The following is a 60948-nucleotide window of genomic DNA, read 5'->3' on the forward strand; positions in this document are numbered from 1 at the left end:
ATACTCAAATGAGCTTAACCAAAGAAAACTCAAGATAATCTCTATGGTGGGGAGGATGAAGGTCCAAATGCTTTTCCAGGGTCACAGGGAGAAATGATGTCAGTGCTGTCGATGCAAATGCAATGAAAATGATACTCCTAGCAATTTGTTGAGCATGCTCAGGCTATGTGCCTGGCAGTTTGGAAACCTCTGCATTCATTATCTCATTTAACTCTCATCATAATTCATGTGGAAATATTATTATCATCCTCATTTTATAGATGGGAAAACAGAGGCTCAGATAAATGAACTGTCTTGCCTATGAATTTAGGCAATTTAGGCAATATGAATTTAGATCAGTCATTTCCAAATGGTTGAGAAAAATGATTCTATGTGACTTATTTTTTAAAAAATTATTATTGTCTGTTTTGGTTTTTATGTGGCACTTGTACCCTCAATGCAAGAAAAAACGACAAGAATGCAAGTTGGTGCCACTGTCACCAACAGGCTGTCAGGGCCAAGAAGGGCCTGCCCTGGCTTCCAAGTCCATTCTGGTCCCCAGGCTCAATCCTTGCCTTTTTCAGGGACGGGTGCTGACAAGCAGCCTTCAAGAAACCATGCTAGATCGCTTCTCGGCCTTTTGGCTAAGATCATGTGTAGTATTTGTTCTTATCAGTTTAATATCTGATACGTCCTCTATCCGAGGACAATATATTAAATGGATTTTTGGAATTAGGAGTTGGAATAGGAGCTTGCTCCGTCCACTCCACGCATCGACCTGGTGTTGCAGTACTTCCAGGAACGGTGCACCTCCCTTTGGGGGGAATAAAAAAAAAAAAAAAAGAAACCATGCTAGAAAAGCCTGGGGGTAACTCTCCGTGCTGGGCTGCTGTTCCAGAGGGCAGGAAACACACCATGTGCTCAGGCTAGGGGCCTCCACTGGCTCTGGCCCAAATTCTTTGGGGTTTTGGATAAACAAAGACTGCCCCATTTCACCTCTGTGTGACCTTTCTACGTGTGTAGCTCTGGGTCTCAAGACCCAGGTCCCAGGAATAGCCCCTTCCTACCTAGCATATGAGAAGCCCTGAGTGTCTGTGCCGGGTCCAGGCCAGGGGCAGGAGGATGCCCGAGGCATTTCCTCCCTGGAGCTTTGTGAATCGCTAAGAAGCAGCTTGCAGAAAGTGAGGTCTGATAGTCTGAGCTCAATCCCAGCTCTCCTGCCTTTTGGCTGGGTGACTCTGAGTAAATCACTTTACTTTTGTAAGCCTCAGTTTCTTCATCTGTGTGTTGTTTGTTGCTGTCATATCTGGCTTTTTGCGACCCCAAGAACTGTAGTCCACCAGGCTCCTCTGTCCATGGGATTCTCCAGGCAGAAATACTGGAGTTGGTTGCCATTCGCTTTTCCAGGGGATCTTCCCCATCCAGGAAAGAACCCACATCTCCTGCATTGCAGGCAGATTCCTTACTCTCTGAGCCACTAGAGCAAGTCACTTTACTTTTCTAAGCCTCAGTTTCTTCATCTGGAAAATGGGGTAATAACTCAGAAGATGATTAAATAACTGTTATAAGCCCACCATGTAAGATTGTTGAGAAAATTAATTGAGGTGATGCATGAAAAGTGGAGGCCTGACTCAACAACATTAACCATTAATACTTATGGGGGCCATAGACCCAGAATCAGAAAGTCCAAAGGCTGACTCCCTGAGGTGGCACGCGTACATGTATACCTGCATGCACGCACACCTTTGTTTCCCCATATGTTCACCGGCTGTGTACAATACATGTGATCTAACACTCAAGTTTTCACATTTGTGCTCACACATAAACACACAAGCACATGTGATGCATGTGTGTGCACAGACTTTGTCTGTGGGCAAACAGATAAAGTCTGTCTGAGGGCAGACCCTGGCAAATACATCTACACCCATGAATAGATGCCCACTCACCTCCTGTCATGCATGTGAACACATGTGCCTGAATTTCATTCACACATGCACGTTCACATCCACGAACTTGCTATTCTCAGTGCCACCAACTCTGCACCGGTCACAGACCAGTGAGGGAGGACCTCACTGGGTCCCCCAGTGGGCTTGGCAAGTCTCCTCCTCTGTATTCTCTCTGCCTGCTTATCCTTCTGTCTGACTATGCCTTCCTGCCCTTCAAGGTGCAGCTCAAAACAGGCTCCTGCAGGAAACCTTCCCTTATGCCTCGGCATAGATTAGTGGCACTGGCATAGACACTGAGTTGAAATGAAGCAGGCTGATGAGCAGACATTGCGATTTATTCTCTTATCTCTGCACAAATCAAAGCCCACAGGAGCCAACAAAGCCAGGACCCTGTGGCTGCTCACCCCCAGGCCCTGGGCAGGCCCGGGGACCCAGGGGGTGCACTGTGCACCCTTCCTGGTACAAATCTTTCCCAAGTGGGGACGTCCCCAGTGGTCCAGTTGTTAGGACTCCATGCTGCCAATGTGGGGGGTGCAGGTTCGATCCCCAGTCAGGGAAACAAAAAGACCTCGTGGACATGCAATGTGGTCAAAATATTTAAAAATTTAAATAAGTAAGTAAAAGGTGAAAAAATATCTCCCCAAGGCCCTCACACAGGCACTACCTCCAGTCCCTGCTGCCTTGACCCCCGAACTGCACCCCAATCCTGACAGCAAGACTCCTTGTGGGCTGGACGGGCCTGGGAGCAGATCTCAGGACTCAATTTGCTTGCTTTCAGCAGACAGAATTTTCCAGCCCACCAAAGGAGGTAGATTTTCCCAAGGTGCCTGGAGATCTGCCCTCAGGCTGTGCTTCCCAGAGCTTGGTCCACTGTATCAGAACCACCTAGGTTAATGCATATTCCTAGGCCCACCCTAGTCTTTTTGACTCAGAACTGCTGAAGTGAAGCCCCAAAACTCAGCACTACAATAAACACTCTGGTTCAGTCCTGGTTAAGGGTCTGAGAGTTACACAGCCCAGTGCAAATTCTGGCGCCGCCATTTACTAGCCCTTAGGCAGGTCCTTTACCCTACTGAGCCTCAGTCTCCTGGTCTGTAAAATGGGGATAATAGCAGTGTGTACCTTGTGGGGCTGCTGTGGGAGTAAAATGAGCTCATGAAAGAGAAATGTGCAGCACAATACCTACCTGGGCTCAGCAAACATGGATTATTAGTAACACAGCTGAATCCTCACGCCCAGGGACTTCTGAGTGAGGGACTGATTCTTGAGTTTCTCTTGCAGGGAGGGCCCTGGTGGAGGTCCTCTGGGCAGCAGGAAGCCTTGGCAGGGCAGGGCTAGTGGCTGGTATATGGGACCATGCCCTGCTGTCCTGCCTACACCCAGCTGAGGTCCAGGGCTCCACTTGCTGTATCTTCTGTCCTGCTTCCCCACCCAGCAGCCACCTCCCTCTCTGTTCCGATGCCCCAGGAGTCTAACTGGCTTGGCGACAGCCCTGGCACTCCCTCTAGCTTTGTAATAAAATAGCCAGCTCAGGTCAACTTTCCCTGGCAGGGAGGCTACCTGGCACGAAGAGCAAAAAGGAGGGGGGAACCCTGGGGAAAGCTCCTTCAATGACAACTAATTACAGCCTAGTGTTCTGCCAGGGGTCACTTGTCCCCCAAACCAAAGGACCCCCAGGAAAGGACTCTTATCATCATTATCATTAATCATTTTGGACCTTGCCATGAGCTAATTAAAAAATTATTTTATGTATGCATTCATTCAGTCAGTATTGAAATGTCCACTGCATGTTGGGCACCAGAGCTCAATGTTGATCACCAAGAGTGGCAAACATTTTCTTTAAAAGGCCATATAGTAAATATTTTCAGTTTGTCAGGCCAAACTACTCTGCTACTGTAGTAGGACAGTACCTATAGACAACAAGTAAACAAATGGGTGGATGTGGTTATGTTTCTATAAAACTTTATTTGTGGGGAGGGCCAAGATAGGGGTGGAGATTAAGAGGTACAAACTACTATGTATAAAATAAATGAGCTAGGACTTCACCGGTGATCCAGTGGGTAAGACTCTGCCTTGTAATGTAGGGGACATGAGTTTGATCCCTTGTTGGGGAACTGAGGTCCCACATCCCTTGGAACAACAAAGCCTATAGGCTCTGGAGCCCATGTGCCACAACTAGAGACTCCATGGGCCACATGATGCAATGAAGGCCCTTCATGCTGCACCAAGACCTGAAACAGCCAAATAAATAAATAAATATTATAAAAATTAATGAGTTATAAGGATATATGAGAAAACAGGGAATACAGACAACATTTTATAATAATTATAAGTGAAATATAACCTTTAAAAATGTGAATCACTATGTTGTTCACCTGAAACTTATATAATATTGTACATCAACTATACCTCAATTAAAAAAATAATAATTTGAAAGCAACATTGGAAATATACAACATGATACCAATTTTCTAATTAAAAAAGAACCTTTATATGTGGAGCTGAAATCTGAATTTCATGAAATTTTCATGTGTCATGAAATAGTCTTCTTTTGATTTTTCCTAACCATTTACAACTCTAAAAATTATTCTTAGCTTGCAGGTGGTATAAAATAGGCAATAGCCAACAGGTCTTAGCTCACCAGCCCTGAGCTTAGCCCTCTGCATAAGAACTATGGAGTGTGCCAGGCCCCGTTGGTGCCAATACCTTTAACAGAGGGGAGGCCTTTGGAGCAGCTCAGTGCTGAGGCCGGGGACAACTTCAAGCTCACTGCATCTCAATCTCTGCAGTTCTCCCAGAGTCCTGATCTATAACAACTACCTCACGAGCTGTTGAGAGAATGAAGGGGTTAGTACATGCATGTACAGTGCTCCCATGAGCACCTGACATGGAGTTAGTGCTCAGCGCTCACTGACTCTCATCACAGTTCTTTCTCTCCCACACACTCTTGTACCACACATGACTCTGTGCACAAAGCATCTGCTCAGTGTCTCCTTGCTAAATCCTACCCTCTGGAATGACAGAAAAGGGCCTTTGACTCCCTGCCCAGAAGTCCCTTGGAGTCTGTTCCTTGGACTCCTGGGAGACTTTGCACTTTGGACTTACCTTGGAGAATTTCCTCCTTGGCTTCTTTGCCCCCAGTGAAATGATTCCCTAGTCATTCAGCCCACCCAGATGACTAGGGTTAGAGTGTGTTGACATGAAGAGCTCTTGGCTGGTTGTGCTCCGAGGAGGAGCTGTGGAGGAAGCAGCTGCTTCGCTGGGGATAAAGGGAGCCAGGGCCTACCTCACCTGCCAGCCTAAGGTCTGAGGGGGTGGGCAGGCAGCCTAGGTCAAGGCCTTGGACATCTCAGCCCACAGGCCAGATAGCTCAACCCTTCAGCATTTTGCTCTCCTCTCTAAGTGGATGTTTAATTTGCTCTGCCTTCCAGAACAGCACTCTTCCCTTCCCTTCTAAGAGCCTCTATAACCTTATTTCATTTTTTCATAGCATTATCACTTTGTGAAATTGTATTATTCGTTTACAAGTGTTTTTTTCCCCCAGTCTTCCTTCCACTAGAATTTAAGCTGCTGAAGGGCCAGACTTTTGACTACTTTAATCCTTACAATTGCCATCACAAGACAGATAATATCCCCTATTTAATAGCTGAGCATATTGAGGTTACCTGGTTCATGAGTGGTAGAATGAGGATTCAGGGCCAGCTCTAATAGTCAAAAGCTTACATTCTGAGTCTCTGCCATAAGACGGAGCTTGATTAACCTGGCAAGATGGGAGTGAGGAGAGTGCATAGGTCTTGAGCTCCATAGTCTGTTTCCAGCAGCAGTAATAGGTCAGGAAGCATTCATGGGTGTACTAGGGACTTTCCCTGCCGCTGCTTCAGGAGGCAAAGTCAAATGCTCTTCATTCCTGCCTTCTCAGAGCCTATGGGATGTCTAGACATAGTTTAGTCTCTTCACTGCAAAGCAGACTGCGCTAAGCTGCTAAGGCAGCTGCTTCGCTGGAGATAAAGGGAGCCAGGGCCTACCTCACCTGCCAGCCTAAGGTCTGAGGGGGTGGGCAGGCAGCCTAGGTCAAGGCCTAGGTTACAAAGTGCTTTACAGGTGCTATCTTAATCTGCTTAGGCTGCTGTAATAGAAAAACATAGACTGGGTGGTTTAAACAATAGGAATTTATTTTTTGCAGTTCTGAGGGCTGGGAAGTCTAAGATACAGTGCTGGCTGGTTCAGTTCTTGGTGAGAGCCCTCTTCCTGGGTTGCAGCCAGCCACCTTCTTGCTGTATCCTCACAGGGCAGGGAGAGAGTTCCTCTCTCTTCTCTTCTTGGAAGGTCACTAACCCCATGCATGAGGACTCCACTCTCATGACCTAATTGCCTGCCAAAGGCCACACCTCCAATTACAACCACATTGGAAATTAGGGCTTCAACACATGAATTTGGGGATGACACATTCAATCCACAGGAGGTGCTGTTGTACTCACAAACACTGGAGTCTGGGAGGGTAGGTGGTGCAAGGAGGGCATTTTGGGCAGAGGTAGCAGCAGAGCAAAGGCCAATTAGGGCCTGTAAGGGATCTGAAAGGATAGAGTCTAGAAAGTTTCAGGGAAAGGGCAGTGATAGTGTGAAAGGTGGTTGAAAGGTAAGTTGGGGTCAAATCATCTAGGGCCTAAAAGAGATAAATAGGACTTTCTATGGCCTGCATAGCAGATGATAGCATGGACAGAACAACTGATGACTGTGTTGGGCACTTTACATTTTCTGAAGCACTTCTCTGTTCTCACAGCTGGTAGTATGTAGATAAGAGAGGCAAGTTTAGGATCAGGAGTCTGGGGTCTGCTCTACACTGGTAGAAATTGTGTATACATGAACAAGTCACTTCACATCTCCAGGTCTCACCTTATTCCTCTCTGACAACAGGGTCCAATTTTTCAGCACTTGAGAAAGCATTACACAAAATCACACATGTGAAGATGTTGTATTTAACTTCTAGTCCTCAGTGTTTTCGCTGTAAAACTGGGACAGTCTTGTCCAGTCTGATTCAGGGGACCATGGCCGTGATGTTGTAAGCGAAGGCCAAATTATCAAGACTCTTTTTACGCAGGTCCTTGAATAGCTTGTTCCTTTTGGCACATGAAGCCAGGGAAGGTAGGGTTTCTTGGTTGATGGCTGGGAGCTTTAGAGAAGGGGCTTTGGCTACTTTAACAGCGTCTCTTAGTATGGTCACAATATTTAATTTATTTCGGACGCGTAGGGATAGATACACAAACCACCAATTACCACAAAACTGAGCGGCGAGGCGGCGCAACTACACTGACGCAGCCGTACTCCCGTCCCCTTAAAGGGCCAGATCTTCCAGTGCCCCGCCTCCGCCGTACGAAAACTGCCAATCAGCGAGCGAGTCCCTCGGTGACGCCATCTTCTCGCGACGAAGTCGGGTATCGGAGGCGTTTCATGATGACAGAGCCCGTGCGCCGAAGCTATGGGCAGCCGGGAGGTGCTGGGCCAGGCGGCCCGGTTGGCCTCCTCAGGTCTGCTCCTTCAGGTACTCTGGGGGGCCGGCCCCAGCCCGTCTTGCAGCGGGATTCACGGGGAGACCCTCAGGCCCTTGAGAACCCATTCCGGCGTGGACACAGCTAATACGGAGGGGTTTGGCGAGAGGCGGTGGCGCCTGAGAGGGGACACCTGGGCACAGAGCTGAGAGATTGCAGACAAATCACTTTCCTTTTGAGCATTCTGTTTCCCATATGGCAGTAAGGGAGGGATGCCTTGGGTGCTCTCGAATTTGTTTTTTTTAAGCCAGGGCTTTTTGTTTATTTGTTAATTTTTTATCCATGTCCCACTCCTTACCTCAAACTTTTTTTCAAACTTTGACTCCCACTGAGTTCAGAGAGACAGTATGGCATAGCTAAGAACAGGGACCTGGGTTGAGACAGGCCTGATTTGGAATCTTGGTTCTATCATGTGCTTGCTGCATGACCCAAGACTCCTCCTCATAAAATGGGAGTAATAACAGTACCTAGGTCATAAGGTTGCTGTGAGGCTGGGTTGGGCTTATCTGTATAATTGTTACTTAACACAGTAGTACATTGACTACATCTTCCTTCTGGCAGCGTGACCATGGACAAATCACTTACTCCTCTTGGCACTAATTTTTATCATCTGTCAGATGTGGTACATGCCAGTTGATCCAAATGTCATCATTAAGATTCTTTTAACCCTAGAGCCAGGTCATTCTAAGTCATTTAGCCATGAAGCCAGGTGTTTCATGTTTTCTCTGTCTTGCTCCTGAGCCTTTCAACCCTTACTCACAAAAGCCCTGAATCTACTCTCCGCCTTATTTTAGAGAGGCAGCTTTTCACATGGAAGTTGAGAGAAAGAATCAGGCAGACCAGGGCTCACGTTAGGGCTTTGTCACTTGCTAAGTGCCTGCCTTTGGTGAAAATCTCTTGACTTCTACAGTCATCAGTCTGTCCTCTTAAATGAGAATGATAGTGCAACCTCACAATGTCATTAGGCATATTGTAAATACTTACTAAATGTTAGCTGTTTTTATTATGGTAATATGAACTTTTTAAATGATCATTGTAGGAATGAAATGAGATGAGCTACGTAAGGCACGTAGAAGAATTCCTTGCACAAATATACACTTAGTTAGCTGTTCATGTAACCCTTAATTAGGTGAATCCCGAGTTACTTAGTTGTATTTCTTTTCTATTTCACCACATTGATAGCTATTTGAATTCAGTGTTTTATCCACAGTGTTGATTGTTCAACGTCTGACGATATCTTAGTACTGAGATTGGCTTCATAAAAAGAAAACAAGTCATAACAGAAAACCCACTAGTCTAGGAGTCTGATGGACTTAGCCATAAGGTCAAGCTGGGTCATTTGCTTTTCATGTGGCAAATCCCTTTGCTCTGAGACTTACTTGCTTCCTGTGCATTTACCTGGTTGCTTTTAGGGATCAGCTATTTAAAAGATGTGAAAGGGCTTTTTAGAAAAAACTATCAAGTCCTTTACAAAGTTAAATGAAGACTATGTTGCTAATAAGGCCCACAATATGGAGCAAATATGGGGAATGTGAACAACTTCATAGCTTCATTAGCTCAAACCTTAACTTAAGCCAATTAGGTGTGGATATGGCCTGAGACATTAAGTTTATTAGCAACAATAACTTTGAAGTTAACATAAATGTGTTTATGTGTTTGTTTATTTTTTTGGTTATAGCATGTGGGATCTTAGTTCTCCAACCAAGGATGGAATCCATATCCCTTGCACTGGTAGTGTTGAGTCTTAACCACTGGACCACCAGGGAAGTCTGTGTGTATGTGTGTGTGTGTTTGTAATAGCCATAATGTTTAGGTTTCTTGGAGTGTTTTAATTCAGTCTTCTGTGCTTTCTCAAATTACAATGCGGGCACTTGAGGTACAGTAGTTTTGCAATTACACTCTGTTCTGCAGGAATTTGGGAGTTTATTGCCTGTCTTCACTCTGAGCCAGCTATAGTGAAATTATTAATTCCTTTTATTTGGATGCATTTTTCAAAAATGCTTTCATTTTTTTGGTGTTGTTTGGTCCTTGTTATCAACTCTGTGAGACAGGTAGCCTCATTTGACATGAATGAAAATTGAGGCTTACAAAAATTCGAAGACAAGTTTAGCTAAATGGTGAGTTGAAATGCTGAGCTGAGAAAATTTTTTCTGTTAAGAGCTGCGTGAATTCGTTTCAAATCTCTAAAATTGAATACAGAATTTGGTGTCTTATGTATGTACCTGCATGTTTCTCAGGAGAGGCTACCAAGCTTTCCTGAGATTTTCAAAAGGTCATCTTGGACTCCATAAAGATTAACATGGTGATGTCTTGGCTTTGGAGACCTTGCTGCTTTGTGACACTTTGGGGACCATGTTAGACTGTAGTCTCTCTTTTGGTCATACCTTTTCCCAGAGATATACTGTGGGAAATGTCACTGTGGTCCATTGGCATACTTCGGTTGAATATTCCAGATAGTAACTGTTCACGTGTAACTCAGAGTGCTTGACACAGAAGTGATCTGTCATTTGCATCATTTGCTCCGGAGTGCCTTTGAGTTGCCCTTGTGGGGCTGCCAGGTTGCAGAGGTGGGTGGCACTTAGTGAGGCTTGCACCCCAGCCATTATCCTCATTTGGCAACCTTATTTAATCGCGACCTGTTTTTCTCTGTCTCATGGGAAGAATTCTTAGCTCAGGTGGTTTTTTTGAATTGACAGGCCTAAGAATCTTGGGGCATTTCCTTTTCCAATGGCATTAGCTAGACTGTTTTCCTTTTTCCTCTGTTTTATATTATCTTATTGCAGTTGTTTAAAAGATATTTCATCTCCTCTCTGGAAAGTGGCAAATATTCAGTAAATATATATAGCCTTTTCTGCTTCCCAATTGACAAAACTAAAGTTCAAAGAGATTCAACATCAGTATCAGGTGCTTAGGTATTACTAGGCAGAAAAGAAGGAGAAATTAGACTCCATAATTCCTGGTAAGTCTGCTTTATCATGCAGGCTTTCACTTGCTAAGTGCATGCTCTTTCTAAATAGGTTAGAAAGGGAACGCCATTGTGAAGCACTAGCTAGAATTCCCTTTTTGCCCACTGGAGTGCCTGACTTTGAACCTGAAGAAATTCAATGAATCTGTCACGGCTTCCCTCTTCTTGTCAGTAAACTAGGGAAACTTACAAGCACCTTGAGTTCTTTGACCATTGCACACGAGTGCCAAGAGACCCCAAGGAATGAGATTTCACAAGCAGTACAGACAGCTTGAACATTTCAGAAAGAATCTCTCTGACAAAGCTTCTGTATGTCATTACATTAAGAAGAGCAGCCATCTTGTGTTCATTTCAGCAAAGTAAACCTTCCCAATATAGTTTATTCTTATGTATTTGTCTTCTTTTTTTGGCAGGTGTTGTTTCGATTGATCACCTTTGTCTTGAATGCATTTATTCTTCGCTTCCTATCGAAGGAAATCGTTGGCATAGTGAATGTCAGGTAAGAAGGAGTATACCCTGGCATTGTCCACAGCTTATATCCCTAGTTGGGTTTTCTTCAAACTCTGTACCTGTGTGTCACCCTCAAATTCTAGGAGCCTGGACCTTTACCGGAAGCAGAGTGTTTCAGCAGTGGGCAGAAGAGGAGCGTGCTGGGTTTGGGGGATGAGCAGGCGATGTTGCTTTTAATGGACCCGTGGTGTGTTTTCCATTAGCTGCCTCCAAATGCACATTTCTCTGCCAGCTCTTCTGCTGTGCCTGCTCTTAGAACTCAGCAGAGGAGTGGGAGTAATTCACTGCTAACTCTAACTCAGGTATAATCCTGTGTTCTTGTCCTGCTGACAGCAAAGGAAGCAGGAGTTCTGCAGATCATGAAGATGTGCTTTGTAATTGCAGGGCCAGAGCAGCCACCTTCCCTCCCTCCTTAGTGAATTTTATAATTGGAAAGTGGCAGTGGGATGAGAACTGAGTCCTTGTCATTAGTTCCTCGGAGGCTCTTAGAAAGCCAGCTTGCTTTGTCTTTTAGACTGTTTCTTCTACTCTCCTCCTGTCTGTTCATGGACACCCACACATATTCTGTCTTCACAAATGACACAAAAGTATAGGAAGCGATGTGCGTGCTCAGTATAGCTCAGGTTCTTAGGTGTGTCTTCACATTCTGGTAAACAAGACAGTATGTTCCAGACAGCATTTTACATCTATAATAATACTTACTGAACATATGCTCTTGGTGCTGTTCTTGGAGCTTTAATGAAGGCTCTCAAACTTTGGTGGGCAAAAGAATCATCTGGTGAGCTTTGCACTAGATGGGACTGAGGAGGTGCCTGGGAACTGCATTTTGACAGTTTTTTCAGGTGATTTTGAAGTAGGGGCCATACTTTGAGACATGCTGTTATAAAAACAGGAAGGAAGAGGGCCAAGGTCTCAGGTACTCAGACTTTAAAGCAGTTGGGGCCTCTGTCCAGCTGGCCTTCCCCAGATTGCCAGATCCCTGCTCTGACAGCCCTTATCTGGCCTGCCCAGCTGCTTAAGGTATGGTTCGCTCTCATTTGGGCGGATGCACTGCGTTCCAGGATGGTCCTTGGGCAACCTCAGGTACCGTTGCCCTGGGCTGTCCCCACTGTGGCTTCATCCAGGTCACTGCCTGCCGAGGAAGGGGAACCATCGTTACTCTCTGCTGAGGTGCAGGAGGGTCCACCTAGGTGCTGCCCTCCAGGAGGGATGCAGACAGGCCTTGCTCATCTGGGTTACAGCAGCCCCAGTCATGGCTGCCAGCCTCGTTGCTTGCATTGAGATTCTCCACCGAGGAGAGCCTCGCTTCTTTCACAGGGGCCATTAGGTCACCAGTGTCAGGGTAGCCAAGAGGCCCTCTGGCTACCATTAGGGGTCATATTTTGTCCTTTTTTCCTCCTTATGGTCAGAGCCACACCTCTGCATAGACACAAAGATTGTAGCCTTTGGGGGCCACTGTGGCAGTTTCTCTCCTAGGCATAACTCTCCGTGGGCACACACTCATATGGCCCTTGTTGAGTTCCTAACTCGGTTACTGTGTGGGTCCGATTAGTTGGGGAAGGGGCTTCTGTAAGAAACCGTTGCCCCTCCATATCACCACCAAGATAACTGAGACTTTTCCTCCTCCCGGTTGCTGGAAAATCCCTGAAGTTGTCTCTATGAAAAAACTGCACATCATATTATTCTCTGCTTTTCCTTTATAGGCTAACACTGCTTTACTCGACCACCCTCTTCCTGGCCAGAGAGGCCTTCCGTCGAGCATGTCTGAGTGGGGCAGCCAAGAGAGACTGGAGTCAGACTCTCAGCCTCCTGTGGCTCACGTGAGTTGTTCTTTGGCCGCAGACAGTTTCCTGGAGGCAAGTGTAGTAAGTGAGAAGTTAAACAGCATTTCTTGCCTAAGGCTGAATAGTCTCCAGCTTGGGTTTTGCAATGGGCTTCTGGGCCATTGGCATGGGGCAGGAAGGGGAGGACGTCTGTGTGAAGGAGCTTCCCTGGCTGTTTTCTCTCAGGACAGCCAGGAGCCAGGAGGAGGCTTTGGGTGGGGGTTTCTGTGCCACGTTTCTAGCCCCATTTCTACCCCCTTCAGCCTCTGTAGGCCATTTCTGCTGTTTTGATTCCCACTGAGCCTGTGCCATCCTTTTTATTCCTAACCATTTCTTTTTACAGCGTTTTCTGATCTTTTAACAGCCACTTATTATTTTTTGAAAGCCTTTTGAAGTGTTTCTTTGTATCTTTCCTCATTTTGTCATGTTGATTTCACTTCTGAGCCTTTTAAAATATTCTTGAGGGCCAAGTAAAAAAATAAAATAAAAAATAAAATATTCTTGAGGGTCAAGTATATCAGCTAAAAATTGTAATGACTTTTCTGCAGTTCAGTTCCTGCCGGGAGGGCTGATGGTTCAAATGGTTTTGCAGTCCTTCCCTTGCATAACTCTTTATTACCTCATGGAGATGACTGTTGTAAGGGCTGGGACGTGTTTATTTTATTAGAGGAATGACTGTTAGCCACCCAGTCATGCTGAAGAGCCTTCTGGTCACACCTGAAGGGATACTGTGCACTGGACTTCCAGTTATTTGAAGTATAAGACCAGCTCTATACCATCCTTTAGTCGTTCTAAGTGCAAACAGCAGGCACTTCTGGCAGTTTTACTTGTAAGTCAGTGTAAAACAGTGGATAGGAGCAGGCTTTGGAGTTAGATCAGGATTGAGTCCTGCTTCTGCCCTTGACTAGCTGTTTAAGACCTTGGCCAAATATCCCCTATGCCTGTCAGCCTTAGTTTCTTCATCTTGTAAGTGGGGGTGATGACAGAGTATTATGGTGAGGACTCAGTGAGATAAACGGGGTGAATCATAGTGCCTGGCATGTAGTAAGTGCCTGAATAAGTGGTAGCTGTTTTTATCATGACCATATTTCTTTTCTGTTCAGTGTTACTATTTTAACATATATTTATTTTTATTGTTATATTTAGCATATTAAAAGACATTTTTTTCCCTTTTCTAGAGTTCCTTTGGGTGTGTTTTGGTCCTTATTCCTGGGCTGGGTCTGGCTACAGTTGCTCGAAGTGCCTGATCCTCACGTTGTCCCCCACTATGGAACTGGAGTGGTGGTTTTTGGCTTCTCAGCAGTGGTGGAACTTCTGGGAGAGCCCTTCTGGGTCTTGGCACAAGCACATATGTTTGTCAGGCTCAAGGTCGGTGTCCCTTCTGCTGTGAATGAGAAATGAGAAGAATAAATGAAAGAGTGGTTTTTTAAAAATGCTTTTATAAAAGAGAATGCTCTTCAAATTTGCATGTAAAATGTATTTGAAAAAAGGTAACATGATCAGTTCAGTTCATTCACTTGAGATTTGTCAGATGGGCTTGGTTGAAATTTACCTCTCCTGCACTATTAATGAAGAACAGCTTTGCTAATAGGGAAGTTACTAGTTTAAATAAGACTTTAAGAGGACCATAGAGGTTTTTTGGGTTTTCCTAGTGATTCTATTTAGTTGTATAATAATATTAACTTTTTCATCTTTTAAAGTGTATTACTTGATACATACAAAACAATTTAGTATATAATATATAAATCTTAAAGATCCATGAACCTACTACCCAACCCAAGAAATAGAGCAGTATTTTTCTTTTTAATTAGAAAATTTTTTAATGTGGACCATTTTTAGTTTTGGGTAGCCATTCCCTTCTACAGGGTGTCTTCCCAAGCCAGTGATTGAACCCAGGTCTCCTGCACTACAGGCAGATTCTTTACTGTCTGAACCACCACCAAGGAAGCGATACATATGAAACAATATAGTATATAGCATATATATAAATCTTAAAGATCCATGAACCTACTACCCAACCCAAGAAATAGAGCAGTATTTTTCTTTTTAATTAGAAAATTTTTTAATGTGGACCATTTTTAGTTTTGGGTAGCCATTCCCTTCTACAGGGTGTCTTCCCAAGCCAGTGATTGAACCCAGGTCTCCTGCACTACAGGCAGATTCTTTACTGTCTGAACCACCACCAAGGAAGCGATACATATGAAACAATATAGTATATAGCATATATATAAATCTTAAAGATCCATGAACCTACTACCCAACCCAAGAAATAGAGCAGTATTTTTCTTTTTAATTAGAAAATTTTTTAATGTGGACCATTTTTAGTTTTGGGTAGCCATTCCCTTCTACAGGGTGTCTTCCCAAGCCAGTGATTGAACCCAGGTCTCCTGCACTGCAGGCAGATTCTTTACTGTCTGAACCACCACCAAGGAAGCGATACATACGAAACAATATAGTATGTAGCATATATATAAATCTTAAAGATCCATGAACCTACTACCCAACCCAAGAAATAGAGCAGTATTTTTTTTTATTACAAAAATTTTTAATGTGGACCATTTTTAAAGTCTTTATTGAATTTGTTAAAGTTTTGCTTCTCTTTTATGTTTGGTTTTTTGGCCAAAAGGCATGTGGGATCTTAGCTCCCCTACTAGGGATCAAACCTGCTGCACTGGAAGGTGAAGTCTTAATCATTGAACTGCCAGGGAAGTCCCAAAGTAGAACATTATAAATACTGTGTCCAACCATATTACTCACCCACCCCTACCACCAGGGTAACCATTATCCCAGATTGTCTGGGGTTCCTTTGCCTCTTTAGTTTTAATAATGTCTCTAAAGTATACCCTTTACTATGGGTTTGCAGGTGATTGCTGAGAGCCTGTCAGTAATCCTCAAGAGCATCCTGACAGCCCTTCTTGTGCTGTGGTTGCCTCACTGGGGGCTGTACATTTTCTCTTTGGCTCAGGTAAGAGTTACGACTTTTAACTTTGGTATAATCTCTGTTTCTCCATCTGTGTTTTACTTCTTGTTCCTGCTACTGCGTGGTTTGCATTTGCAGTATTCATGCATGTGGAGAAGGCTATAAGTTCTAGAAAGATGGTCTTGGCACTGCTTCTCCTCTGGCTGCCATGCCTGTCCAAGGCCGGATGTGGCCCTCACCAGGTCCCCACTGTGAGGGGGACATGAAAGTTTGTTCTCATACATGAAAGCTTCTTTAGATGTTCTGTGGGCAAGCCTATATCAAACTGATCTTTGATTGTCTGGTAGTCTTCTGGAGGAGAAAAAAAAGCAGCAAGGGGGTGGGGTGGGAATCAAATTGCCTGTTATTTTCCCTGAATTTCAATCAATTGTTTTCAGAATAGCAGGAATCTCTGCCAAGCCTCTTTTAAACTTAGATTGAAATCTCTCCTAATTCAGAGGGCGTGAATCGAGTCATAGGAGGTATATTTTCAGTTTTAGCAGTTTTGGCTTCAGTTCTATCCCATTCTCTAGTTCTAATTCATCTTTCTAGTTCTATTAAAAATATAACTTATTTTTGTTGTTGTTGTTTTTGTTGTTGAGTTGTTTTTGTTGTTCAGTCACTAAGTCATGTCCCTGACTCTTTGTGACCCTATGGACTGTAGCCTGCCAGGCTCCTCTGTCCATGGAATTTTCGAGGCAAGAATACTGAAGTGGGTTGCCATTTGCTTCTCCAGGGGATCTTCAGGATCCAGAGATCAAACCCATATCTCCTGCTTGGCAGGTGGATTCTTTACCACTGAGACACCTGGGAAGCCCCCCATAGCTAGACTGTAAGTGCTAATTTACAAAATGAAACTAAGATCAAATAGTTATCAGACCATCTCATAGTTGAAACTAATTTGTAATTTTTCTTAATATATTGGAAAGCAAGTTAAAGTTCTTAGTAGTGATTTATGTGAAAATGTTTTCCTGTGTCCTAGGCAAAAACTGCAGATATTTCTGTGAAACATAGAAAAGCTAGATTTAAAATTGTAGATTAAGAATGAGAATTGCTTCCTAAAAGCAGCTTGCAACAATTGCATGTTTTAGAAATGTTACTTCTGATTATTTTTGCCACCGTTTATTAAGTCTAGAACTGCCATTCTCAGTGTTCATCATTGTTTGCGATGTACTCTCCCTAATAGGGTAGGAGGGTCATAGAGATGCCCAGTTACTGGTTGACTCTTCTTGGGAAAGTTACTTGCATTATGATTTTCTGATTATTGTAGCTCCCACCCAGGATACATCATAGATCATAGGTCAGCTAGGCCAGTTCTGAGTTTGAAGTTTTATTGGCATCCTTATCATAAGACTTGTGAAAGTTCTTCTCTGGGACATTGTCTGTCAGTCTCTGTGGGAAAGGTTAAAGAGCTAACAGCATCTCATATCACCAGGGGAGCCCCACCTATGGTGCTGGGATTCCCCTTTCTCCAGCTTGCCTCTTGAAACAGGTCCCTCAACTCTTGACATCATGACTCAAATAAAAAGAGTCAGTCTAGAATAATAAAGAACTCTCACAATTCAATAACAAAAGACAAACCACCCCAGAAGTGGGTCAGGGACTTGAATAGATATTTCTCCAAAGAAGATATATAAATAAGCACACAAAAAGATGCTCAGCATCATTAGTCATTCAGTTCAGTTCAGCTCAGTCGTGTCCGACTCTCTGTGACCCCATGAATCGCGGCACGCCAGGCCTCCCTGTCCATCACCAACTCCCAGAGTTTACTCAAACTCATGTCCATCGAGTCACTGATGCCATCCAGCCATCTCCTCCTCTGTTTTCCCCTTCTCCTCCTGCCCCCAATCCTTCCCAGCATCAGGGTCTTTTCCAATGAGTCAGCTCTTCGCATCAGGTGGCCAAAATATTGGAGTTTCAGCTTCAGCATCAGTCCTTCCATTGAACACCCAGGACTGATCTCATTAGGCAGATGTAAATCAAAACCACGATGAGATACTGTTTTGTACCCACTAGGATGGCAGTTATCAAAAAGATAGTAAATAGCAAGTGTTGTTGAAGATATAGAGAAATTGGAACACTCATACATTGCTGGTAGAAATGTAAGATGGTGCAGCAGCTTTAGAAAACAATTTAGCAGTTCCCCTAAATGTTAAATATAGAACTGCCACATAATCCGGCAATTCTACTCCTAGATATACACCCAAAAGCATTGAAGACAAGTGATCAAACAAAAATTTGTATACAGGTGTTTGTAATAATACTATTCACAATAGTCAAAAGGTAGAAGCAACCCAAATGTTCATCAGTTGATGAATGGATAAACAAAATATGGTATATCTATATAATAGAGTATTATTCAGCTATAAAAATGAAATACTGATATGTGCTATGATGTAAATGAACCTTGAAAACATTATACTAAGTGAAAGAAACCAGGAAGTAAAGGCCACCCATTATATGATTCCATTAATATATAATGTCCAGAGTAAGTGAGTCCATAGAGATGGAAAGCAGATTAGTGGTTATCAGGGGATGGAGGAATGGAGAGTGACTGCTTAATGGGCCAAGAGTTTCCTTTTAGAGTGATGAAAAATGTTCTGGAGTTAGATAGTGGTGGTGGTTACACAACATTGTGAATGTACTAAAAACCACTGCATTATATGCTGTAAAGTGATTAAAATGGTCAACATTATGTGAAAAAGAGGAGCAGGGACCCTGTAGTTAGGATACTCTGTGAAGAGACTGTTGCTCCTCCCCAGACTCTGGTCAGCGGGAAGGTGACAGAGGCAGGAAAAGGGGCTGGAGAAGGTGCTTGTTACAGAGGACATTGGCACTAGATGGTATGGCTCCCACAGCACTGCTTGTGTCTTAAAGGGTTTGAGGCAAGAAAGGAGGAGGGTGGGTGGCAGGTCTGTCCTCACGCGTGGATGGGTTTGGAAAGCAGAGGGCCTACACCTGCTAAATCCAGACTCCTCTTAGTCCTTGATGTGTGCCTTTTTTACATGATAAGCCTTGGTGTTTCCAGATTGAAAGTGGTACCTGGAGATCCCAGTCCTCCTTGAGCTACTGCGCAATGCTGTTCTCAGGCTGAGAGAGGAGAAGGGAACTTGTAAAAAGGGGATCTTGGGATAGTCCTCCCCAACCTGCAGACAAAACTCCAGACTGTTGCTCCTCACCAGAAGCCATCTTTCTGTCTCAGATGGGAAGAGGGAGGGGTTGTGGGGCCTTTTATCACCTCTTCCCTCCCAGTCCTGTGGTAGCTCTTGCCCTGCCCATGTGCTGGGCAGAGAGGAGAGACAACAGCTCAGTTTTGCTTTTTAATCATAACGTCACAGGTTTCCAGGGTTCGTGGGAAATCCCCAGCCCTGGATGATGGCACATCCCTGGATATTAGCACAGCCAGGACATGTGGGTCCTCATGGTGTGCTGTCTAGGTGGGAAAGCCGTCCCTTTGGCCAGATACAAATCTTCTGGGAACGTATCTGACATTGCTGTGTGGTTGCCCTAGTGGATGTCTGTCATGGAGGTTATGTTCTGCCTGCCTGGAAGAACTATTCTCCCAGTCAGGTGGAGTGTTGTGATGCCTTCCCCAGCGATGCTGCAGTGGACCTGAGTGTTAGTGACTAGTACTGTTTTCCAGAAGGTGAGTCATTGCTCAATAGAAAGTACAGTTAATTAAGACAGTTCTATTTCTTGACTGGCCTTTATGGTCGTATCTATAGGCACATCTTAGTTATGGTGATAGTGGTGGGTGGTTTAGTTGCTAAGTTTGTAGCCCGCCAGATTCCTTTGCCCATGGGATTTCCCAGGCAAGAATCCTGGAGTAGGTTGCCATTTCCTTCTCCAGGAGATTTTCAGGACCCAGGGATTGAACCCTCATCTTTCTGCATTGGCAGGTGGATTCTTTACCAGTGAGTCACTGGGAAAACCCCTTCTTAATTATGCTTACATTAAAACAGTGCAATTAAAACCCACTATTTTCTTTTTTTCAGCTTTCCTATACTACAGTTCTGGTGCTCTGCTATGTTATTTACTTTGCAAAGGTATTGGGCTCCCCAGAATCAGCCAAGCAACAAGCTCTTCCTGTCTCCAGCATGACAGATCTGTTACCCAGTATGACAAGAAGTAGAGTAAGTAATGTATTTTGTCTCTTATCATTTTAATCACAGATGCTGGTTATCCTCGAGGGAAAGAAATGACAATTTATTGTTTATAGTTATAATAACAAAGATAATTTGATAACTCACATTTATGAAGTGCCTGTTATGTGCTCAGCCACGGTTTCTAAATCTTGGCACTAATGACGATTTGTGTTGCATGATTTTTTTTTTTTAATTAAAAAAAAACTTGTGTTGAAATGTAGATAATTTATAATGTTGTGTTAGTTTCAGGTGTACGGTGCAGTGATTCAGTTATAGATACATATGTATATATGCACATATATATATATATATATGTTGTTTAGTTGCTAAGTCGTGTCTGACTCTTTGTGGCCCCATGGACTGTAGCCCACCAGGCCCCTCTGTCCCTGGGATTTGGAGTGAGTTGCCATTTCATTCTCCAGGGTGGGTCACATTTGTTGGGGAGAAGGGGGGCTGTCCTTTGCATTGTAGGATGTATAGCGGCGTTCTTGATCTTTACCCACTAGATACCAGTAACTACCACCCCTCAGTTGTAACAACCAAAAATATCTCCAGATGCTCCCCTGGGGGGCAAAATTGCCCCCAGTTGAGAAACTCTCTGCCACTCCCTGTGCCAGATGATTTACATACCGTATTTAATGGTTACAGCAACTCTTTGGAGCTGACATTATTATCTCTCTTTTAGGGTGGAGAAGCTGAAGCTTAGCAACTAAATACCTGCGTGGGGTGGGGGTCAGAGTGAGGACAGGAGCCGGGTAGGCATGACTCCCAGCAGAGTGCAGGCTCTCACCCCATGCTCACTGTCTCTGTTCTGCTGCTGTGTCTTGGTTTTTCCTGACCTCCAGCACAGACAGTCTGGAGGTGCTGACATAGCCGAAGGCCCCTGCAGGGTTCCTTTGTCTAGTGTCAGGCCACTCTCTCAGGTGATCCGCTTCCCCAGGTAGACAGTTGAGGCTTCCAGAGGCTGATGGGTGGGAGTGAGGCATACTCTCTTTCTACTCAACACTTCAACTCTCGGTCCGTTTAACTTTTATCTCCTGACTCTTGTGGGGTCAGAGCTAGAGTCTCCAGCCCAGGAGTCACGCCCGTGGTGTTTTACCACACTGCATCTGTGCGGTGGCTCTGTGACCTGCTCCATCTGGGCTGATCCACTTTCTCTTTTTCTTGTACTTGCTTGTTTGCTGGAGGTGGTTCACTGAGTGGAGGTAAGGCTTCAGCTCTGCTTCTTCTTAAAGCTCTTCCCTGATTATTTGAAAAATGTAACAAAGTATTTGGAATTCAAGTCTCAGAACGTTAGGAATCTTGTTGTACAACTTTTCAAGAAAAACCAGATACGATGTAACAAAGCCATGTATGTTCTTTTTAGAAGAGAGCTCTCCATTCTGATCAACTGGATCTTACCTTCCACCTCAATTAGCATCACAGTCTTTGGATGCCAGGGTGCCTTATCTGCAGGCTTAGTGGATCAGGACTCCAGATCACTTCTCTTACCTGGAGCTCCTTGCCCACAGAGCGCATCTGAGAGTACAGAAAAGTTCCTCTCCTCGAGTATTCCCCAGGGCCCACCTGTACCAAGCCTGGCCAGCTTGTCGTATTGGGCCAGTGCCTGCGCCCAGCAGTATTTTCAAGTGCAGCTTTTGGACTGTTAATACAGGCAGAGAGAAAAGAGGAAGAGTCGGACAAGTGTGTACTTAACCCTGTAATGAGCTCAGAACTCTGACCTTCAGTTTCCTTATCTATCAAATGGGTGTAATAAGAGTTGTTCAGTCACTAAGGTGTGTCCACCTCTGAGACCGCATGGACTGCAGCACACCAGGCTCCCCTGTCCTTCACTAAGTAAGAGTGCCTCCCTCCTAAGAGGTTGTGAGAGCCAGGTGAGATGGGGCACGTAAGGTGCTTTACGCTGTGGCCTGGCATGAGCGCCCATCCATAAATGACAGCCCGCGCCGTCACCAGCACCTCACTGCTGCGCTCAGAGCCGAGGTAGCTCCTCTGCAGCATCCCAGGCAGGCAGGCCCTGATGGCTGCTGAGAGTTCAGCGGCTTCATCCGTCCACCTGTCACGGAAGTACCCGTGCTCATACTGTTGCGGGCCTGAGCATGAGAAGGTTGCGTGCACCTTCAGTCTGTGGCAGCGCTCCTCCTGACAGAGCCCGGCCCCTGCTCTGGGTGGGTGCTCTCTGGGTACAGACACGTAGGAAGATGACTGCTTAGCCTTAGGGAGCTTCCTGTGCATTTGGGAGGCAGCAGGTACACATCTGAAGCCTGCAGGACTCTATCCAGATCTCCGAGTTCTCACTTCTTTTAAAAAAAAATTATTTATTTGACTGTGTCAGGTCTTAGTTACAGCATGCAAATTAGTTCCCTGACCGGAGACGGAACCCGGGCCCCCTGCTTTGGGAGCATGATGTCTTAGCCACTGGACCACCAGGAGAGTCCCAAGGGTCCTCACTTTTAGGTGAGATTATTGGTCTACATGACCCCTGACGCCCCTGTTAAAGACTTACAGAGTTCTGTGGAAGTATTTGAACTTTGACAAAGAACTGTTTGTAATAACTGCCATTGACTGCATACTTACTCTGTGCCTGGCCCTAGGCTAAGCACTTGGACTTCTGTCCTTAAACCTTACAGTAACCCTATGAGGTAAATACTATTGTCTCCCATTTCACAGATGAGAAAACTGAGGTTCAGAGGAGTTAGGTGATTCACCCTAAATCACACAGCTGGCTTTGGGCCCACTTCTTTCTAACTTCTGTCTGTGAAAAAACCTTAGTCTGTGTGTTTAATCTCTATGCTCTGAATTCGTCCAAAAGGAATTAGTTTATTGCCCAAAGTAATTATTTGTTTTACTTGAAGATTGGGAGGCTCCAGGTAGAGCAATTCATTATTTTTGTTTTGTTTTTTTTTTTAAAGAAAAGAAGTGAGCTGAATCTGAATGCAGTGGGTGCCTACACGAGCCTAACTTGACTCTCTGGAGCAGCTTTCTGTCCTTACAAAACTGGTCAAACAAATTACATTTACTGTCAACTTGACCAAATTAGGAGATTTCTTTCCTCTTCTTATAGAATTCCATCTTCTTTAAAGATACTTATTTAGCCTTAAAATAATAACACCTCAAATAATGGCTGACATTTACATCTTTTGTACTCTTTGACACTTCTGAGTGATTTAATATACAAGATCAGCTAGTATTCAGGTAAAGCTGAGAAATTTAACATAGTTACCACTTACTGAGCAGTATCTGTGTTAAGCACTGTACAAGGTGCCCTGGGTAGGGTAGTGCACTCAGAATTTGCACTGAAGTCCTGAGATAGGACTTCCTATCCCATTTTGTAGGTGAGAAAACTGAGGCTTAGCGAAGTTAAATATCTTGCCCATGGCCTTCATACTCCGTAAATCAGGAGCTGTAGGGAATTCCCTGGCAGTCTGGTAGGTAGGACTCAGCTTCCACTGTAGGGGGCATGGGATCGATCCCTGGTTGGGGAACTAAGGTCCTGCAAGCCACTTGGTGAAGTAAAAAAAAAGTGTCAGGAGCTGTAATTTGAGTTCTAGTCTCTGAGCTCAGCTCCAAAACCTGAACCCTGCCACAAGGAGAGAAAAGGTTTAAGATCAGGAGAAGGCAGTGGCAATCATCTGTCATTTTTCAAGTGATGAGGACAGTGGAGGGTGGGTGGAAATGGGAGTGTGGACAAAGCCAGGGCAGTCAGCAGGCCTGCAGCAAGAGGGAGAGAGAGGAGTGCCGTGTGGGGTGTGGAAGTGATGGAGTGCAGGGGACAGGACCATGGCCCCAGTGATTCTTGATAGTGTGGTAAAGATGCAGCTGGTTGGACCATTGTAAGTCAAGGGGTTTGGGAAGTGGAAGAGTAACTTAGGGTAAAATACAGTGAGCCCCAGAGTTGTGATTCCAGACCTTCTCCAGAGGTACTGCCCATCACCTTTCACCATCCGTACCTCAGTTTCTCCATCAGTACAGGGAGGCAGTGGAATTGCTTGTTGGTCAGGGAATTCTAGAGAAATTCACAACCGGATAGACCAGCTCAGCTAGCTTTTGTGGAAGGGGCCTCTTTGACCTTTCAAAGTGACAAATCCATTCAGAACAGTAAAATCCCAAAGAATGCACTTCTTTTTCTACCACTTAGCAGATGCCCCTGAGTAGAAACCTAATCTCTGCTCAAACTTTCTGCCTCTCTATCATTAATGAGCATTTTTCAGTTAGTAAGCAGTGTGGCTATTCCTTCTAAACCATGGGTCCATTTAAACTGAAGGCATTAGGAGGAAGGAATGTTCAAGTATGAGCTTGCAGATCAGATACACTGTCATGATAGCACTCTCCTAAAGAACTTTTTTTTTTTTACTTCAGCTTCCAAGGAACTTTTTTTTTAAGGGCTTAGCCACCCTCCCAAACCAAATCACAACCTGACCAGGAAGTTGACTTCACAGAAGCCTTGTGGACGCACTGTAACTGTTCATTTCCTTTGAAAAGAGCACAGTTACTACTTTGTAGACCACACACCTTACCCCTCCAGAGGGCCATCTGGCATAGAGAGGGCGGAGTGTGAGAGAGAGAAGGTGCTATGTCCTGGCTCCTGTGAAGCCAAGGATGGGCAGGATCAGTGTTCGTCATCAGAGGATGATGTGGTCCACAGTGTCCCCTAGTGGTCTAGGGAGGTGTGGCGCTCTGTTCTGGGAAAAGTAAAGGTTCAATTTCCTTCTCAGTTCAGTTCAGTCACTCAGTCGTGTCCACCTCTTTGCAGCCCCATGGACTGCAGCACGCCAGGTTTCCCTGTCCATCACCAGCTCTTGGAGCTTGCTCAAACTCAGGCCCATTGAGTCGGTGATGCCGTCCAATCATCTCATCCTCTGTCATCCCCTTCTCCTCTTGCCTTTAATCTTTCCCAGCATCAGGGTCTTTTCCAGTGAGTCAGTTCTTTGCATCAGGTGGCCAAAGTATTGGAGTTTCAGCTTCAGCATCAGTCCTTCCAATGAATATTCAGGACTGATTTCCTTCTCATGAGGAATATTTACCCCTGGACTATAGCTGCCATGGCATTGGCTCCCGGTCCAGTGATGCACTGAAGTCAGTGTGGTTTGGAAGGATTCAAAACTACCTTCCAAATAGGAAAGAAAGGTTCTGAAACTAAGGGATGAGAAGATTTGAGGACTGGAAATGACCCTTGCTTTCTAAGAAGCATTTTCATTAACTTAAACTGATGACTTTCCAAAGGTAGGATTTCAGGGGGCTCTTTAGGAGGAAAAGGGTGATTCATAAGGGCAAGCCCACCGCATCGCTCCAAAATGTCGACTTTAGCTATGGAAGCTGGCCCAAAGGCAGGCCTGGAACCTGTCCCAGTCACCTTTGTCTTCACATTTAGAAATATAAATTCTTTGTCAGTATTTGTTGGATGTTTCTGTGTGCTTAGCAGTAAATGAAAAATTAGTGGGGACTATCCAAGTTGGGATTTAGAGACCAAACTGAGTTTGCCTCCCGTGTAACATTTATTGTATTCTTAGACTTGCAATACCTAGAGGTTTTTGTTTTGTTTTTTTTCTAGGCTTTTGTAAATTGGGAAGAGGCTAAATTGACTTGGAGTTTTTTCAAACAGTCTTTCCTGAAACAGATTTTGACAGAAGGTAAGTAAAAGGTTGCTCTGAGCAGTCAGGAAACTGAAGTATCAGTGACGGGGAGCTTCCTGGCTGTCCAGTGGTTAAGACTTCAAGCTTCCATGCAGGGAGCACATGTTTAATCCCTGGTCAGGAAACGAAGATCCCACATGCCACGTGGCATGGCCAAAAAACAAAAACACACAAAACCAAAACCAAAAACACACAAAGTATCAGCAAGGGGATTCTATAGAACTGCTGGTTGCCTAAATGCAGACCACCTGCTTCCTAGAGCCCCCGGGTCAGACGACCCTCAGAACTGGGAGGGTTTTAAATAAGGAGAGGAAAACTAGCATTTATTAAGTGTGATGCTTCAGTTGTCTAATTTAAATCTCCCCACAGCCTTGTAAGAAAGATATTGTTCTTTTTATTATGGATGAGGAAACTGAGGGTCAGTGAAGTTACATTACTTCTGCAGGGTCCTACAAGAATTAGGAGCAACTTACTTTGAATCTGAGTCTCATTCCCGAATCCCACTTAATAATAATGTAATATTATTACATATATTATTATATATTACATATATATATAATATATATATTATTAATATATTACATATATTATTATATTTCTATAATACATTATTATTACATATAATACATTTAATATATATAATACATATAATATATGTAATAATAAATGTATTATAGAAATATGCTATCAATTACAGAAAGTTTAGAAAATACAGAAAGCTATCTATAATCTCTCTTGCCTAGAAAATTCCATGGATGGAGGAGCCTGGTGGGCTACAGTCCATGGGGTCCCAAAGAGTCAGACATGGCTGAGCGACTTCACTTCTATCTATAATCTTATTTTCCAAACATTTTATGCACTTTTTCTGAGCTTTTTTTAAAAAATAGCTTTTTAAAATTTATTTACTTTTGGCCATGCTGGGTCTTCGCTGCTGCTCAGACTTTTCTCTAGTTGCAGTGCACGGACTTCTCCTTGTGGTGGCTTCTCTTGTTGCGGAGCACAGGCCCTAGAGCACAGGCTCGGTAGTTCTGGCACACGGACTTAGTTGCCCCACAGCATGTGGGATCTTCCCAGATCAGGGATCGAACCCATGTCTCTCGCATTGGCAGAGATTCTTTACCACTGAGCCACCAGGAAAGCCCCTTCTAACCTTTTTAAGAACCCAGTTTTTCTCATTTGGAATTGAGATGAGCTGTAAGTGCACTCAATACTTATTGGGTTTCAAAGAATTAGTATTAAAAAATAACATGAAATGCTTCTAGTATTTCTTTTCATGTTGCCATGATAATATTTGGGGTTAAATCAAATATATTTTCTTTAACAGTAAGATTCACCAGTGGGGTAATTTGGTCAACCTTCCAACTTCTCAGAACTTCCCAGTTTAACAGTGACAGAGCTCTAATGCAGAGGACAAGCCAGGAGCTGAAAGTACATCTTATTTTATATATATGTGTATTTATACCCAGCTTAATTTCAAAGAATGAGATTGGAGGCAGCTATAAGCTACTGAAGGTAGTAGTTTCTCTCTATAAATTTCATGTGTCTGTGCATTTATGTATTTATTACTGAACATGTTTTTAAATGTCTTCAAAAACTATCTTTTAGTTATAAAAATAATATAATCCCATTACAAGAATTTTGGAAAATAGGAAAAAGTTTTCTAAAACTCTAGCATTCTAATACAAACATCACTGTTACTGTCTTGTTTTTCTTTGTCCATCTTCTTTACTTTTCTTCATTATACTTACAAAGGGAAGCCCTAAGCCTCACGTCCCTCATTTGTGAGTTAAAAGATAGAATCAGGAGGTGCCTGAGGGCTCCCGGAGCTTTGAGAACACCTGTTTCTAGCCTGAGGCTGTAACATTTCCATCACAAAAGTGAAACCGTTCACAGGACTTCTGGAGGAAGTAAAGGTCAGAAACCTTCAGAGAGTTGAGTGAAGGTGCCTTAACTCTTGGGAGCAATGGAACATGCAGTTCACCACTGTCTCCCTGACACCCTGCTAGGCCTGGAACATTGATAGGTATTCAGCAAGGTTTGGGTTTTTATAAATATTTATTTGGCTGCACGGGGTCTTAGCTGTGGCTTTTAGGATCTAGTTCCCCGACCAAGGATCAAACCCAGACTCCCTGCCTTGGGAAGACAGAGCCTTAGCCACTGGACCACCAGGGAAGTCATCAGCAATTATTTTTTGGTGAAGAAAGGTAACCATAGTGAAATTGTATATTGTGATAGTTCACATTATTGTTAGAATAGGCAATACAATGGAGGGAGTTTGAGGAAGGGTAGTTACTTAAATACACTTTTTTTTTTCTTTCAAAAGTTTAAAGGGCAGTTTGAATGAGTTTAGGAGTGGCCCTGACTGGGTTGTCTGGACTGCTGTGACTAGTCCTGTGTGCAGGGGCAGGTTGTCAGCCACATGTTCGAGCGTCCTGAGGGGGGCCTGCTTCATGTTCAGTCCATCCTGGCCTGGCTGGCAAAGGGCCCCTAGGAACTTCCTACGGCCTCCCTCTCCATGGCTGTGAAATCAGGAAGGGGCCTGACAAGGACACCTAGATTCTTTTTCTCTGAAAGCTACAGCTCTAAAAAATTTAAAATCATTTATTGTTATAGCAAAAGTGTGTGTGTGTGTATACACATGTATATGTACACACTCACACACATATATGTGCTGTTACCTTCAACCCCCACATTTCCTGAGCACTGTGTGTCGTGTGCTGGGAATACACATGACTGAGGAACAGGACGTGACTTCAAGGAGCTCATTCCCTCCGCAGAGACTAAAGCATTTGTGTGGTTAACTCTGATACGGGGTGTACTTGGAAATGTCAGCTCATTCTCCAGGCATCTCTTGAGTGCTCTCATTTCCAGGAGCTCTGCTAGGCAGCCAGGGGCATGGAGATGGCCGAGACATGGTTCCTCAGGGAGCTGTCAGAATGTGGGAGGGAGAGGCCTTTTGTGCCAGAAGCCAGGGAGGTCCCTGCAGAAAAGCCATTGCAGGTGGTGAGGATACCAACAGCTGAGCCTGGGAGCACCAGCCCAGCCTGACTCAGAGGAGTTGGAGGGGTGAAAACCTCCATGTAGGGTGTAGCAGAGGATGATAGAGTGATGGTGGGAGGTGGGGGTGAGGCTGGTGAAGCGAGGCTGAAAAGATAGCTTTAGTCAGTCAGTCAGTTCAGTGGCTCAGTTGTGTCCGACTCTTTGGGACCCCGTGAATCGTAGTACACCAGGCCTCCTTGTCCATCACCAACTCCCGGAGTCTATTCAGACTCATGTCCATCGAGTCAGTGATGCCATCCAGCCATCTCATCCTCAGTCGTCCCCTTCTCCTCCTGCCCCCAATCCCTCCCAGCATCAGGGTCTTTTCCAACGAGTCAGCTCTTCGCATGAGATGGCCAAAGTATTGGAGTTTCAGCTTCAGCATCAGTCCTTCCAGTAAACACCCAGGACTGATCTCCCCCAGGATGGACTGGTTGGATCTCCCTGCAGTCCAAGGGACTCTCAAGAGTCTTCTCCAACACCACAGTTCAAAAGCATCAATTTTTCGGCGCTCAGCTTTCTTCACAGTCCAACTCTCACATCCATACATGACCACTGGAAAAACCATAGCCTTGACTAGACAGACCTTTGTTGGCAAAGTAATGTCTCTGCTTTTTAATATGCTATCTAGGTTGGTCATAACTTTCCTTCCAGGCAGTAAGCGTCTTTTAATTTCATGGCTGCAATCACCATCTGCAGTGATTTTGGAGCCCCCAAAAATAAAGTCTGATACTGCTTCCACTGTTTCCCCATCTATTTCCCATTAATTGATGGGACCAGATGCCATGATCTTAGTTTTCTGAATGTTGAGCTTTAAGCCAACTTTTTCACTCTCCTCTTTCACTTTCATCAAGAGGCTTTTTAGTTCCTCTTCACTTTCTGCCATAAGGGTGATGTCATCTGCATATCTGAGGTTATTGATATTTCTCCCAGCAATCTTAATTCCAGCTTGTGCTTCTTCCAGCCCAGCATTTCTCATGATGTACTCTGCATAGAAGTTAAATAAGCAGGGTGACAGTATACAGCCTTGACGTACTCCTTTTCCTGTTTGGAACCAGTCTGTTGTTCCATGTCCAGTTCTGACTGTTGCTTCCTGACCTGCATATAGGTTTCTCAAGAGGTGGGTCAGGTGGTCTGGTATTCCCATCTCTTTCAAAATTTTCCAGTTTATTGTGATCCACACAGTCAAAGGCTTTGGCATAGTCATTAAAGCACAAATAGATGTTTTTCTGGAACTCTCTTGCTTTTTCGATGATCCAGCGGATGTTGGCAATTTGATCTCTGGTTACTCTGCCTTTTCTAAAACCAGCTTGAACTTCTGGAAGTTCTCGGTTCACGTATTGCTGAAGCCTGGCTTGGAGAATTTTGAGGATTACTTTACTAGCATGTGAGATGAGTGCAGTTGTGTAGTAGTTTGAGCATTCTTTGGGATTGGAATGAAAACTGACCTTTTCCAGTCCTGTGGCCACTGCTGAGTTTTCCAAATTTGCTGGCGTATTGAGTGCAGCACTTTCACAGCATCATCGTTTAGAATTTGAAATAGCTCAACTGGAATTCCATCACCTCCACTAGCTTTGTTCGTAGTGATGCTTGCTAAGGCCCACTTGACTTCACACTCCAGGATGTCTGGCTCTGGGTGAGTGATCACACCATCGTGATTATCTGGGTCGAAAAGATAGGGTCAGCCTATAAAAGGTCCCAAATGCAAAACCAAGGCACTTGGACTTTTTTGCAAACACAATAGGGCCATTTAAAGGAGTGAAAGAAGAGATGACTTAAGATCTGTATTTGCAAAAGCTGGAACTGTTAGCAATGAGGATGGATTAGAGAAGAGCAGAGATACTGATGGGAGTCCGTGTAACCCCTGGGGGGCCCATGCCTGGAAGGACCTGCAGAGGTCCCTGCCACAAATGGGACATTGTAGGGAGGAAAGGATCGCGAGAGGGACTTGAGAGAATATCACATTCTCGTCTCTTACTGCTGCTTTCTTCTTTGAGCAAGTGTCTAGGAGGTGAGAGTTGGCCCTTCAGGGCTGTGGCCTCCTCAGTGCTCCGCCTCCATAGCGGTCATTGTTTCCCATTCAGGGATAATAAGAATATTCATGGAAGTGGGGAATAGGGCTCAGGGCTAATGTCTTCACCTTGAGTGTTAGACTGACAGATTTGAACCATGAACTAGGACTGCTGAGAATTGCTGGCCTCCGCAGAGTTTTCTCCACTCAGAGAGGAAACTTCTGATGAGTCTGTATGGTTTATCATGGACCTTTCATTTCACAGAATTTACACTCAGATTATTTGACCTCCCTGAAAACTTGAGATTATCTTCTATTATTAACATTTCTCTAACTCTTCACACTTTTAAGAAAACTTATCAGGCTGGTTTGATTGATTTTTGTTGTTTTTAATTGAATTGGTTTGTAACTTTGCTATCAATAAAGCCACCAGCACTTTCCAAATTGTTATTATTTTGAGATTATTTTAAATCAACATTAGGACAAGGACCATGTCATTAGCCAAGTATCTAACTTTTCTGCTTTGACAGCATTTACCAACTGGAAGAGACAATAGACAACAAGAGAAAAGGAAGCAATAAAATACTGTGTATTTGAAATGCTAATTGTTTTGCTTTTCCATTTATAGGCGAGCGATATGTGATGACATTTTTGAACGTGTTAAATTTTGCGGATCAGGGTAAGATGAAATTCTGCAGTGTTTTAATTAAAGATGAGCTATCTTCACGATACTTTCTAATATTTGCCTTTGTAGTTTGATTCTTTTTAAAATATCTATTTATTGATTGATTTTTGGCTGCACTGGATCTGTTGCTGCATGCAGGGGGCTATTCCTGGTTGTGGTGTGTGGGCTTCTGAGATAAGTGGCTTCTCTTGTCGTGGAACGCAGGCCCTTGCATTACAAGGCAGATTCCTAACCACTGGACCACCAGGGAAACCCCTGTAATTTGATACATTTAATGAAAAAACAAATCTGAAGGTTATAAAAAATGAATCCTGAAGATTGAAAATTGTAGGTCTTTATAAATGTGTATCTGACTATTCCCTCCTGTGTGTCTTGGGTGGCAGGTTCTCTGTTGGGATTCCCTGCCCTTACCCAGTTTTCTGCAGAGCTCTGGGGCTCATTTTGGAGGTCAGGGGTGCCAGGGTAACAGGGAGGTCATCACAGTCATGAAGATTTGGCCCATGTGTGTGGCTAAATAGGTCTTAATATTTTTTCACATTTATTTTTGAATACTGTCCCTAAGTAGTGAAAATAAAAATAGAAAAAAATCAACTTGGCATTAATGACTTTTATAAAAAAGTACTAGTGATGCAAATGTTCTGTATCCTGACTGAATTTATGTCAGTTGTGATCTTATGCTGTAGTTTTTCAAGAATTTACTGTTTGGGGGTAAATGGGTAAAGGGTACATGGTTTTCCCTTTTATTTCTTACAACTCCATGTGGATCTATAATTATCTCAAAAAGTTTAATTTAAAAAATTATATTAGAAAAAATGTTAATAGTGCTATAAAAATTCAAGTAGAAAAACCAATAAGACTGTTATTTCTTTTTTTTTTTTTGTAGGTGTGTATGATATAGTGAATAATCTTGGCTCCCTTGTGGCCAGATTAATTTTCCAGCCAATAGAGGAGAGTTTTTATATATTCTTTGCTAAGGTGCTAGAGAGAGAAAAGGACGCCACACTTCAGAAGCAGGTAGTCTTGGTTTTCATGTCCCCATCTTCCAAGTGAAGTAATTGTCTCTCTGTGTACAGGACCAACAAGACAGAAATGTGGAGCTGTCTGTTTCCCTGTGTTTGATCTGAAATTTTCTTCTAGCTTTCATTCTCCTTTCACATTCTGAGTGATGGCAAGATCCTGAGCTCACTTCTTCTTTCCAGCTTCTCCTTTTCCTCCTGACCAGCCCTTTCTTTTCACCCTTTGTCCTTCTCTGTGACCTTTTCTTTGTCCCAGCCCTCTCAGAACTCTTCAGCTGTCCCCATTGCAGCACAGACCCCCGCCCCCCGCCCCCAAGGTCTAAGGTTTAAGAATGAGACTGCCTTCCCCCTCCTCGGATTCTCAACCAAAGATGAGCCGAAGGTTGCAGAGACTGGGGCAAGGCTAATTGAGGGCATGGAGAGGAAAACACGGGGCATCTGGTCTCTCTCGTCACACCAGTTGTTCAGCTTCTTAAGGATTGTGATGTGCCCAGAGCTCCATTCTGACCCTGAGAATCTACATTGTCTGGCCAGTAAAAACAGAAGAGATTTTAATCCAGGGGCATTTGCATGTAGAAACTTCCCTTTTCCTAGAATCATTGAAAATGTCTGACTTAGAATTAAAAGCAAACTAGTTGGCCTCTTTTGTGTCTTAGAATACATTTTGCAGACGACAGTTCACGCATAATATCTTTTCAAAATGAACCAATCTGGCTCTTAGTCTGATTTAGGAATGTTTTCTCAGTGTTAATTACAGAAACATCAGAATTTGGGTTTGTCAGGAGAAGCACACTGACAAAGCTAGGTGGTGTAAAAACTTGTCCATTTAAGAATAAATGTCAGAGGGGAAAGTGAGTGTTTCCTAGGCAACATTTGAGACAATTTATCCTAAAGGAGTTAAAAACTAACCCTCCCCTGCTTTCTTCTTTTTTTTTTTTTTTTGTATCCCCTGCTTTCTTAAGGAGGCACACTTTGTCTTTTTCCCTCCATTTGTTAATTGAATAGAAACAAACTCAGGCTATAGGAAAGCAGCAATGGTCCTCAGCAGTTGAAAGAGTGATCCATGAAACAGCAAAGGGAGAAAGCCAGACGGGAGGTTTCTCTCCAGCTCATGATTCATCCCACTTCCTTCCTTCTCCCCCGGCCCCAGGAGGATGTTGCTGTGGCCGCCGCGGTTTTGGAGTCCCTGCTAAAGCTGGCCCTGCTGACCGGCCTGACCATCACCGTTTTCGGCTTTGCCTATTCTCAGCTGGTTTTGGACATCTATGGAGGGGCCATGCTTAGCTCAGGATCAGGTATGCACAAGAGTTTTTTTCCAGATCTGTTCTAATTTCCCAGCCGAAGGAGAGGAGTCATGAAATTCAGATACGGTTGACGTATGCGTCTGTGTAGGGAAGATTACCAGTGGCTGGGGCACCTGAGGTCACACCAGCTCAGGGTGCATTTGGGGCTCTGGCACCAGGTTGATCAGTCCCCACAACCTCACTTGGAGAAGTTGTTAGGAATCCCTGGCTTTGCTTTCAGGCCTCAAATGTGTTTTGCCAAGTGCTTCCCTGTGTTCCCTGTAGGGTAAGTGAAGAAGGCAGAGAGCAGGCTCTAATGAGTCTCCGCTTGGTACTAAACACATCTGAAGACAGTAAGTGCCACATAAATCTCACGGCCTGATGCATAAAAGCCTCTGAAGGATAACCCAGAGCCATTTGCCGAGAATGAAATTGATCTCAGCAAATAAAATGGTATATTTAATCCAGTGACTCTTGGGTTTTGAAAGAGAAAAGTATCGAGTGTGTCTAACTTGGAAACACCTGGTGCCCAGGCCACTGAGTGTCTCACAGCATCGCTAGGCCCTGGGGACTTTACCAGTTTCAAGATGCACTGGGTCACGGACTAGCAATCCACTTACAGTGTTTCCTCTTGGGTTGTGCAAAGATGTTTTTAATTCCTCACATTACTAGACAAGATCCTTGAAGACTTTTTTCTGCTGCCCTGTCTCAAATGTAAAGGGCCCTTTCAGATGCCATTCTGCAAGATCACTGGCATGTTTTTGTCTCCACTATAATGGGCCCAAACATTTAGTATTAGGAAAAGAAGGGCCGAGTTTCTACACAAGAACAAAGGTCATTAGGTTTGGACAAACAGCTGCTGTGAAACCAATGATGTGGTTTGTAGCACCCTGGGTCAGGCAACTGTAGGAAGCCATCAGCAAGTCATTGCACAGAGAGCAAGACAAGCTATTTCACAGCAGCTCTGCCCGTATAGAAAGGTAATCACCAAGGAGCAGCCTTTGTAATGCGGCCACAGGCCAGTGCCACAAGGAAAGGGCTGTCCCATCAACGTAGTCTTCACTTGCCTGAGTCATTAATCATTGAAGATACATCAACAAACCATTGTCATTGTGTGACCGTTTTACTCAAGTGAGATGCTGGTTCCAGTCTTGAGCACTGATGATAGATTTGTCAGCTAAAGGGGTCAGTGTTAGTTGATAAAAGAAGGTAATGAATTCTGTCTCTGATGTTTTATGTCAAAGTCATTGATCATTTTAGACTCAATAAGATATTCTCTTGGTCTCATCTTCAGAGAGAGAAGAATCTTGAGAGTGGTCTGGTTCCTCAGTCTCTGAAAAGGATGTATGGTTTGCTGTAGTCACTGCAGCATCTTTAGGACCCTTGTCGTCTCTTGCCTGGCCCAGGCCTCCATCAGCATCCCTGCCCCAGCGAGGTCTTCCAGCATCTGTCTCCTCATCACCGCTCCCTCTCATTTTGACCACATTTCCAGCTGTGTGTGCCTTCTGGGAGGGTGAGTGTGTCTCCCCAGGGTGCCTGCTGGCTTTCCTTCCCTGTCTCCACACCACCCCTCTTCTCCTTGCCCTCTTCCCAACTCTCCGGACTAGTGCTGCAAATCCAAATGCCTTTCCAGTGCCAAAGATATTAACACTGCTGCTCTCTACCCCAATACGCCTCGCCACAGTCTTTTTTTTGTTCCCTTAAATACTCACAAAACATTGACTTTCTCCAGAAAGTCTTACTGAATCAGAAAAGAATGAGGAACTTTCCATGGCTCAGCCCAACCACTTAGTTTTGAAAGTGGAACTTGCAACACTGCTGTCCTCAGTTGCCCCAGTTGCATGTTGGTCTTTGTCCTCACCCATGAAGAGGACTCACCTGTGACCAGACCTGCAGTGGCCCCTTTAGAGACCTCTGTGCTGCTTTCCTAACGTGGGACTTGGCCGCAGCAGACTTTCGTGGAGCACTGAGGGTTTGCTTTGTAGTGCTTGGGCTCAGCCCTGTGTGTAATTAGGGGCTGTGGAAGTGGTCTGAGACTTTGATCAGACATTTTCCTCATATCTAGCTTTTCCATCCTAAAGGAACATACAGACATTCAATGAACTTACCTGAGACTTCTCACATTCATCTCTTAGGTGCTTCTCTCTTGCCCTTTCTTTTACTTTTTTTTTTTTTTCTGGAGAAGGAAGAGCTTATTATTTGCAGCCAGTAAGGAGAACACTTGCTTTCCCAAAGCAGTGTCTCCTCTTTCACTTTTTAAAAATTTTTTTTCTTCTCAGGCCCCTAATATTAGTTTCTTACGGCTGGGATCATAGTGTGTCAGGAACTAAGTGGCTTGTAAGAACAGAAATTGATTGTCTCACAGTTCTGCAGAAGTCTGAAATCCAGGAGCCAGCAGAGCTCTGCTCTCTGTGGCAGCTCTAGGGGAGGCATCCTTCCTCGCCTCTCCCAGCTTCTGGCGTTGGCTGGCAGTCTTTGGCTGGAAATGCATTACTCCCATCACACAGCTGTCTTCTCCCTATGTGTCTTCACATCATCTTCCCTCTGTGACTATCTCTGTGCCCAAAATTCTGCTTCTCATAAGGACACCAGTCATAATGGATTAGGGCCCACTCTGATGACCTCATTTTAACTTATTACAAAGATGCTATTTCCAAATAGACCATACGCTTAAGTTACTGGTGATTAGGTCTTTACATTACTTTTGTAAAAGTGTTAGTCACTCAGTCACGTCTGACTCTTTGCGACTCCATGGACTGTAGGCCACTAGGCCCCTCTGTCCATGGGGATTTTCCAGGCAAGAATGCTGAAGTGGGTTGCCATGCCTTTCTCCGGGGGAAATCTTCCCAACCCAAGGATCGAACCCAGGTCTCCCACATTGCAGGCAGATTCTTTCCCATCACATTACTTTTGGGGGCGATATAATTCAACTCATACTACCACTCAGCTCAACCCAGAATTTAAGGTTCCACCTGCAAGTTCCCCAATTCCAACCTCTTTCCCTAAAGTTGACTCAAAGCCCTTCTACTCGAATCACCATTTCATGCTGGTGTCTGTGTTCTCCACATTGCAAAGCAGCGCGCTGTCTATGTGCCGTCAGCTTTCAGTTACCAAGTGAGAGGTGCAGGCTGTGAGAGGAGCCCCGCTCCTCCCTGCTAGAGAGGGGAGGACGGAGAGCAGCAGGAAGCACATTGAGCACAACCTCGAGCCCCCACTGGGCAGACCCTGGTCGCTGCCTCCTCTGCTGGAGTCGTCCCACAGCTGTGGTCGGGCCAAGCCACTTCTGCAGCAGTCTGGGGGAATGGGATGCAACCTGACATGAGGAGAATGTGGAACCCAAGAGAGGGCCATCAGCGCTACTCTTAGTACTCCTTTTGTCTTTGTCTTGTTTTTTGGTTGTTTTACCCACAATATCTCTGAGGTATGCTGGTTCCCAACTCCAGTCTAATCTAGCCATCCTGACCTGAATGGGGAGAAAAAAACTCAGAAGTACTTGGGAAGTTCACAGTCCAGAGGCGTGCTCGCTAAAGATTGAGACCTAATCATAGGACCATAGAATGCTTCTCCTCACCCATAGCTCACTATCCCTTTCCTAGGCCTATTTAAAACAGTTCTTCTTCTTCTTCTTTTTTTTTTTTTTTTTAACATTTTACCTTTTTCACACAATAGTAGGATGCAAATTTTATTCAAGTTCCCATAGACTATAAACTGGGAGACCCTGAAACATCCAGGGACAAAACAAAGTGCAAAAATTTCGGAGTATAAAGGTATTGAAATCATACAAGAGTCTATTCTCTTATTACTATAGCAGTTCTTTTTATCCAAACCAAATCAAATCAAATGAATCCAATCAGTCCCGTGAAATCAACTCCATTAGACCACCAACATCAGGCAAGCCCCTCCACCAGTAAGATTATAGCTTGCTGAAGGCTCAGATAATGGGTAGCTTTTTTTAGCAATATATTATTTTAAATTAAGGTAACTACATTTGTTTTTTTAATACCACATAGTGCTATTGTACAGCTAATACAATACAGTATGTTGTCATAACTTTTATATGCACTGAGAAGCCAAAAAAATCCATGTGACCTTTTTTATTAAAATACTCACTCTATTGCAGTGGTCTGGAACCAAGCACGCAGTGTCTGTAAGGTGTGCTGATTCCCAACTCCAGTCAAGTCTAGCAATCCTATCTCATCTGAGGGGGGAGGAAAAAATACTCGGAAATACTTGTGAAGTTCACAGTCCAGAGGCAAAAGCTCACTGAAGACTGAGACCTAATCTTAGGACCACAGCTATGGTCAACACCAACAGCTCACCACCATATCACTTCTTTTTGTTATTTTTGATGGCCATAAAACTATTTAGTGTCCCTGTGGCACGGGGACCTTTCATATTAAGCTGCTTTCATAACCATGAATAAGTTTCAGATTCTGAAACTCTGGAACTCCCCCTGTCCTGCCCTTTTCTTTTAGTGGTTTCTTTTTTTCTTTATTGAGGTCTAATTTACATAAAGTAAAATACTGTACTCTTAAGAGTTTCAACAAATGTCTACACCTTGTAACCAATATCCAGATTAAGATACAGAACATTTCCGTTACCCCAGAAAGTTCTCATAGGGCCCTTTCCACCCAGCTGCCCCACTGTACCTCAGAGGCAAGAACTGCTCTGATTTCTTATCACCGTAGGTTAGTATTACTTTTAAAAAGAATTTCATGTAAGTGAAATTACACAGTGTGAGCATTTTCATGTTTGGCTTCTTTCCCACAGTATGAAGTTTTTGAGATTCATGCATGTTTTCACATGGATCAATAGTTTTTTTTTTCTCCTTGATTGCTGAGAAGTATTTCTTTGTATGGATGGCCCACATGTTGTTTATCCTTTCTCCTGTCAATGATCATTTTGGGCTATTAGGAATAAAACTGCTACAGATATTTTTGTACACGTGTTTTTGTGAACATGTACATTTATTTCTGCTGGTTGTATACCCAGGAGTAGAATTTTTGGATAGTAGGTTGCGTACATGTTTATTTTATTAGAAACTGCTTGACTGCCTCTCGGTAATGGCCCTCTTAAAAGAGGAACTCAGGGAATCCCCGTCCTGTAGGTTAGCGACTCTACACTTTCACTGCTGACAGCCTGAGTTCAATCCCTGGTCAGGGAACTAAGATCCCACAAGCCACACAGCATGGCAAAAAAAAAAAAAAGAGGGGATCAATTCCATTTTAAGGCTCCTGATCTTCTGTTAGCAAATTTTCCCAAAGCTTGTTAGTTAGCTATAGAACTTAATCACTTTGTTTTAGAAGAAAATAACCTTACGAACCCTGATTCTCCCTGCAGAGTTGTGGGTGTTCTATCTCCATAGTTTGCTGCTCCTGAGTCCTGGGCTTCTTCAGGGCCTCTTCAGCTGAGTTTGTCTTCACCTGCAGGGCCACTGGTGTCCCTGAGTTCTCAGACAACAGGCTGCTTCTTGCTGATTCAAAAAGTGAAGTTTGTTTGCTGGCCAGATAACCAGCAAACAAGTTGCTAAGCAAGAAATCTGTGTTTAGTTGCTAAGCAAGAAATCTGTGTATCTATTCCTAACTGTCCATTTGTTTTTAGCTGTTTATTTTGGTCAGTGCCCTGGAATGCTCAGAGTCCTTCCAGATAGTTAAGACCACACATCTGCCCAGTGACCACACCAGCAGGGCTCATGACCCACTCTGGTGTTCTCTGGCCTCTCAGCTGATGTGAGGATGCACGGGGGCCTCCCACTTGGGCTCTGGAATCTCATCAGGTTGTTTCCTTACAGGTCCTGTCCTACTGCGAGCCTACTGTCTTTACGTCCTCCTACTTGCCATCAATGGAGTGACTGAGTGTTTCACATTTGCCGCTATGAGCAAAGAGGAGGTAGACAGGTAGGTAACCTTCAAGACACACCTATAATCATGGCCTTCCACCAAAATGAAGTAGCTTCTTTCTTTTCATTCTGAACGTGTGTTTATAGAAGACTCTTTTAGAGCCTGGAGTGTGGTGCTTTTTTCAGGCACCATTCAGTGAGTCTTCTCCACACTAGGGCTGGGGAGCAGCCACTGTACCTCGCCTCCCTTTGTCAAGGGAAAAATCTAGGCCCTGAAGGGCTGTGTTAGTCCTGCTTGGCAGAGGCAGGCACCAGACAAGACCCCCTCCTCCACCACCTCCTTGCCCAGTGCTCCAGAGGGTTACTCAGGAGCTTCCTCAAGAGGCAGGTCTACAGGTACTTCCGTGATGGTCCAGTGGTTAAGAATCCACCTGCCAGTGCAGGGGGCATGGGTCTGATCCCTGGTCTTGGAAGATTCCCCATGCCTTGGAGTAACTAAGCCCATGAGCCACAAGCACTGAGCCTGTGCCTCCTAGAGCCCATACTCCACAGCAAGACAAGCCACCGCAATGAGAAGCTTTAGCAGTGCAACCATAGAGTAGGACATGCACAGCAACAAAGACCCAACCAGCAAACAATAAAGAAATAATTTTTTTTTTTTTAAAGCAGACTTATGGACAGTCTCAGGGCTCTGTGACACTCAAGTGCGCATAAAAGTTTTGACACATTTTTTCCCGTCCATTGACCCTGAGGTTGGGACCTCTGCCCTGGACTTCAAGCAGTAGTTCTTAATACTGGTTATGAGTCAGAATGCCCGATGGAGCTGGTTAGAAATGAAGATTCCTGTCTACTGTACTCCCACCACTCTCTCTCCTACCGTACCTACAGTACCAGCAGCCCCTGAGCATGTAAATGTTTTCTTTAAAGCTCCTCAGTGATTCTGATGTCAACTTCTGGTATGAGCCTCTGATCCACACCCAGGATCATTGATCTCTTGTGTCCCAAATTCCAAAAGTAGAAAGGTAATATCTGAAGACATCTCTGTAGGATGTAGTTGAGAAGAAGGATAGCACTGATAGCGGCAAAGGAGAAAGAGGAAGAAGAGAGGAGAAGGGGTGGGAGTAGGAAATGGGGCAAGTAGCCCTCATTATCCCTTTGCCCCTTGAGGTCTGGGTCCCATGGGGGTTTCAGGAGGCCTCTGTAGTACCTTGAATGCTGTTGAAACCCCTCAGGGGCCTGGTAGGGTACCTCAGAGAGGGGGGAACCCTTCCTCTGATTCACAGCAGCCTTTGTCTGCTTCCCACTGTGGCCTATCTCAGAGGTTTGGTGACCTGTGGGCTACACCATAGTTGAGAACTGGAGTGTAGAGCAGCGGTCCCAGCCCAGACTGATCAAATTCCCCTCAGAAGTTCTGGCCCTCTCCCACACCAGCTGAACTGAAATTTTAGGGGCTTGGGCCGAGGAGTCAGCTCCAGGAGATCGCTGATGGTAGCTAGGGCTTGAGGAGCTGCTGACCCAGACCAGCTTTCAGAGTAAAAACTGCCTTGAACACTGTGACCCAGTGCATATTTAGGTGTGACTGAAACGAAGCTTCCACAAAGCAACAAGTACCCCAGTTACACACAGAACACACTGATGATGGCTTTTAATTCTGTTTCAGTTTTTAAAACTGCCATGTCATGACCCACTAAATTGATTTCCCAGCCTACTTTTAGGTCACAACCCATAGTTTTCAAATGTGGTCTAGACATGGTTTTTACTTCAGACAGTTAAATTTATAGCTATACACTGCTTTGAGTCTGTCCTTTTTTTTTTAAGTGGATATAAAGATCCTAAGTTTAATTTTGAAAATACTATGTTTTTAACTTGAAAGGTGCTTCCAACATGAAATAATTTAAAAATATAATTTAAAACATACTAAATAAGGTACTGAAGTGTGTTGGAAAGAACTCTGGACTAGGAATCTATCTCTTTGAAGGGAATTTTGTTACAATAATTGCAGCATTAATATTGAAGGGGAGAAACAAAACTAAGCCTGCTTAAAACATTAAAAATATATATCTTCCAACAAATCATGAGGGAGTACAGACAGTGACTGATTGCTTTAGTTTCTCTTATATTGCATTGAACCAGAGGAAGCAGCTTTTTAAGTTAGTTGTAATGGGACCTAGACAGCGTATTAAAATCTGGAAAATGATTTTCATGGTATTAGTCGTCAACATAGAGAAAAGACAGAGCCTTCTTCTCATCTGAAGTAACTCACTTCCCCTAAGAGTAAAATGTGGTTTTAAGCATGGTCTCCAAGTTTGTATTAAACACAGTAGCCCCCTTTTTGTCTGGGCTCCTGGCCCCAAGCCCCAGTCTTGTTCTGAACACATGGAGTACCTGGGCTCATCACTGATCTCAGCCTTTTTTTCCTTTTTGTGAATTTAGTCAGACATAAAACAGTAGTAAGATATTTTTGTAGTACAGTTGAGTAGCTTTTATCTATTTTACTTATTGAACTACAGGTTAATCAGTGTTTGTTTGTTTTTTAATAAAAATAAGGCATTTGGTTGGATGTGAAATAGTAGAATGTCCTTTGAGCTGCAAGTTCCTTTTTTGTTAATAGCCTCATAATCTATATAGAAGACGGATGGCTTTACATTACACCCCATTGAAGAATCTTGGTTGTGTTTTGTTAAGGCTGTCTCTTTTTTTTTGTTCATTTGACAAATTTTTTTGAGTATCTGTTCTCTTAAGAGGCATTGCTTTAAGCTACAGGAGTATAGCCATGAACAAAACAGATGTGATTCCCTGCTCTCCTGTAGCTGACAATAAGGGAAGCAGACAGCAAACAAGTTAATAGATAAGAAAATTGTGCTCTGTGGAGAACTAAAACAGGGTTATGTGGTGAGAGTGGGAGCCCTTTTAGGTCAGGAGGTCTTTCTGAGAAGGTTCCATTAGGCTGAGGCCTCGGTGACCAGGAAGAGTCTGCTATGCATAGATGGGCTAGAACCTTCAGACAGAGAGGACAGTGACGCAGAGGCTGAGGATTGACAGCTCCTTTGTCTGAGTTGTTGGCCCTTGAGTGCCCCACGTGGAGTTGGACTCCATAACTGTTGACTGAACGAAGGACAAGTACTGTCTTCTCACCTAGGCACTTAAGAGACCTACGCCATCCTCTCCATGGCTACCTGGGCTACATTGTTATGGCTGTACCTTGATGTTTTCAGCCAACACTCACTGGGGGACACTTCAGTTGCTTATCTTTTGATAAACCTGATTAAAGGTAACTTCCTGTTTATGTTAACCAAATCTTAGAAAATAATCATTGTTGCTGACTAATTTTCCATTGATTTACAAAGTGGCATTTTAATTTTATCTTTAAAATTCTTATTTTATCCTGAAGTGGATAATGTCTTTAAGGCTATAGATTTGTGAACTGTTGGAATGTTCAACAGTTGCAGAGCCTTCTTCTAATGAGAAACCGTAGACTTCCTCATCATTAGGGCCTCCCAAGTGGCTACACCAAAGAAGCCACATGGTGATTTGTCCCTGCTGGAGTTAACATGAATTAGCTACCAGTTTCATTCATTGTTTCCCTTCTGCTTGGAGTTGGGTGAACATGACTTTGAAAGTTTATGAACCCATGGTCTGAAGAAGAACCAAACATTACGCATCGTCTTCTTTTTGGAAAATTGGTCAGAGTACGGGCCCACCCTCAGTGACTTGTTATAAAGTTGGCCATTCTGATTATTGATTAGCATTAGTGAAGAAGCTTCCTCTGTGAAGATGTGGGCTCTTGTACTTCCACTACTCATTAAAAAGAAACCGTGTCGACTGACAAGCAAATGAATTACTTCTCTGGAATTCTAGATGAAAGCACTGTCCCCTGTTAGAGTATAGGTATGCGTGTGTGTTCTTGATGCCACACGCTCCGATAATTACGTCTCCCATAGCACCTTGGGCTTGGTCACCCAAAGGACAGGAACCCAGACATTTGGGGGACCCAGTGGCATTCTCGCCACCCTGCCTTCCTGTGCAGAAGCTGAGTGGTGGTCTCTGAGGTTTCCTAACCCGGCTGACACAGCTTGGGGATCTAAGGGGTTTGGTTTCCTCAACAACTATACACTCGATTGCCTACTGTGTGCTCAGCAGAAACAAGATGCTGGAGACTTTGGTTCATGGTTGTACCACAAGCCTGTTGGAAGACTTTTATCTTTTCTGAGACTCAGTCGAGAGCTGAAAACTGAAGATAACTAATTGATGTACTGCCCTGGAATCAGAGAAGTGAAAGGAACAGTGTAAGCCCTCCAGTCACAGGACCCACAGAGCTCTAGAATGTGGAGAGCCACAGAGAGATGTGTGAGCGTCTGGGAAACCCTGACAGTGGGCCAGGCCTTGCCTCCTCTTCCCATTCTGTATGGAAGCTGGTCACTTGCTTTGAGTGAGATCTGCTGGCCAAGGTTACGGGGCTTCTGCCTTTCCCAAAGGAAGCAGCGCTAAAGTTTAGGGGCCAGGGGTCAGGTTGGGCTGTTGGTTCACTCCTTAGGCAGATTACTCAGCCTCTCTGGGCCTGGTTTCCTTGTCTATAAAATGGATTCAAGCTCCACAGGAAAAGGGCCCTGTGTTCACCCACCAGCGCATCCCCAGCAGCACTCCCAGTGCCTTTCACAGTGGCTGTTCACATGAAACCGTTAATCCACGTCCTGTTCTTTGCCTCACTTTGAAGGCAGGCTGAGCAGGACTTTTATGCGTTTGTTTACAAAGTGTCACTTAACCAGTTACTATCCTTAAACACCATAAATATGTTGAATTGTTCATTTTTTTACTCTTCTATTCAGGGCTGAGGGGGACAGTGATGTTTCCATGTTATCCACTTAGCATTTGATGTAAAAATCTCCTGGATCATGGGATCTCAGAGGTGAATTCACATTCACGGCCCCTTTCCTTGCAGCAGCCCTGCCTTGGGACAAGGTACCCACTGCCCTGCATTGCCTGCCTCCCTCTCCCCAGGTACAATTTTACAATGCTGGCCCTGTCGTCTTCCTTCCTGATGTTATCCTATGTCCTGACCCGTTGGTGTGGCAGCGTGGGCTTCATCTTGGCCAACTGCTTCAACATGGGCATTCGGATCACGCAGAGCCTTTACTTCATCCACCGCTACTACCAGAAGAGCCCCCATAGGCCCCTGGCTGGCCTGTTCCTGTCACCCGTCCTCCTCGGGACATTTGCTCTCAGTGGTGGCATTACTGCTATTTCAGAGGTGAGACTCCCCGTAGCCTTCACACCACATGCTTTTGCAGTCTGTCCACTCTCCCTTGTTCCAGACATCCCCTTCCTATTCTGCCTGAACCAGCTGGACAAGTACTTGCTTCCTCATACCCCTTGCCCTAAGCTTCAGGCCAGCATCTTGAGATAGAAATGACTGAGCAGTGGTCTGTGGGAACAGAGTAGACCCTAGTCCATAGCTGTCAAACCTTTTCCTGACTCGAAGCTGGAGTAATAGAGTCTCCACTCTCCCTGGCTTGCCCCAAAGGAAGGAGATATGACTGGGGGGCCAGGGAGTGACGGTGGTTTCTTTCCACAGGTATTCCTCTGCTGTGAGTGGGGCTGGCTAGCCCGGCTGGCACACGTCGCTGTGGGGGCCCTCTGTTTGGGAGTGACCCTCAGGACAGCATTCCTCACAGAAACCAAGCTGATTCACTTTCTCAGGACTCAGTTAGGCGTGCCCAGACTCGCTGACAAAACGACATGACCTTGTGGAAGCCCTGTGGCACCTGGACCAGCTGTGGGGTGGTCTTGTGGGTGGAACACGTGTTCTGTGGAGGGGAGCCAGGCCAGGGGTCTGCAGTGCAGTGAGACCAACCCAGGCAGGTGAGTCGTCGGAGCGAACCACCGGACCAAACACTTACCATCCATTTGAGGTTTCAGATAGGAAGGGGTTTCATTTCTAAGGGAAGACCAAAAAGTTCTTTTAAAATAGATACAATTATTTTTTTCACCATTTTGCTGTAATCGGCATTTTTCTTTTTGAGTAATGTATTAATTCCTCTTGGGTGTGATTGACCTTAGGAACTACATGTCCCACATATTCTATCTTGGATGTCAATCGTTAATAATCATCTAGCTCAGAAGGACAGATATAGCGACTTTACCCTCCACAGGAGTATTTACCATATTCTATAACAGCAGGAAGGAGACTTGGTGTTTTGTGATGTTGTACAACAAAGTTGGCCCTGGAGTTGTGGCTTTCCCCACTGTGGCCTGGCTTTTTAGAGAAGGAGAAATGTTAATGAGAAATCCAAGAAATGAAGACACAGAGGCTTTTAGCTCACATTTCCCACAGTTAGCCAGGCGGAGTCAACATCTGTCCCCTTCATGACTGTCCTCCCAAAGGCTACCACGTGCCTTCCCACAGCAGGGGCAAGGCGGCTCATCTCTGGCCTGGCCACTGGAGAGAGGACACTGTGATCCTTCGTGAGCTGTCTTGTCCCCTGAAGGGAAGCCCGCTTTGCAGTTGGCTGTAAGTTCTCATGAAGAGGTTATACAGATGATAACTAGAGTTGAGTAGAGGTGTCTTTTTTCCATTAGAATAAAATAGGGTAAATTCTATATGGCAGGTATCACTGAACCACGCTCCTTTCCGGCTGACCCCTTACTTCCGGCCCTGGTCAGTGCACCTGAATTCCAGCCCCAGGACAAGGCTGGTAGGCCTCCAGGCCACAGTGTGAGCCCAGGTGAAGGTTTGCCTCTGTGCCCTGCATCTAGCAGGTGAGGTCACCAGGCTTTGTTATCAGGCAGCAAGGCATTTTTCTTCTGTTAATATATTCATTGATACCATTAATGTATTAATTAGATGTAATTGGCCTTTGGAGCTACATGCGCAAACTATATCTTGGGTGATGATAGTTAATAATCACCTAGCCCTGTTGTCCCCAAACCTTCTGTGTTTACACCCAGAGAACAGGGCAGCTTGTATCAGATGGCCGTTTGCCTGAAGTACACAAATTTAAATCCAGTGACCCAGGAGAATGGACACATGTATAGCTGAGTCTTTTCACTCTCCACCTGAAACTATCACAGCATTGTTAATTGACTATACTTCAATACAAAATAAACTGTTACTTAAATTTTTTTTTAATCAAGTAAAAATAAATCCACTGGCCCAGAGCCAGTGCCAAGAGGCCAAGGATAAAGACCCACCGGTGCCCTGAGACTAGGACCCAGTTACTTGGACACCCGTGTATCTAGTCAAAGAGAGAACACTCTGTATTAGTTGCAGGGATAGTAGCTAAATGCAAGGTGTCACTGAGCAGTCAGAGGCCCTCCAGAAGCATGGGCCTGGTCCTGTGTTGTCAAGCAGGGTCAACCCAGCTCAGAAGAAACTGATTGCTCCATGGGGTAGGGTAGGTGGCACATAGAGAAAACAGCCCTCCCTCGCAAGTACTTTTTTGCTCTCTTGAAGACACAGACATGAGCCTCCAGCCCTCACAATTTCCTTCTCTGCTGCCGTTGACCACCCCTCTCTCTGCTAGGACCCTGTCACTCAGCCCTGTCCCACTTAACCCCAGACTCGAAGTGTGGGCCTCACACCACCTTCCTCACAATCTCCTGGATTGCAAGTCAGAAATGTAGGTTTCCAGGACCCCTCCAGACCTTTGGCATCTGCATCTCTGGGGTGGGGCTTTGGGACCAGCTTTTTTGGCAAACCAGGGTTGGCATACCCTGTCATCCTCACCCAAGTCAGGGCCCAGGGCCAGTTCTGCTCATGTTCATGGCATCTGTGCCCAGCTCTAGGAAGAGAGTCACCCTTGCCTGAGTAGCATCACTGACTCCCTAGCTCCTCAGGAGCATGAGTTCCACAGCTCCCACTCTGCTTTGCTGCCCGGAGAAGCTCTGCACCTGACAGCGAGGGTGCATCTCATCTAGTTTCCAGCCAGCCAGCCAGGTGCTGCCGTCAGCACAGGCTGGCCGCCAGGCAGGGCCAGCTCCTCTGGAGAGATGGCCAGCTGGGATGGTCACCCAGGGCTCTTTGCTGTGGCCTGCTTCCTCGTTTATAGAAAGAGGAGTTCTCGTGGCCCAGGCTTTTGGGAAGCGGGTGTTTTCCCATTACTAACACCTGCCTCCTGGGATCCAGCACTTGAGCAGCAGGCCCTGTGTGGCCCATGGTCTCTGTCTCCACCCCGGCTGCTCCCTGCAGCACAGCTGGGCCCGACCACTGGTTCTGGGGCTTCCCCACCCCTCCTCACCCCCCGCCCCCTAGAGCTGCACCTGGGTCTGGAGGGGCTGGCCTACAAGGGTGCTGAGCTGCCCCACGTTACCCAGGAAGGAACTGAGGGGGAGAATCACACTTCAGGCCTTAAGTACCGCTTAAAATATAAGTGAGGCTACCTCTCCATGGAAGCAAGTCTCTAAAGCACATCCATTTATGAAACAGAAACCTCTGATGGTGAGAGCGACCGCATTTCATCTTTCTGTGCTGCCCTGGCCACACATGTGTTGGTGACGTGGGGTTTGGCCTGTCAAGTCCCTCCGTGAGGGGCTGCTGCATGCCACTTAAAGCTTCCTTAGCAGTGACTCGAGGCTCTGGTGGTGTGTATGCTCTGCCTCACCCCCTGCCACTTACCAGCCTGATCACCAAGGCACCTCTTTCCTCCTGCCTTTCTTTCTTTTTTTTTTAAACTTGGGTTTATATTGCTAGTTTCATGCCAATTTCCTGTGTGTATGCTCTGCCCCACCCGCTGCCACTTACCTACCTAGTTCACCAGGGCACCTCCTTCCTCCGACCCTTTTTTTTTTTTTAAACCAGTGTATTCATATTGCTAGTTTCATGTCAATTTTCCAATTTTAAAATGAGTAAATTATTTTCTCCACATTTGTGTGAAGATCTTTTATATCACTTCTTCTAAAAATGAAACAATTCTTAAATTTCATAAGAAAGGTGGGCAAGTACCTTAGGTATGTGAATCATTTTTAGTCGTCATCAGAACAGTTCTCCCTGCATTGGTGGACGTGACTGGATGGTGATCCCGACTTGGAAAGAGTGGCCGGCTCCCTCGGCCCTGCGATGCAGATGTCTGTGTCCCGGACTGACAGGACTGGCAGTTTATTCACTGCTTTTCCCTTCTGCCCAAAACAGTGTTCCGTGTTCTTCCACTGATGAGGCAGTTTCTTTCACCACCTTTCTTTTCGCCCACAGTCTGGGCCCACAGTCTCTCCTTTTGGCTGTAAGCTCTGTTCTGAGTGCAGAGCCCCTGAGGAGAAATGGAATTGGCCCAGGTTATCTTCATAGGGTGGCTCCTGTGGGCGCAGGGTCATAAGTGAACCAGTGGAGGGGCCATCCTTGGGGCAGGTGAGTGCCCGGTTCCATCAGCTGTCACCGGGCAGGGGCTGGCTGGGCAGGGCGGTGTGATTCAGCCAGAGTTGCCACTTCGGCCTCGCAGGAGCTGCCTGGGCCTGTGATGTAACGACCAACTTATGAGGGACTCTTCTAGCCCACCATGTACTTGTCTCCGTACCTCCCTCCCTCCTGTTGACTGTCCTGTCACAGTGCTGCCCTGATCTGACCAATGCACTTGGCAGGGGCCTCCTGGTGCAGAGTGCTCAGTGGGAACGGGACCTGAGAACCTGGCAAGCCTCGGTCCTTTAATCTCATCTGCACCACAGACGGGCCTTGGAATGGGGCTCTGACGCTGTCAGCACAGTGAGCGGTGACTAATTAAGACACGACTGCATTAGTCACGTTGGAGGTGACAACTGAGCAGCATGTTTTGGGTCCATGTTTGAGAGATCCTGACACACTTTTCAATTATGTGGAACTAATAGCATGTGGCCTCCACACAGCCGTGTTAGGCGGGAGAGAAGGGGAGTCTGCGATGAAAGCATGCCTCAGTACAGCTCCTCACTCACTTCTCTGCACTCCCTTCTGAAAATCACAACAGGTCACACCAGGGAGCGTGGCACTTGGGGTACCAGAGGGCGTCTTTCAGGAGAGTTACGAAACAACTCTGGGTGACATAGGAGCCACAGTCCTCTCCAAGGGTGCCTGTTGCGAACCCCATCATTGACTGTCCTCACTCTCCCTGGTCTCTGGGTACACTCTCGTCTGGGCCTGGCACGACCGGGCAGGGAGAGCCACAAGGACACAGGAGAACCAAAACGCTGTCACCATGAGGGAGATGGGATGTTTTCCTCCACAAATCTCAACTAAACTAGGGAATGTTGCTAAAACAGCTTTCCTTTTTGTTCCCCCCAGGGCATTGACAACAATTTTAAGAACAAACCAGATTAGCACAGCACCTTTTTTATGTTCCTGAACTAGAGCCGAAGATTCCTTTCTTGCTGACGTGACTTGTGAGAGTCCCTAAGTGGCATCTCTCCAATGACAAGAGGATGTTCTTGCAGGTGTGCAGATGTTAGGCTTTGGGTGGGATGGGGGGGTAGGGGCATAGAGGGGACAGAGCTGCTGGCTTTTCCTTTTTTTCCTTTTTTCTTTTGTAACCTGGAGTGACATCACGCGGGGCTGATGGCAAGATGCCCAAGCAGACTGGGCACTCATCCTTGCCTCCCCTCCCCTCAGCTCTCCCTGCAGCAACCCTGCAAACACAGGGCCGAGAGCCAGGCTCTGCAGGGAGCACCACCACCAGGGAGGTCCGCTTGTGTCCATGTCCGCCTTCTGAAGTACACAAGCAGGGTTTTGCTTTCTAAGCGGCCCACGGTGTCACATGCATGGTTATACCCAAGCCTGGCTGCCCTTTTCTAACTTACTGGGTGACCTTGAACAAGCCTCACTGTACCAACCATGGCACACAGCAGGTACCATCAACCTCTGGGCCCCATTCCTCCCTCGTTCACAAGGGCCAGATCTGAGCTCTTTTGATAACCTTGCGCCCAAGAGGGCAGAGGGGTCATCCGGCTCCTATGCCAACTGGAGCAGCACCTTTCTGATCGGAATGAAAACTGGGGATTACTCTTAAGAATTTGCTTGAAAGAGGAGTTCTTTCTGTTAAAACAACAACAAAACCCTGTCAAGTTTGAAATCTACAAGTCTGAATGTTTTAAACCTCCTCCCTGACCTTCCCTGACTTTTTCTCCCACAGTTCCTCCCCCCTTTCCGAGTCTTCATCTCATCTTAAAGAATTTAAGGTAATTGTTTTTGCACAGCCACTAGCATGAGTAACAGATATTTGGAAGAAACAAATCTGGCCCCAAATTATGTTGCGTTACAAAGAAAAAGTTGTCTCTTCCCCATGGTCCTCTCTCTGTGTTGGAGGCCTTGACCTCAGATGACATCACCAAGGAGTGGGAAGGGGGCTGACTTCAGCCACTCCAGCACTTTGTAACCATAGGCAGATCTTGCCTCTCTGTGCCTTGGTTTCCTCATCTGTCACTAACACACCCGGCATGGCACAGGGGGATGGAAGGAGAACAGAGGCTGGGCAGGCAAATGTAGCTCTGGAAGCTTCAGAGAAAACAGCCACTAGCAAGGCTTCCTGTATGTCCTGTGTACCCACCTCTCTACCATCTTTCTCTTCTGCTCCTCACCCTCGGCCAGTCCTCCCGACGCTCTCCACTCTAACGCCAGCCCAGGCTCTCTTCTCCCCACCTTCGCTCCCGTTGACCCAACTCCAGGCCTGTTTATGGCTGTCCTGGCAAAGAAGAAAGGAGCAAGGACATTACAGAACGGGTGATTTAACCCTTTTCTTCAGCGCTGTCACACCCAGAAGGCACTAAACCCCAAACACGTGGCATTAGTAAACACGCCCATCCCTCTTCCTTGGCTCCTGCCTTGTTTGGTTCTAAGAGTGTGCTCTGGAGCCCAGCAACACCTGTCTGGCCTCCAACCTTTCACCTCTCTTCACCTCTCTACCTCCCGGGCCTCACCCTGTCAGGCTCACTTGCACGTCAGCTCTATCACAGTCCTTTCTCTTTCTTTCAACAGCCCTATTTTCCTTCTCCCCTGAGAATTAGGAAGGCAGGTTGTGTGGGGGCTCCAGAAAGGATCTTGAAGATGGACCCAGCACCACTTCAAACATGACCTTGAGCAAGGTAGTTCATCCCTTTGTGCTTCAGTTCAATTTGTCTAAAAATGGGCATTAGAACACTCCCCTCATCGTGTATGGCAGGGAAACCATGAGAGGTTTGGAGGGGCATCAAGCAGGGGGTGCCCCACCAGCCCATCATTTGCTCTGTGAGTGGAATTATAAACCTGCCAAACACAGAGGAACAGTGGCCTCTGGGAACGTTTGCTTCACCCCTACCTGCTCCCTCCTCCCCACCCAAGCCCAGTCCACAGACATGTATGTGGTTGAATCTTTTTTCCTGCAGTGGCAACATTTCTTTCCCCTTTTCCTGAAGGCAGTGCTGCAGGTGAAGGGGAAACAAAAGCTCTTTTTCGGCCAAGGTTGCCTGGAGGAGCATAGAAGGTGAGGACATGGGTCAGGGAGACCGCCCAGGGTCTTCTGACTCTCAGCCAAGCTCTGGCGGCCCAGCTGGGGGAAGCAGAGCTGTAGTTTCCAGGCAGAGCCCAGCAAATGCCCTCTTTCAGGCTCAGCCTGAACTGCCCCACCCCCCTGGCAAGAGGGGATGCTTGCAAAGCCTGTTAAATGATTGTCAGCAATTTCAGAAATTGCCTCAGCTGGTAGTTTAAAATTTCCCTGCAACTTTAGATTAAAGCAGAAAGAAAAAAGACCCCTGGTGATAGACGAAGAGTGTGGCTTTGTCCAAGGAGGGCCAGCTGCTGTCGGCAGCTTCTGAAGAAAATGGAGGGATCTGAGTTGGTCCTGCCATGCGGGTGGGCGGCCAAGGGTACTGGCTCCCCTGGCCTCAGCTTTAGGCCTCGCCATGGTGACCATGAGGACACTCCCGCACCGCCCCCCCGACACAGTGCCTCAGTCTCCAATTTGCCAGTGTCCTCACCTTGAACCCACTTATCAAAGTTGATCTGAAACTTGAGTTCTTCCTCCTCCTCACCCCAAAAAGGTAACAAAAACAAGCTTTGCCTCTGCCATCAGCCTGCTTGTTGTTTTTTCCTTCTTTGGGCTGTAATGAAGGATGCAAGGTTCAGACCACTGGGCTTTCCCCTTCCGGAAGCAACTAGAAGAGAAAGGCAGTGCATGGGCTCTCCCTAGCTGCGGTGAGTTGGGGTTACTGCACTGCAGTGAAGACCCAATGTAGCCAAGTAAATAAATCATCATAATAAATAATTTTTTAACAAGGGAGAAGAAAGTTAATAAGACAGCATCCTCTGTCCTAGGTTCTGGCCTCAGTCGTTGGCAGCCTGTGGGCTCATTAGCTGTGGCTTGCTGGCTTAGTTGCCCCGAGGCATGTGGGATCTTCCCAAACCAGGGATTGAACCTGTGTTCCCTGCATTGCCAGGCGGATTCTTAACCCCTGGACCACCAGGGAAGTCCCTAATATTATTTTTTATTATTATTATTATTATTTTTTTTTGGCCACATCATGTGGCATGTGTGATCTTAGTTCCCCAACCAGGGATCAGACTTGCACCCCCTGCAGTGGAAGTGCAGAGTCTTAACCATTGGACAACCAGGGAAGTCTGAGGGGGTATTGTCTTGAGTGCTACTGTTAAGATGGGGTTTTCGTAAGCAAGGAAGTGTGTTCTGCTCACAGTTGGGACTCAGGGAGAGCAGGGAGACACCAGACACGTCTGAGTCTGGCCCTGATCCTTGAGTAAGGAGTCAGGCTGCTGACCTTGGTGTCTGGGTCATATCTGAGTGGTGGGGAGTCCTCTTTCTCCTCTTCCTGCTCCTCTTCAAAAGGCTGTGACCTGGGCGTGCTGGTTCTGATCCACCAGAATCGAGGTGCTCCAGGCTTCTTCATTCCCATCAGCCTCTGTGGGCCATGCTCTCCACCCTGCAAGGCTTCTGGTTACCTTCGCAGCTTGGGAGATGATGTTTTGGCCCTAGGGACCAGCTGTTGATCCAGATAATCAACAGAGGCAGAGAGCCTGGAAATTACATTCTAATTCTAGACCCGCTTCTGTCTTCTTGAAAGATCCTCTTCTCCATCTACAAAAGGTTCTGATCCCTACTCACTGTTGCTCTGGGACCACAGTGGGGGCCAAGGAGAAGCCCCATTCAGCAAAAATTGGGGCTGCGTGAAGAGTGGGAGAGCTGGTGGGCCTGAGTGCTCCGAGGCTGGAGCCTGGGGCTGCATCCAGACAGGGGACCAGAGAAGATGTCATCAGAGTCTAAAATATCTCCACGTATTGTTCTTCCTGATAGCAAATGATCTTATCTCCTAAGAGCATTATGTATTGTATTGAATAGGGATTTCATATATTAACTTATAAAGTATCCTGGGGCGGCCAGTACCCTGTAGACAGAAATGCCCTTCCATGGCCTCTTTGCACTTTGCATGTGGTGCATACATTTTCCTGTGTTCACACTGCCCTCTACATCGTTCTGCTTTTACTGCATGGTGTACCAGTTAAGTTGTTCCCAGATTCCCTACACTGAAAACCATGTGGTAGAGAACATCTTGACATGGAGACCTCGTCTGCACTTTGCCCACTCCAGGTTCCATCGCCTCCTCGGCTGCAAATGGAGTGTGTCAGGCACAGGGAACTGCTTCCCAAGGTGTCAGGAAAATCAACGATGCCCCAGGCCTGCCCCTGGAGAATCTGACTAATTAGCCGGGCTGGACGGGGAGCTTGGGAGCTAAAGCTACCAGTAAACAGAAAGGAAGTGAAACAACCCAGGCAGGCATCTCTACCGTCTGCTCCCACTCCTCCCTTGGGGTGACGTGGCTTCCTCAAGGAAGTGGCTTTGGGCCTTGTTTCCCTGCCCAGAGGCATGGGGTGTGTCCCGTTAGGCTCGAGGCCAGTTTGGGTAGCCTTCGTGGGCACTTGGTGAGCCTCCGGCCCATAGGTGGAGTCCGTGGTCTTGACAAGGTCACTCCAGACCTGACCATGGATCCCTGATAAGCTGTCTCTCAGTTCTGTGACCCTGGACAAGTTACTCCACTTCTCCATCCTCAACATGCCTCTATCTAAACTCTACCTATTTTAATTTTCAGTTTTTCTTTTGATCAAAAGAACACAGGTACACAGTTTTGAAAGATAACCCCAAACAGCAAGTTCTGCATCCCCCTCCCAAGCTACCCTCTCCTTGGCCCATCATTTTAGTTCTTTTGGTCATTTCTTCTGTTTCTCTTCATATTTGTAAGTAATTTGCTTATGTTACTATTAATTGTTTCCACTTTAGAATATTGACCTCTTATGGAACAATCAGCCCACTTTCTGCACAGTTCCCATCTTCCCAGTGTCAGGATTTGGGGTAAATTCATGTTTACATGTTTAAAACTATAAAAACATTATTCTCTGCTAAACCAAGTAGTATCCTATTTCCTTTCTACTACAATCATTGTTTATTGTCAGACTATTAATTATCTCATTATTTGCGTTCTTAAAAATACTTTATGTTCTTCCCTACAAAATCATAAAACTGAGAAAACACCATAAAGCTCTTCTCAACATGACTAACCTCAACAAGTATCACAGATTCTGTGTTTTCCCTGGAGACCTTGCTTAGGGAGCCCCACATCCCACCTCCTCCACTCTCACCGTCCCATCCGTGGGCCCCTCCCTTCCCCAGAGGGAAAAGGCTCAGAGAAGTTAAGGAACTTGGCCCAGCATCGTAACACTAGTAAGATGGCGGCAGAGATGTGGGTCTATCCCAGGAGACGCAGTTACAGTCAAGAGCCACCACCCTCTCACCTGCCCAAGGATGCTGCAGTCTGGTGGGGTGGGGACCACGTAAAGAGAACCACGTGGTGGGGGTCTAATCCACAACAGCACATGGTGGGAATTCCCTGGTGGTCCAAGAGTTAGGACACAGCACTTTCACTGCTGTGGGCCCCAGTTCAAGAAACTAAAATCAAAAAAAAACACAAAAAAAACTAACTAAAATCCCACGGGCTGTGCAATGAGGCCGAAAAGAGGATTGCATGTGGTGTGGAGGTCTCGGCCCTGACTACAGAGGACAGAGGTGGGTATTCCCGGCAAGACCCCCTGCGTCCATGTCCATCCCTGACCCAGGCTGAGCCAGAAGCCCACCGATAGCTGGGTCCACACTCTTCTCTGACCGCCTATGGCTAACTCCTCTTAAAAGAGGCTAAACCAGCCCTCATCTCACTGCCAGGCTGACACGTGCCTCCCAGGGCCACCGGCAGCGCCCTCATCACAGGCCAGTCTCCCACCACCCCAGGTCCCCTTCACTGGGGGCCTGAGCTCTGACCCCAGTCCCCGCCCTCTGCACCAGAGGTGTTTTCTCTTCCTCCCTGGTCACAGTCAGCTAAGCTCAGCTCCAGGGAAGGCATGGAGGTTGCAGTAGTTCCAAGGGCCTCAGAGGATCTGGTCATCCAGTTGTTCACACACGGGCAACTCCCAGCCGTGGCCACCAAGTCCCTAAAGACAGCACACACCTCAAGTAGGCAGAGAACCTTCTGAGTCCAGAGCACTTGCTGGAAAACCCTGTGCCTCACACAGAAGAGGCCTGTGCGTGGTCTGAGGCTTCTGGTGACCACCATCCACCCGCCCCTGAGGCTGTACCCCAGAGTGTCATCAGACAGAAACCAGGCCAGCCAGACCCCGCCATGGGACATAGGGGCTGGTTCGGGGCACATCTTGCTGGCCTCAGCCATCATGAGGCATTTGGGAAACGAAAGATGCATAGATCTCTCCAAGCAGCCACATGCCTTCTAAACAGACAACTCCCCAGGACTTAATCGGCATCTCACAATCGGTTTGCTAAGTAGGGAAGAAGAAAGTGTGTGGTTGTCATGGCAACACCAAATTGCCCAGGACTGTTGGTCTCTCAGGTGGGAAAGGAGGGAACAGAGCCCAGCCTCTGTTTCCCTGGTGGGGATGATCTAGGGAGCAGGGGTCAGGCTGGACACAGCTGCTTTCTTCCCACCCTGCCAGCTCGGCACTGAGGGCCTGAGCCACGCGGCTTGGTGTGGTGTAAAGGGGGCTGGCTGATTCAGGGCCCTCCCCCTGGGGTCTGGGTCCAAGGTTGCTCAGCATGAATGTCTCAGCCCCACCTCAGAGCAGCTCAGACTTGGAGCCCCCTTCTCCTGTCCCCCCAATCCTAGGACTTCCTAGCAGAGCTGTGCCCTCAGGCCTGGTTAGGGACACGCACACAGCTGGCCTTGCTGGATTAGCCTCTGAGTCTTCTTGAATGGCCGAGGGAACAACAGCCTCACCCAGAGCGCCAGCCAGAGTCATACAGAGGAGGGAGTGGAGCTGGTCCACTCACCAGTACACTGCGCTGCCAGCCCAGCCTCCTCTCCACCAGGAACGGGATGAAGCCTCCTGACGGGTTGCCCCCTACAGTCTATGCCAAGCTGGGCGCAGGCCTGTGTGGGGGTGAGCAATAGAGGAGGGAGGTGCTCAAGTGGAAGAGGTGAGCACTAGGAACCTCACCTGCACTGACTCTTCTCTGAGGCCCTGCTGACCAGAGTGCACATTCATTTCTCTGGTCCCAGGGCTTGGTTGTAGGAGTCGATGAACAGCGCATTCATGAATGAATGAGTGGATGACATATGCAGTGAAAACTGGGAGCAGAGGAAATGGAAAGGCCAGGTCAGGATGAGGAGCTGGAGTATGGCCTCAAAGGGAGGTGTTTGTCGGACTCCCCATCCTCCAGTCTTCCCCAACCTTGGGGCAGCTTCCGTCTTCCAGAGGGACCACTGAGGTCCCTGGCAGATGTGGCCCTGTCACTTGATCTCCCTTCAGAGCGGCGGGGACCCCAGGGCCCATCCCCCCAGGGCCTGGCTCACCTGGTCCCTGATGGGGGCCGTCTCCCTGGGACCGCCACAGACCTGACTCCTTTTGCTACAAGGCCTGTGGATTCTCTCGCTGTCCAATTAGTGCTAATTGGGAGCAGGGAGTGTGTGCATGTGTGGGGTGGGCCTGCAGCCTGGATGTCCTTCTTAGAACCTGGAGGCTTCCTGGGACGGGCCCTTGCCCAGAGCCGCGGGGTCTTGGTGGGACTGAGTGGGCATGGTCTGTGCTGCATGCTTTTCTCCAGAGAGCTAGTGCTGTCACTGTTCACCTCCTACCCTGGGCACCAGCTGCCCCAGGGCCAAGCAGGCCTACCTTGTTCATGCCGAATCCTCAGCAGCTGGCACAGAGCCACAACTCAGCATTTCAGACTCCAGGAATGAAGGGAAGGCCTCCGAGGCTGGCAGGAGAGGCATGGAGGGACTGGGGGAATGACCCAGTCCCCACCTCAGCCCAGGATTCAGTAGAGGCCTGGAAAGACGTGCTTAAGTTGATGGCTTCACACTTGGCGCCTCCCTTGAGGAGCAGAGGGTGCTGAGGCCCTCCCTAGAGAGGTGGGACTTCCCCTCAGTTTCCCCTCCTCCCCCAGGTTTCTGCCTCCTTTCACCTGGGGCACAGATGGGGGTGTCCAGAGGCAAAGCACCTTTAGAGGCTGCGATGGGAGAAGCAGGGGCGTGGGCACGTGGGGAGCCTAGGCAGGCACACTCCCCATTCTGGAGCTAAGGTTTTCTCCCTGTCTCCTGGAGTGCTGTGTCGACCTGGTCTGTGAGGGCCCTCCCCTGGGCACGTCAGGCCTCCCTCTTGGTGAACCCAGACCCTGTGACCCTAGGACCCTGGGGTTACCCAGAGTCTGGAAGCATGGCCCTCAGGGGTCAAAGGTGCTCAGAGATTAAGATAGCTGAGCCAGCTCCTGGGACCAGCCTCAGTTTCAGCCCCTGTAAAACGGACTTGTTCCTGTGCAGCAGATGGGGGCAGCCGGCTGCTCTGAGGTCCGGAATCCAAGAGGAGAGACCTGACCGCTGTTGGCCACTAGAGGGCAGGACCTTCCCGTGTGTTTCCTGCAAAGGACTAGCGAGTAGGACAGCCCGCAAGACAATGGCGAGGCAGGCCCTGGACACAGGCACAAAACGCTGAATGGCTGCTCGTCCGGTCCAGCAGAAGCTGGAGCACTAACCAGAAGTCCACCTGGGCCCTAGACCCCACAAGTCCTCACTGAGCCTTTAGGCTCTCACCTCCTGAGGGGCCGGTCCTGAGTCTGCCCTCCCCTTCTTAGAATACGAGCGGCAGAGGAGCAATTAGAACAGCCTCCTGTGTGGACACAGGACAGATTGCCAGCATGGACAAACTCCTGCAAGTCTCCTCTGTGGTCTTCCAGAGAGACACTGAGAAGTGAACTCGCAGAGCTAAATCACCCTCCAAACACTTCCATTGCACACCCAGGGTTAGAGGACTGCTGCACTTTGTTGCACTAACAGTTGGATAAAACATCTCCTTTCAGTGTGAATTTCTTTTCATTACTCATCTTGTCCAGTGTGAACATGCATGCATGCTCAGTTGCTCAGTCGTTTGTGACTCCATGGACTGTAGCCTGCCAAGTTCCTCTATCCATGGGATTTCCCAGGCAAGAATACTGGAGTGGGTTGCCATTTCCTTCTCCAGGGGATCTTCCTGACCCAGGGATCAAACCCAGGTCTCTTGCATCTCCTGCATTGGCAGGTGGATTCTTTACCAACTGCACCACCTGGGGAATTCTGAACAGGTGGGGATACTCACCACTATACTACTCATCTTATTTGTTACTTACTAATTTATTTCTTGCTTATATTTAAGATACATAGTTTTATATCTTAAAGGCAGGAGCTGTCTGGTAAGACCTCACTTGAAGTAGTTCCCTGACCCCTGCTCCTTCTGTGAGGCCAGGAGACCTGGAGATGGAGGTCAGTGGCCTGCTGGGCCCTCTCCTCCAGGCTGGACCTGGACTATACCCTGGCCCCGGGTTTCTCCCTGACATCTGACAGCAGGGCTGGCTGGGAGTGTAGCTGGCATGGTCCCTGCTCAGGCTCAGTCTAACCAGGGGCAAACTGCCTTGCCCCAAAGCAACTCACGTGGGAAAGACTGACCTTTCCTGGACTTCTGATTCTGGATGAACAAATTCCAATCTAGCTCTGGCTTCACTTCCTGCTTCTAGCAAATAGGATGAAGGAGGACCCAGGATGGAAGGTTGAGAGGCAACAGGCAGGCAGGTGCTTTGGGCAGTGGGAAGGTGGGGTCTGGGTCCTGGGAGCTCAGTGTAGATTCCACCAGGCCAAGTGCTGGGAGAGATGGAAGTGCCAAGCTTGGGGCTCTCCTGGGCCTGTCTCGGATGTTTCTCCCAGGCTTCCCTGGGAGCTCAGCATGCCTCTTCCACGCTCTCCTCCACCCCCTAACAGATTGCACTGAGGATTTGCCAGCCAGTAGCCACCAAGAGCCCAGAGAAACAGAGAGCAAGCCCATTTGATGGGTTGTTTGAAAGCCCATTCTTGGGATGCACCAGTTTGTCTTCAACCAAAGGAGACCCCCACCCCCTGCCCTGGGGGAGGGTGAGGAGACAGAGAGTGCAGGGGGCAGAGCCTGGATGGGCTTTCTGCCGGGCTGCAGTGCTTTGGGGCTACACTGGAGAGCATCTGAGTGGACAATCTCAGGCAAGTGACTTTCCTCTGAACTCCTATGTCATCATCTGTAAAGTAGACAGAACACTATCTGCCATATAGGGTTGCGGTGAGAACTGAATGAATCCACACGTGGACAGACCACGTAGCACAGGGCTGCACACATGTGACAGAGATCACAAGCAGTCACTGATCAGACTGCCCAGCAGTTAGTAGAGGCCCATTGTTATCACAGCACCAACAGTTTATGTGCCCATGGCCTCAGGCACCTGGGCACATCTGTAAGGCCTCGCTTGTTGCTGTGGATCCTCCCAGCATGTGTGTGCACGACTGTGTGTGGTTTGTGTTTTTCCACAGGTAGACAACCACATCTTGCCACAGATGTGGGTGTGGGTCCCCTGGGGTCATTTCTTCTGCAGAACCAGTTCTCAGAAGGTAACAAGTAGGGGGAAGTCTGAGGAAGGGCTGGTGATAGGATGGAAGGTGGAGTGGACAGGCTGAGCTTAGGGAGAACACAGGGCAAGAAAAAATAGAGATGAGGTTAGTCCATGTTGGGTGCAGCGGCTAAGGTCTGTTAAGGTCAATCCCTGACATCTTCTGCAACAGGGTTACCCCTTAGGAGGGGGTTGGGCTGGGCCCCTCCTTCCCAGCAAGGTTGGCAGCCAGGCAGTCCTGGGGCCTCAGAAAAGCCCAGGCTCTAGTGGTGACAGGTGGCCCAGCTGACTTGAGAGCATGACGTGGCCCATCCGGCTGTGATCTGCCTCCTAGGCCTCCCTGCTGTAAGCTGCCACTTACAAGTGTGTGATCTCATTCGCCAGCCAGTGGGCTCGACTGAGACCAGAACCAGGAGGATCAGTTGCCAGCCAGGATCCTGCAGGATCGGTTGGACGAAAGGAGGGCTTGTGTGCAGACACAGGGTCTCTGCTTGCCTCTTCACAGCTGCTCACCTGAGGCTCCTCATTTTGGAGTGTATTCTGGAGGCTTATTTTCCTATGGCGGAATAAGTCACAGTCAATAAAGGGCACTAATCCGGACAGCCATGTAACCATGACCAGAACAAGCTTCGTCACTGCAGAAAATTCCCTCCCAGTCACTAGCTCCTACCCAAGAAGTAACTATTACTCTGGCCT

The 60948-nt window shown here is 46.4% G+C and overlaps 1 protein-coding gene, 1 long non-coding RNA gene and 1 other non-coding gene across 3 annotated transcripts; 2 read left to right on the forward strand and 1 right to left on the reverse strand.

Moving 5' to 3' along the window:
- The first annotated feature begins 603 nt into the window (after positions 1–603).
- On the forward strand, positions 604–794 carry LOC122683385. The gene has a single exon (XR_006337730.1). It is a non-coding gene; the product is annotated as a U2 spliceosomal RNA (small nuclear RNA).
- A 6563-nt stretch (positions 795–7357) lies between these two features.
- Positions 7358–46501, forward strand: RFT1 (RFT1 homolog). The gene is made up of 13 exons (XM_043886399.1): positions 7358–7464; positions 10850–10935; positions 12650–12766; positions 13948–14137; positions 15633–15734; positions 19724–19861; positions 25425–25503; positions 31185–31235; positions 32125–32255; positions 33408–33552; positions 39332–39437; positions 44378–44627; positions 44952–46501. The coding sequence occupies exons 1-13, from the start codon at positions 7402–7404 to the stop codon at positions 45117–45119; spliced, it is 1626 nt and encodes a 541-aa protein (XP_043742334.1). The 5' UTR covers positions 7358–7401; the 3' UTR covers positions 45120–46501.
- A 9128-nt stretch (positions 46502–55629) lies between these two features.
- LOC122682981 lies at positions 55630–57630 on the reverse strand. Its single transcript, XR_006337585.1, has 3 exons — positions 57486–57630; positions 56644–56743; positions 55630–55793 (listed from the first exon to the last, which is right to left on the reverse strand). It is a non-coding gene; the product is annotated as an uncharacterized LOC122682981 (long non-coding RNA).
- Positions 57631–60948: the final 3318 nt, after the last annotated feature.

Source organism: Cervus elaphus, chromosome 24 (assembly GCF_910594005.1).
Source record: "Cervus elaphus chromosome 24, mCerEla1.1, whole genome shotgun sequence".
Taxonomy (NCBI): Eukaryota; Metazoa; Chordata; class Mammalia; order Artiodactyla; family Cervidae; genus Cervus; species Cervus elaphus.

Bases quoted from the DNA above. Each gene is read 5' to 3' on its own strand.
- RFT1 (XM_043886399.1), top strand. From the start codon at position 7,402: ATGGGCAGCCGGGAGGTGCTGGGCCAGGCGGCCCGGTTGGCCTCCTCA. The intron at 25,504-31,184 runs GTAAGTAAAAGG...TTCCATTTATAG, and splicing joins GAAACAGATTTTGACAGAAG to GCGAGCGATATGTGATGACA. The intron at 32,256-33,407 runs GTAGTCTTGGTT...CCCCGGCCCCAG, and splicing joins ACGCCACACTTCAGAAGCAG to GAGGATGTTGCTGTGGCCGC.